Source organism: Salvia hispanica, chromosome 3 (genome assembly GCF_029641045.1).
Source record: "Salvia hispanica isolate PSC_SH4W2 chromosome 3, Shi_PSC_v1, whole genome shotgun sequence".
NCBI lineage: Eukaryota > Viridiplantae > Streptophyta > Magnoliopsida > Lamiales > Lamiaceae > Salvia > Salvia hispanica.
The window spans coordinates 5387631-5448578 of record NC_142694.1 but is presented as its reverse complement, the minus strand read 5'-3'; the positions used below and the strand labels follow the sequence as shown (position 1 = coordinate 5448578).

The 60948-nt window shown below is 36.6% G+C and overlaps 11 protein-coding genes and 1 long non-coding RNA gene across 22 annotated transcripts; 7 read left to right on the top strand and 5 right to left on the bottom strand.

Annotated features, from left to right (window-relative positions):
• Nucleotides 1–1082: 1082 nt before the first annotated feature.
• On the bottom strand, nucleotides 1083–6647 carry LOC125215899 (Tic22-like family protein). Of its 2 annotated transcripts, none has more exons than XM_089069274.1 (9): nucleotides 6184–6647; nucleotides 4737–4831; nucleotides 4409–4488; nucleotides 3905–3946; nucleotides 3661–3788; nucleotides 3061–3241; nucleotides 2569–2741; nucleotides 1653–1874; nucleotides 1083–1551 (listed from the first exon to the last, which is right to left on the bottom strand). In XM_089069274.1, the coding sequence occupies exons 1-9, from the start codon at nucleotides 6588–6590 to the stop codon at nucleotides 1254–1256; spliced, it is 1626 nt and encodes a 541-aa protein (XP_088925400.1). In that variant the 5' UTR covers nucleotides 6591–6647; the 3' UTR covers nucleotides 1083–1253. The 2 variants fall into 2 exon arrangements, with proteins under 2 accessions (XP_088925400.1, XP_047973439.2); XM_048117482.2 differs by having other exon boundaries at nucleotides 2569–2747; nucleotides 6184–6646.
• A 1890-nt stretch (nucleotides 6648–8537) lies between these two features.
• LOC125213661 (dnaJ protein ERDJ2A-like) lies at nucleotides 8538–13167 on the top strand. Its single transcript, XM_048114322.2, has 11 exons — nucleotides 8538–8720; nucleotides 9627–9849; nucleotides 9932–10027; nucleotides 10157–10277; nucleotides 10371–10477; nucleotides 10614–10831; nucleotides 11163–11340; nucleotides 11433–11552; nucleotides 11724–11810; nucleotides 11922–12032; nucleotides 12202–13167. The coding sequence occupies exons 2-11, from the start codon at nucleotides 9664–9666 to the stop codon at nucleotides 13027–13029; spliced, it is 2052 nt and encodes a 683-aa protein (XP_047970279.2). The 5' UTR covers nucleotides 8538–8720; nucleotides 9627–9663; the 3' UTR covers nucleotides 13030–13167.
• A 353-nt stretch (nucleotides 13168–13520) lies between these two features.
• Nucleotides 13521–16624, top strand: LOC125213662 (Pentatricopeptide repeat (PPR) superfamily protein). Of its 3 annotated transcripts, none has more exons than XM_089068029.1 (10): nucleotides 13521–13684; nucleotides 13802–14000; nucleotides 14165–14267; nucleotides 14368–14435; nucleotides 14718–14885; nucleotides 14968–15093; nucleotides 15258–15587; nucleotides 15900–16052; nucleotides 16220–16315; nucleotides 16396–16624. In XM_089068029.1, the coding sequence occupies exons 1-10, from the start codon at nucleotides 13572–13574 to the stop codon at nucleotides 16495–16497; spliced, it is 1458 nt and encodes a 485-aa protein (XP_088924155.1). In that variant the 5' UTR covers nucleotides 13521–13571; the 3' UTR covers nucleotides 16498–16624. The 3 variants fall into 3 exon arrangements, with proteins under 3 accessions (XP_088924155.1, XP_047970281.2, XP_047970280.2); XM_048114324.2 differs by having other exon boundaries at nucleotides 13522–13684; nucleotides 13796–14000; XM_048114323.2 differs by having other exon boundaries at nucleotides 13522–13684; nucleotides 13793–14000.
• A 744-nt stretch (nucleotides 16625–17368) lies between these two features.
• EMB2768 (Tyrosyl-tRNA synthetase, class Ib, bacterial/mitochondrial) lies at nucleotides 17369–19198 on the top strand. Its single transcript, XM_048114327.2, has one exon. It carries the CDS (start codon nucleotides 17505–17507, stop codon nucleotides 18930–18932), a length of 1428 nt encoding a protein of 475 aa, XP_047970284.2. The 5' UTR covers nucleotides 17369–17504; the 3' UTR covers nucleotides 18933–19198.
• Nucleotides 19199–20791: 1593 nt separating this feature from the next.
• Nucleotides 20792–25840, bottom strand: LOC125213665 (uncharacterized). Of its 4 annotated transcripts, XR_016137096.1 has the most exons (8): nucleotides 25710–25840; nucleotides 25393–25468; nucleotides 24294–24482; nucleotides 23194–23388; nucleotides 23011–23098; nucleotides 22833–22901; nucleotides 21958–22122; nucleotides 20792–21418 (listed from the first exon to the last, which is right to left on the bottom strand). It is a non-coding gene; the product is annotated as an uncharacterized LOC125213665 (long non-coding RNA). The 4 variants fall into 4 exon arrangements; XR_016137095.1 differs by having other exon boundaries at nucleotides 23510–25468; XR_016137094.1 differs by having other exon boundaries at nucleotides 24294–25468.
• On the top strand, nucleotides 21972–25437 carry LOC125213663 (DUF21 domain-containing protein At5g52790-like). Its single transcript, XM_048114325.2, has 13 exons — nucleotides 21972–22152; nucleotides 22237–22313; nucleotides 22422–22505; nucleotides 22583–22696; nucleotides 22839–22925; nucleotides 23035–23174; nucleotides 23257–23344; nucleotides 23618–23691; nucleotides 23770–24019; nucleotides 24106–24152; nucleotides 24231–24492; nucleotides 24646–24724; nucleotides 25194–25437. Exons 1-12 carry the CDS (start codon nucleotides 21972–21974, stop codon nucleotides 24691–24693), a joined length of 1452 nt encoding a protein of 483 aa, XP_047970282.1. The 3' UTR covers nucleotides 24694–24724; nucleotides 25194–25437.
• Nucleotides 25841–26852: 1012 nt separating the features above from the next.
• Nucleotides 26853–27734, top strand: LOC125215768 (transmembrane protein, putative (DUF3464)). Its single transcript, XM_048117304.2, has one exon. The coding sequence runs from the start codon at nucleotides 26893–26895 to the stop codon at nucleotides 27436–27438; it is 546 nt and encodes a 181-aa protein (XP_047973261.2). The 5' UTR covers nucleotides 26853–26892; the 3' UTR covers nucleotides 27439–27734.
• A 5170-nt stretch (nucleotides 27735–32904) lies between these two features.
• Nucleotides 32905–33970, bottom strand: LOC125211710 (uncharacterized). Its single transcript, XM_048111614.2, has 3 exons — nucleotides 33799–33970; nucleotides 33593–33668; nucleotides 32905–33464 (listed from the first exon to the last, which is right to left on the bottom strand). Exons 1-3 carry the CDS (start codon nucleotides 33802–33804, stop codon nucleotides 33100–33102), a joined length of 447 nt encoding a protein of 148 aa, XP_047967571.2. The 5' UTR covers nucleotides 33805–33970; the 3' UTR covers nucleotides 32905–33099.
• A 7494-nt stretch (nucleotides 33971–41464) lies between these two features.
• LOC125211397 (protein REVEILLE 6-like) lies at nucleotides 41465–45093 on the top strand. Of its 4 annotated transcripts, none has more exons than XM_048111167.2 (9): nucleotides 41465–41779; nucleotides 41974–42031; nucleotides 42621–42744; nucleotides 42820–42987; nucleotides 43071–43145; nucleotides 43733–43842; nucleotides 44349–44408; nucleotides 44612–44744; nucleotides 44863–45093. In XM_048111167.2, exons 1-8 carry the CDS (start codon nucleotides 41562–41564, stop codon nucleotides 44711–44713), a joined length of 915 nt encoding a protein of 304 aa, XP_047967124.2. In that variant the 5' UTR covers nucleotides 41465–41561; the 3' UTR covers nucleotides 44714–44744; nucleotides 44863–45093. The 4 variants fall into 4 exon arrangements, with proteins under 4 accessions (XP_047967124.2, XP_047967122.2, XP_088924729.1 ...); XM_048111165.2 differs by having other exon boundaries at nucleotides 41468–41779; nucleotides 42814–42987; XM_089068603.1 differs by having other exon boundaries at nucleotides 41469–41779; nucleotides 44615–44744.
• An 816-nt stretch (nucleotides 45094–45909) lies between these two features.
• Nucleotides 45910–49885, bottom strand: LOC125212914 (uncharacterized). 2 transcript variants are annotated; one of them, XM_048113210.2, is made up of 6 exons: nucleotides 49715–49885; nucleotides 49541–49628; nucleotides 49318–49422; nucleotides 48846–49021; nucleotides 47988–48124; nucleotides 45910–47249 (listed from the first exon to the last, which is right to left on the bottom strand). In XM_048113210.2, the coding sequence occupies exons 2-6, from the start codon at nucleotides 49612–49614 to the stop codon at nucleotides 46203–46205; spliced, it is 1539 nt and encodes a 512-aa protein (XP_047969167.2). In that variant the 5' UTR covers nucleotides 49615–49628; nucleotides 49715–49885; the 3' UTR covers nucleotides 45910–46202. The 2 variants fall into 2 exon arrangements, with proteins under 2 accessions (XP_047969167.2, XP_047969166.2); XM_048113209.2 differs by having other exon boundaries at nucleotides 45910–47252; nucleotides 49715–49883.
• A 1081-nt stretch (nucleotides 49886–50966) lies between these two features.
• On the top strand, nucleotides 50967–52844 carry LOC125214637 (small ribosomal subunit protein eS10z-like). Its single transcript, XM_048115744.2, has 5 exons — nucleotides 50967–51094; nucleotides 51196–51244; nucleotides 51345–51624; nucleotides 51881–52013; nucleotides 52577–52844. The coding sequence occupies exons 1-5, from the start codon at nucleotides 51092–51094 to the stop codon at nucleotides 52640–52642; spliced, it is 531 nt and encodes a 176-aa protein (XP_047971701.1). The 5' UTR covers nucleotides 50967–51091; the 3' UTR covers nucleotides 52643–52844.
• A 348-nt stretch (nucleotides 52845–53192) lies between these two features.
• Nucleotides 53193–56063, bottom strand: HSP90.1 (heat shock-like protein). Its single transcript, XM_048115743.2, has 3 exons — nucleotides 55598–56063; nucleotides 55227–55507; nucleotides 53193–54955 (listed from the first exon to the last, which is right to left on the bottom strand). The coding sequence occupies exons 1-3, from the start codon at nucleotides 55878–55880 to the stop codon at nucleotides 53396–53398; spliced, it is 2124 nt and encodes a 707-aa protein (XP_047971700.1). The 5' UTR covers nucleotides 55881–56063; the 3' UTR covers nucleotides 53193–53395.
• Between the last annotated feature and the right edge of the window lie 4885 nt (nucleotides 56064–60948).

Below are 60948 nucleotides of genomic sequence, written 5' to 3'. Positions count from 1 at the left end.
ATTAAATCTCACAACCCATCGGGCCGACCCGCAACCCGTTCGGGCCAACCTGTTTAGCCCGTTTTGTATTCGGGTAATAAAATTACAGCCCTAACCCGCTCATATTACCGGGTTGTTCGGGCCGGCCCACAGGTTTCGGGTTGAATTGACATCCCTATGTAGAACTAGTAAGTTGAAAAGATTAATTGTGATATAATTGATATAATTACTAAAATTAGAGATAAAATTGATAAATTTCAAAGATTAAGATAGAATTAATTGATAAAATCACTTAAAATTAGGAAATAATCGATCATTAATAAAAAAAATTCAATCAGCACCAATGCATTGTGTATATACTGCTTTAATCATATTTTAATGTATGCCTCCTGCTATTTAGGTTAAAATTAAGTCAGTTATGGTAATGATATAATTAAAAGAATATCAAAATATTAGTGTTGTAGTAGTAACATAAATTAGGCAATAAATAAATGATTGTGGTAGTACTAATTATAATAATAAGAATTATGTTATCCAGTCTAATTATATTAACAATAAAGTATAGATCAGATACTCCATGTTTATAAAAAATAATTCATCACTCTCTATAATTTCATGGACTAATAAAACAAATTGTTGCTCAACTTGATCGCATGCACTTTTCTGAGATTTTTGCGATCACTTTATTGAAGTGGCTGTGGATGTTGCCTTTACAGAGAGATGCTTGTATTAAAAATTTATTTATCTCCTTTTATTAAAAAAAATCAAGACTCGAGTCAAAGTCGCTGTACTTTGTGAGTGGAAAATATGAAAAGTCAACCAAGAAAAAGTAGCCAATCAGTAGCAATTTAAGAGCCAAAATGTTCATCACATATGCATTTCAATGGAAAGTGTCAAAATATTACTAGAATCTATCAGTGGCAAATCCTGTTTCATGCACAACTTTTTCTTCATTATATATTACTATGTCCTATTGTCCTCAAAGTTGAAATATATGGCGCCCAAAAAGGGTTTAACTTTTTGGTGCCAGATCCGAAACATAATTTTGGGAAAATACAGCCTCAAGAGATCAAGAAATGGCAAGTTTAAGAAACAACTTATACTAAAGGGAAAAAGAACTTATTTCACATGATTTAAAGCTGAAAAGAAACCAAAATTTCGGCCAACTTTTGGACCGTGTTCATCAAATCACAAGTATTTCCATACTACTCTACATATAAAATCATTTAATCCTACACAACTGAAGAAAAAAAAACAGGAAAAGGAATCAGGTTCTAGAAAGATCCCCCTCGAACCCACCTGGCTGACCTAGTTTTTGATACACCAGAGTAGTAGTCCCCGACGTTCGCCACAAATAGAGGATCCCTCTCATCAGCTGTTGCCTCGTTGCCACCTTGATTTACCTGTTCCGCCTTTTCCAGTTCTTTCGTCAGATCATCCATCATCTTCTTTAAGTTGGCCTTCTGTATCTTGCCCGACTCTCCCGTTGAGACTCCAACCATTGTAATCTTGGGGAGGAATGGAGATAACTGCAACTCTTGATCTCTGTGTTGCCTGGTGCTCTTAGGATCTCTGCACAGAAATTAGATAAAGTTTATTACAAAGGGAATGCTCGAAATCACAAGAAAATAATTAAGATAGATCCTCTTGACATGGAGGCTGATGGTGAAAACCTTGCGCCTAACGGATTCTGCTGATCTTGCTGTTGCTTTGACCAAGGATTACTAGACCAATCTCCAAAAGGGAACTGGAAACTCAGCCTCTGTTGCTTATGGCGAGTACTGTCTTTTGTTTCCACTAGAGAGTTGGGTTTTGTAAGTTGAGCATCTTCCTCAGACTCAGAGTTAGAGACTAAGTGGGATGGATTTCTAGCTCTCTGAAAAGCAGCAGCACTCCTGCAGCAGGATACATGATGGAGTATGTAATATGAATATAAAGAGAGAGAGCATGAGCATAATATACTTGACATAATTATGTAATGGATCGAGAGAAACACCCTCCTCAACAAGAAGAAAGTATAATGTTATTTGCTTGTAGAGTGTCAAAATGTGACGACTTCCATCATGCAATCGTACCATCAAATAAATGTCAAACGAGGATTCCTAATAGAGCGAGGACTTTACACCTAAATCAACAGTATATTAAATATTTGCACTCCATAATACAGTTGACAAAATCACACATCTCGTAATCTTACTACTTTCATATAAAAGAAGATAGTGCATTATATTCATGTGAGTAAAAGACAATTTCTCATTTTCATAAAGCCCCTCTTTAAGCATAGTGAAAGTTGCACTTGGGTTGGAAGTTTTTGTGTGGGAAGTAACAAAATGAGAAGAGAGGAAAGAAAGAGAACAGACACACACACAAACCGACAACCAAAAAAAATATGAAAAACTGTTAAGGGGACTAGTAATGAACACACATTCATTAAAAAGGGCATATATGCTCCATTGCTTTTGGCATCTCTATTAATAAAAGATATATGGAAGGAACTAGGTGAATAAATAAAATGTGTAAATTAGCTGTTTAAATATTTCCAGAAAAAACATTGAATCAGGACAGAAGAATATAGAGCTTCGGACGTACTTTCTCTGAAAGGAGTCGATCACATAGGGAAATTTGGGCTGAATTCCAGTTGCCTTACGCAACCATCTGTTACCGAGAATAACCTTGTCAACAGCATATAGAAGCTGAATCTCAGCAGCCTTTGAGATGACACTTAAGGGTATACCAGGATGACCCATTTCGTCTAGGACTTCCTGAACCTTTCAAGCAGCAGCAACAGACAGAAGATCCATTTATTCACAGGTACTCAATAACATATGCATGATAATATTTGACTTGGGTAATTGATTTAATATATACTGGGAGTGCAATCTGACCAAAATTAACAGCAGAAGGTTGTCTTAGTGGTATAGTTTTCTCAGGTTTGGCCAATTGCGCAGCACAAGTTATGATTTTACAGAAATGGTGTATCTTTTCTAATTCCTATTTCAATATAATCTTTATTATATAGTGGCTTCTTAAAATTTTGTAGCCAACTAGCAAATGGTCAGCACTAGACAAATAGATCTGTACCTCTGGGGGATCCCACATGCTTTCATTCATCTCTTCAACAGCTTCTGCTGACAGGCTATCATCAATAACATCTCGTCGCCGTTGCGAATTTCTTGTTTCAATCAATGCATGGAAATGTTGATCTACTGACTCTTGAAGAATGTTATCTAGCATCTTTTTATCAAAAAAGTAAGGAGTATACCTGGCATAGGGTGATAATGCCAATGGGTGTCAGAATGAACTCCAAACAAAAAACAAATTACACGAATGGGTTAAAAGTTAAAACATGCAAAACAAAACCTGAATTTCCCAAAAGTCGTACTTACAGCGAGTCAACAAAACTTAGTGATACATTGAATCCTTTTAGCTGATCATAACGTATTAATTATTGAGGGATATCTCAATTTTGAAATGCAGTAACAAAATGAAACCTAATGATGTAATCATGGAAGATATTAGGAATTTTTCGGAATATGGACGAAAGAGAGATTACTGAGGCATCAAAGACAAATTATATTGTGATAGCTTCACCAATGCACAAAAGATTTATTAGTGCGCATACTAACAAAGAACTCCTTGCAAATTATTCTCATTCAAACATACATAGAAAACATTACTCACCACTTGATGCCATCCATTGTTGCAATAGCAATATCCATGTTCTGAGCACTAAAGACAGGAACACCCTCCACTTTCTTTTTACCATTGATTTGGGGAAATACTTTCAGAAGTTTGTTAGCTTCCTTAACCTGAAAGCAGCATATTGGAGTCATTGGTAACTGCATTTTTAGAACATCATAACTGAATGTTTGTGCCACTTCAATATCAAACAAGTTTTAAACAAGAGCTTGTAGGTGGGTCTAACCTGTCTTTCATTTGGAATAAATTGAAACATATCAGGTTTCTCCTGCATTGCAGATGAAAAGTTCACAAATATATCAGTTTAGAAAGCTCCATATAATTATTGTCTCCCTCTCCCCCAAAAAAAAACATCATGTACGAAGAAGAAAAATGGAAAGGTCATGATAACGCATGAATGAGTCCTTATTTATAAGTTTAAGTTGAAGGAGTTCCAAATTACACCTTGCAGGAAAACATCAGAAGCATTTAAAACTAAGAAATTGGAATAGTTTTAATAGCTTTGTTCTCTTTGATTTTGTATAAAAATCACCATTGGTAGTGATATAATACGTTTGTAGGAATTTGTAACAGAACCTAAGAACGTAAAGCATCAACTGGTTACTGGAGTTTTATACCATTAAAGAAACTAAAGTTTGGTCTTAACCAACAAAAAAGAAGGCTGGGTGAGTTCTGCAATTAGATGAATCATTTAATTAAGACTAGATCCATAAACTGATCAAGCTAGTACCTTAAAATGCTCATATGCAATATCAAGACGGCATGCACCAACCACCCCGCTGGGTATATTGAGCTTTTTTACATAAGAAACTGGACCACAGTGAAATAGAGATTTCATCAACTCAAGCTACATCTAAGGTGGAAATCACCAAGAGCGAAAACAATGATAATTAAATAATTTGAGCACCATGCTATAAGAACCAAATTACTAAACATGAAAAAAACTTGGAACAGCTAGTGTTGTTTCACTAGAAACCTTTCCATAGAGCTAATGGGTGGATAGGAGCAAATGTTTCCTGGGACAATAGAACGAGGTAAAGAGAGAGCAGTTTTCATACCCGCATCTCCGAGATCCATGAAGAAACGGAATACAGGACCATTCCTTTCGCTTTTAGTCACTGCTGCAAACATCTTCTTTAGCCACTCTGGTGTTCTGCCATAAAAGATGATAAGGATAAGATGCATATCTGCAAATGAATTTGTGAAAGGAAAAAAAGCCGTGTCTCACAATAATAATGTGATAATGGGGGTTCAGAGACTCAAGCAGGTTGACTAAAACTTTAATTTTCTCAGCAACAGCAAGTCAGCATAATCTCAGGAATCACCACGGAAAATATTCTGGAGAAGAATTGTGTATGTTTTTGTGTTCAAACGCAAGGAAAGAGGTAAGGCATAGTTACTCCCGTGGAAGTGCTTGAAATTGAAGCTGCAAGTGGAAATATGCATGCAGCTGTATAGAATAGATGAAACACTGCGTAGTAACTAAAGCCACTCCACTCCCAGTTCCAATTCCAAATGCTCTAGCAGGAAAGCACCAGGAAAAGAAGGCACTGACGCCAATCAAACCAAGTTCAAAATTACTTTGACAAACAGGAAACATTTTCACTTTTTCAGTTGTTTATGAAGCGTTTGAAAATCACAACACCTTAGTTACTTGTAAAGTGGAAAGTACATGAAGACTTCAAAAAGAAGCAATTCTAGTGCCATTAACAATAGCAGTGCTAGTGCTAGACAATTAGTGATGAGGCCAGTAATTTTCCTGCAACTGATTGTGCATGATTGGGAACACTTGCATTCTCTCAGGGACCAAAAGAAGTCATTCTTAACCTTTGTGGCTTTGCTTCCTCTTCTTTGTTCAAAAACCAATTGAAAAATAACCATACCGACATTTGTTTTCTTTTTTCAATTCTTAATTAAGAGAAACCCTTTTTAAACTCTAATCCCACATAAATTAACATCGTTGCATCATTCTAACTAGTTTATACTTATTTTGTCCACAACCGAAAGGCAACAGTATAGTAAAATATGATTGCTTACACTTTCAGTTCCATAGCTTTCATATATGAAGGAAAAATTACAGGGCAACCAAGCAGCAGTTCAAATGGAACCATTTACTCTAGTTACCAACAAGGATTCCAACTTTGGTTCCAAAAAAAACAGGAAACCAGTCAGATTCTCATTGCTCAAGTCACTCCCACTATCCCACATCAGGATTCAATCATATCACATTAGAATTTCAATACCAGCTTCTTCAATTAAATCCAAAATTACCAACGGTGACCTAGCCCTGGTAATTTCTATATCATCAGTTCCGCAGTTATCCTTATCCCAGTGTAGAAATAGTAACTAAATTTATTCGAAAACATTCCAGCAACAACTCCAGGATATCTTTACCATGCACCAGTAAAACCACAACTCTGTCTATCGAGAAAACCTAAAAATATACTAACAAATCATTCAACGGAAGATTACTGAATGTCAACGAACTGAGACTGAGACCAATACCTTTTAGATATGAAAGGAATATCAAAATGAGTCGAAACAGCCATCAAGCCGGTGCCGGAAAGGTCGCACATGCTGAAAACCTGGCCCACAAACGCCGGGCCGCCGCCTTTCCCGGTCGAAATCCGAACTGTGGAGGGGAATCCCGCGCCCGTCTCGTAAGACGGCGAGGTCTTGGCGGATGAGGAAGGCGGATTATTCGAAGGCGAGGCTGAATCGGAGGGTGAAGTGAGTGAGAGGGGCGAGTTGGGGAAGAGAAGAGGGAGGTGGATTTTGGAAGAGGGCGGCGCAGAATATTGCCCCTTGGGAGGGAGGAAAGAGGATAGGTTGGCGGCGGCGGTGTGGAGGAATCCGGTGAAGTGAGCGGCGGGGTGGCGCCGGCGGTTGCGATTGTCGTCGGCCGAAGCCATGGGATGGGAAGGTTCGATCGTTGAGAGTTGAAATCCACACAAACTTAGTCGAGAATACTTATTTCATTATTTTGTGTATTAAAGTATTTCCGTCTCTTTAATTGATTCAGAACTAATTAAATTATAAAATTATTTTAATTGGACGAAGATATCTATAATTAATTAATATTAATTATTATATAATTATTTATTATCTGAAAATTTATTTAAGATTAGAATTACATTCTCCATTACAATTAAATTGACTCATATTTTTATTTTTATTAAAGAAGGATGACTATGACTAATTATCATGTATTACTTGTTATTAATCTAGTGTTAAGTTGGTCAACGTGAATCAAATAGTATAATAATACATTTTATTATGTGATATTTATAATTTTGAACACCGAATAACATGTTAATATATATTGGTATAAATAATAGTCTTTCTATATCAATCTTTTCTAAATAATTTCAATTTAAAATAATATTTTAATAATTTTTCATATGATATCAATTTTGTTTTCATTTATTCTATTCCTATATCATCAATTATTTTATCGTTTACTTCATCCGTCACACTTGAAGAGATAGGAGTAGACGAGTAGTACATTTTTGTTTTTGGCTATATGACATTTCTAAATATATAATCGTCACTCTTTCTATTTTTTTCATTTTTATTTTATTTACTTCACTTTACTCATATAGTAATAGTACTACATGAAATTCAATACAGTAGTAAATTATAAATGTTCTATTTAGAGTGGGATTGAGAAGTACTATCTTCTAACGATGATTCATTTGCATATGTTTAAAAGTAACCGTTGTAACATCATTTTTGTATGTTAAATACTTAGATACGTGTGTTGAATTGATACTTGTTGCCAACCATGATCATGTATTAATGAATGTATGAAGTATTTTATATTATTCGTGCATAATTATGATAATCCTACCGAAATTATTATGAATAAATCTGCATGGTTTTTGCAAAGATGGTTTTCGTTATGAGTATAATATAGTACTATGCATTTTCTTAATAATTTGTGGAATATTTTAACCATTTATGGGGATTGAACAAAAAATCGGTTGAAGTTAGAAGATGAAGAAGTTGATCATATATAGAGAGTGTGTGCGCGCACACGAAAGAGAAAGAAATAATCACTTTATATATAAAAGAATAACCAAATTAATATATTAATTTTATAATTAAATATATGCGCACAAAATAAATTATTTAATGCAAGATAAGTACTTAATGTTACATGTAAAGAATAGAATGAAAATGTATTCTAATTTTATATTAAAACTATGGTCAAGTATGAATAGATGCATCAAACAGTGAATGCTGAAAACCCAGTCTAATTGATAATGTTAAAATATACTATAATTCAAAAATCCACACATTTTATTGGCATTATATACACTGCACTTATGACATTACATAAATTGCATTTAGAGCGTGTAACATATTGCATTAAAACAAAAGTGCTTGCAAAAATTTGAAAAATACACTTAAACATTAAAATTTGTTTGGTATTGTACATATTGAACCTAGGACAAAGTATATAACATTAAGGTAATGCAATGAAGCATATTATTATATAAGTCATTATAGAAATATACAGATTACATTTTAATGCAATTTTTTTATAATTGAGATTTTATTAAAATTGTCATTATTTTCCTTCTAATTTAATCTTAATTTTACAATAAAAATAAGTTTTGACACTCCCTTCCCTAATCCATATAGGTGAATTTGTATATTAATTTTAAAATAAAAGCAAGTTTTGACACTCCCTTCCCAGTTCCCTAATCCATATAAGTAAATTTGTATATTAATTTTAAAATAAAAATAAGTTTTGACACTCCCTTCCCTAATCCATATAGGTAAATTTATAATTATATATATACGACGTATTGACTAAGAGAATACGCAATAAATTCCATAAGATCTGAATAGCTTAATAACACAGGCTAAATTCAACAGAATTCAGAAGAGGGTCCAAATTTCAATAAGAAAACAAACCAAAAACCGAACTATTGTGCTTTGCCCTCTTCTGATCTTGGCGTCATATCGTTCATATCAATTACTCGTCTGCAGCTGCATCCAGTAATCAGATATTTCTACTTCATCTCCGGCTATTGGTAATTTTACGTTTCTGTGATTGTTTTCTTTTGGCGAATCGTGCTGTAAATATTGTTTGTTGATTCTCTTTTAATGGGCTTCTTCAATTTTGTTCGTGATGGTGATTTTAATTTTGAATTGTTTTTCTATGTGGGTTTTACAGAGGTTTTGAATTTTTTTGGGGTCGTCAAGTTCGTGTCTGTGTTTGTGAGAAAGAGCGTTGTCATTTTGTCATCGCATCATTCCCATCTTCTAATTTTTAAGTAGTTAAAGATCTAGTATAGGGGTTTCATCGGCTTGTTTTCTTGGGGTTTAGATATTTATCTTTGTGATGCAATTGTATAATGAATTTTGGATTCACTGGAATGTTGTTTCTATATCTGTTTAATGCCTGGATCAATTGCAAAATTTGTTGAATCGGCTGATTTAGAATTGAGTGGAAATATGGTGTATCAAGATGGAATTGCACTGAGAAACATGAAAAGATTCTGGTTGGAAAATATTATGGGGAATTGATAAACTAGCAAATTATATCCACTGCTAATTTATGTGTGTTTTTTTGGCTTCTTAGCTCAGATTTTATTTACTTTTATATCGCCCTGTGGTTGCATTGTATTCCCTCCGTCTGAGAAAAGTACGCAACATTTGATGGACACTAGTGTAAGAAATTTGTCGATGTTTGTGTTGTGTTTTAATGGATAAAGGTATAGTTATGCCCCCCCCCCCCCCCCATTTGGAAAATCATGGTATCTTTGGTAAATAAGAGGCACTTGTAAGGTTGAAATATAAAGTGGAGGGCGGGGTGATATTCTGTATACGTTTCGTGGATGGAGGGAGTATATTATTAAAGTTTTAAGATCTGTTGAAGTTACATGTGATATGATATTAAAGTCGTCTTGTTCTTGAGTTCTTACATATATTGGCAGGTGTTCATTTTTACAAACAACACAAGGATTAAGCATCATGGCTAATTCAGAAGAAGAAAATTCGTTATTTCCAATTTTCATTTTGTCTATGATCGCCTTGCCATTGGTTCCGTATACCATACTGAAGCTAGTCCGTGCTGCATCAAAGAAAGCAAAGAGCATACACTGTGGCTGTTCTGATTGCGCTCAATCAGGGAAATATCGGAAATCTGTTTTTAAACGGGTCTGTGGCACTTTTTAGCTGCTAGACTTATATTGCTGCTGTTATGCAATTAATAGTTTTACCATTTATTTCATTATTTCAGATGGGAAATGTCTTAACATGTGGTAACTTCACTCTGGTGCTGCTATGGGTCATCACGGGATTTCTTGTTTTCTACATTAAGAACATGAGCCGTGAGGTAAACCAATTATTATGCATTTTCTCTAAGTACTCGTTCTTTTATTTTACACTGTATCATATATGCACATGCCGTTCAATGATTGAACTTCACTGTTCACTCAGAATAACACTTTCTATGTAAACTCAGATCCAAGTCTTTGAGCCGTTCAATATTCTTGGATTGGAGCCCGGAGCATCAGACTCTGCAATTAAGAAGGCATATAGGAGACTCTCCATCCAGTACCATCCTGATAAAAATCCCGACCCAGGTATTCTACGTTTTTGGTTCTGCTGTGCTAGTTTTGTGCCAAAGCTATGTTTATAAGATGTTACGTATACTCATTCTGGCTCAAACTTTTCAGCTGCCCATAAGTACTTTGTCGACTCCATATCCAAAGCTTACCAGGCTCTTACAGATCCAATCTCACGAGAGAACTTTGAAAAATATGGTCATCCTGATGGTAGGCAGGTAATATACTTTCAAATAAAAGCTTCTTGTTTTTTTCATAATGCAGAAACTTCGATGCACAGTTAGAGCTATGAACTATTGAAGTTTGAATGAGTGACTCTAGGTAACATTTAACGCTACAATATTTATGGTGCAGGGGTTTCAAATGGGAATCGCTCTTCCTGAGTTTCTTCTCAATAATGGTGGCGCATCTAGTGGAATTTTACTGCTTTGGATAGTTGGTATCTGTATATTGTTGCCACTTGTTCTGGCGGTTATATATCTGTCTAAATCTTCAAAGTATACTGGAAATTATGTAAAAAATGACACACTGGCGGCCTATTACCACTTGATGAAACCTTCTTTGGCTCCTAGGTATATATTTCTTTCTACATTCGTGCATCACTTGAATCAGTCCTACATGGATATAAATAGTCTTGAATTGTGTGTTACATGACTTAAGACATGTGTTTAGCTAGTGACTTGTGGCCTACATGGATTTTGGATATTAACTATATATTGTACTTTGTCATGGAATAGATACAAATTCATGTCTGTTGAAACTTACTGGTCATGCAATGATTATATTACTGATGAAGTCCTTCCATAAAACACATCACTCTCAAGTTCAAGTTTATATTATTGGGTACTCTATTATATTTAATGATTGAATCTTTGACCAGTGATGTGAATATTGTATGTGCAGCAAAGTCATGGAGGTCTTCGTCAGGGCTGCTGAATTCTTGGAAATTCCAGTACGCAGATCTGATGACGAACCCCTTCATAAACTCTTTATGACAGTAAGAGGTGAATTAAATCTAGACCTTAAAAATATTAAAAAGGAACAAGCAAAGTTTTGGAAGCAACACCCTGCACCTGTTAAGGTAAGAGAATCTTAGAAGTGGAGAATCTCTTTGGTGTTAGGTTGAATATAAATTATCTGAACTCAACTATTATTTGGGTCCGCTAATTTCAGGCAGAACTGTTGATTCAAGCGCACTTAACTCGTGAAACGGCATCATTGACCCCAGATCTGCAACGTGATTGCAAACAGGTGCTTGAATTTACACCACGTCTCCTTGAGGAACTAATAAAGGTTAGTACCCTAACACTCTAGTAGCTATCCATTTATAGTCTTGTAAGTAGCATCCTCAAAGTTTGCTACAAAGCTTGATGCAGTTCCCATACATTACTGTCTTCTCTAAAAGGCTTCTCTGTCCCCAAAATGTAATGGATCTGCTCTAACTGTAATTAATTGTCCGAGCAGATGGCAATCATTCCACGCAATTCTAAGGGGCATGGCTGGCTTAGGCCTGCAGTTGGAGTAATTGAACTCTCACAGTGCATTGTTCAGGTATCAAAGTGGCGACTATCTATTAAGTATTTATATCATAACTACCTGGAACTAAGCTGTTAATTCCGATTATTTACTGACTGACTTCTGAACCGTTGGCCCATTTTGCAGGCTGTTCCTCTTAGTGCTAGGAAAGCAGCTGGAGGATCTGCTGATGGAACTGCTCCATTTCTACAGCTTCCACATTTTAATGATGATATAATAAAAAAAATAACGCGAAAGGTATAACATGTTTCACATTTTTTCTTTTATCAAAAGCTTTTTCAGCTTAAATGAAAAAACTCTTACCTGTTTTTCCTTCTCCCTTCCCAATCTTTACTATGTAATCGCAGCCTGTTAAAACATATCAGATGCCATGTTTTGATACTAATATTCCTTGCATATTTTGCAGAAGGTGCGAACTTTTCAGGACTTTGAAGACATGTCTGCTCAAGAGCGTGCTGAGCTTCTCTCTGAAGTAGGCGGTTTATCTCAATCTCAAGTAGTGGATGTGGAGAAGGTGATGGAACTGATTCCTTCCCTGACGGTTGAAGTTACTTGTGAGACTGAAGGAGAAGAAGGTATACAAGAGGGTGATGTAGTTACAGTCAAGGCTTGGGTCACCTTAAAGCGCACAAATGGCTTGATCGGGGCCCTTCCCCATGCTCCCTATTACCCATTTCTCAGGGAAGAGAACTTCTGGTTGTTGCTAGCAGATCCCAACTCAAATAGCGTGTGGTTCTCTCACAAGATCAGTTTCATGGATGAGGCGGCCGCAGTCAGCGCTGCTTCAACAGCAATTGACGAGAGAATGGAAGTTCTTGGCGCCAGTCCAAAGGAGAAAACTGCTGCCATAAGGGAAGCTGTAGAGAAAGTAAAGAGCGGCTCTCGGCTTGTAATGGGCAAGTTCATGGCTGTGGCAGAGGGCAATTACAACCTGACTTGCCACGTGCTGTGTGATTCGTGGATTGGCTGTGAACAGAAATCGACACTAAAGCTGAAGATTCTGAAACGGACACGCGCTGGTACTCGAGGCGGGCAGTTAGGCGATGCAGGCACTCCTGAGGATGGTGTCGAAGAGGAAGAGGAGGAAATCGAGGAAGAGGAAGATGAAGATATCGAAAGTGAGTACAGTGACGAGGAGGACGATGAACCTGTAAACAAGAAAGGCGTCGCCAATGGCAAAGCTGGTAAGAAGAAGGGCAAGCAGTCTAGTTCAGAAAGTTCAGATGAGGAGTGAGCTTTTTACTAAAACATACATAGAAAAATTTCACTGGTTTTTGTTACCTCGGATTATAGACTAACATGGTCCATTTTTCTCTAAGCATGTGGATTGAGTTTACGGTTGAAACTAAAAAAGATACAAACTTTTCCATAATTTTTCGCACAATTGAATTGTTATTGCTCTTATTTATCTGTAGTTTTTTTTTTAATGAAATTTGTCAAAATCGACCTCCGAAATAAAAAGGGAGATGATTTGTTGACCAATAATTTCTTGACATACAAATGCAATAAAAGATATTTTCTGTCAAAATATTTTCATTGAAGAATTTTTTAATGTTTTAAAATGTAGATATCCATAGAAATCAGTTAATTGATGCAAGTGCTAAGTTTATTAACTCATTTACGAGAAACGCTAAAATAATTTATTCAATTAAAGTTGAGACATTTATTAGTGAAATGCTAATAGTAAAACGAATATACTAAAGTATAAACAGTTTATTGAAATAAAACGGAAACAAGGGATGAAATAGAACCACACGTTCCAATCCCAGAGGTGAGATGCCTTCAAAAATGCTGATGATTGAATCCGTCCCCGCCGCCGCTTTCTGCGCCGGCACCTTCCGATCTCCCGGTCGCATCCTCTCTCACCCCGCCGCCTTCTTTGTTCGCAGGTGCTACTTCTACTTCAGTACCCTTTCTGTGTGCTTGAATTGCAGAAAATGCTCCCTTTTTCGCAGATAAAGTGACAGTTATTTTGCGCTATTTAATTTGGTTGTTAGTAGAAATAGCTGGAGGAGCAAGGCGAGGAGCGTGGCCGGAGTTAGGGCGACTGCGAAGGATCAGTCCGGCTCGGATTTCGGTCCGGTGAAGCCGAATGCGAAGCCGCAAAGGTATCATCCGTCTGAGGAGATTGGTGATTCAGCGTTCCTGGAGAGTGGGGGAGATGCTATACTCACGCCTGCTGAGACTACTCGGACGATAATTGAGGTAATAATTCGGTTTCCATTATAGATTGTGGATGTGTAGTTGAGGTCAAAGTTCGGTTTCTCTGGATAATTTTTTGCATTTTTCTTAGTTGCATTGCTCATCTGTCATTGAGGCATGAGTCATGATTGATTTTGCTTTCTCTGTGAATTTTTTGTTGGTATTAGGTGAATAGCAAGGCGACATTAATGTTCTCTGGTGTCATTAGTGAGGAAGTTCATGAGAATATTTTCTGGCCGGACTTACCTTATGTCACTGATGAATATGGAAGTGAGAATCATTTTTCTTGTTTTAAGTTTTATGTAGCCATTTTAAATTATTGATTGAAAGGAATATTGCCTTTATCTTGTTCCCATTTTTTATTGGTCAGATATATACTTTCAAGTGAAGAATGATGAAGACATCTTGCAAACACTTACTTCTGAAGAAACTGTTGTGGTAAGATTAACTCTTTGATTCTCATGTTTGGAAGGATCTTATGATTCACATAGAGATTTTCATCAAATCCTTTTTATGATCTGTGTGAACTCGACCAGTATTGACTGTTCAAGACCATTGTATGATTTGACATAAGTTTGGATGGGCAGAGTGAACTGTATAGGGTTCACAGCTTGTTGATTTACACGGACGGGCATTGCATCTCTTGAATATATTTCTTATCATTGCATCATCTGACTTAAATGATTGTTTTGAGGCTTACTTGATTTTAGCACAATGCAGCAAGTCATAATTGGACTAGACACTGCAGAAATGTTAAGTGAGATGGAAGCACTAGGTCATTCAGAAATTGATTTTGGAATAGATGAGTTGGATGATGAAGATAGTGAATTTGACGATGAAGATGATGAAGATGGAGATGAGGATGATGATGAAGAGAATTATGAAAAGGTAAGGATATGCTCCTCGGTTTATGCACCTTTAAGTGTTTGCATTTACCTTCCTCTAAACCTTTGTGATGTTCATTATTCAGGATTGGGTTTCCATTCTTGATGAAGAGGATCAGGGTGAGGAAAGTGATGGCTCACTGGGAGACTGGGCCAAATTGGAAACTATGCGATCTTCTCATCCCGTGTATTTTGCCAAAAAGCTAGCAGATGTAAGTGTCACACTCAAGCTTTTTGACAACCATGCAAATATTTATTCAATATGATACTGCTACTCAGACTTTGCCTACGAATGTTAAGGACTCTTTCAAGTGCTTAACATCTTCTGATTTTTTCCCTCTATGACATTCTCTCTTCTTTTCATTATTGGGTATAGGTTGTGTCAGATGATCCTGTAGATTTTATGGAACAGCCCGCTGCTGGCCTTGCAATTCAAGGTCTTCTCAGACCTGCCTTTATTGAAGAACACTCGGTCATCCAAAAGCAGATATCTGGTCCTGAATCCTATGATGTGGATGCTGAAAATAATGACCAACAATTTCAAGGACATGTGCAGATTAATGGCCAAACACATGACGAAGATGTGGCACAAGAAAACCCAAACCGGGCAGAAAACTTGGAGAAAGATGAAAATGTGGGAAATGGATTTGCATTTTATAAGCTTGAGATGATTAAGATTCAGTTAGTTTCTGCTCTTGGGCATCAGGTGAACATTTGTTTAATTTTTTGTATCAGCAATATGTGGCATTTCATATTGAATTCTACTTTCTTTTCTTACTTCTTCAATCTTGAGTTCTGCAAGCGGAACTCTTTTCATACTCTTTCATTCTCAACATGACTTAATTTGCTCGTTATCCTACTCTTATGACCTGGTTTCTAGAAGCTTGTGTAGGGAACACAAATGTTATGTAAAGTGCTCAATGCTTCAATTTGGTTTGTTGAGACTTGGACTATACTAGACGCACAGCTCATTGCGTCTAGGTTGGATGCAATAAGTTGATTTGTGTTATTCCTGCAGAGTTATGTTGAAATAGAAGATTTTGGAAGAGCTCAACCTGATGCAATAGCACATTCTGCTGCAAAGATCATATCCCGCCTCAAAGCTGGTGGAGAGAAGACCACACAAGCTCTTAACTCTCTCTGTTGGAGATGCAAGGGTATTCAAGTGGAGGTAGCACTTTGCACTCTGTTTGTACAAAAAAATTACTTACTAGTAGTATTATTTTGGGCATGAGAAGTCCTCCATGTCCAATTTGTGCTACAAACGGGTTCATTACTTTCTAAATGGTTGTAGAATGTTAAAACATGCTAGTTTTTTTTAATGTAAAATGGTGGCAGGAATGTGCTCTGATTGGAGTGGACAGCCTTGGGTTCGATGTAAGAGTCTGCTCGGGGATACAAGTTCAGACATTGCGTTTTGCATTTAAGAAAAAGGTACTATAATAAAATTTCCATTGTTTACATTTAGGAATCTGATAACGTTTTTCATCATCAACCGTGTATGGGATTTGCAGGCTTCATCGGAGTATAGTGCTGAGAGGCAATTGAATGATCTGCTGTTTCCTAGAACCCAGAAATTTCAGCAAAAGAAAGAAGCTCAACAAACTGAGACTTAACTTGTACATTCTGTTTTTCTTTCTTCCCAAAGTTGTACAGAGCATCTAGTATTGAATCTCTTTCATTTATTATTCCTTAACTGCAACAAGTTCATAATGATGGAAATTTGGTCTCGTTTTTGTTCAAGATGATACACATTAGTTCCGGGTGGTTGTGTTTTGGATGACTAAAGTCTAATTTTGGTCCCCTATATTTGCTATAAAAAAAATTTGGTTTCATACATTAGGATTGTAACCTTTTGGTCCAATACATATTATTTTGATACCTTTTGGTTCTAAACATATTATTTTAGTTCAAAATAACCATTTTCTGTTAAATTAACGTTAAAGTATTTGACAAATATTTAAGTTTGAAGTAGAGCTATGAAAAATCTTGTTTTAGGAAACAAGAGTTTTAGGATCAATTAACTATGAATGAACAGTTTAAAAAATCAAACAATTTTTTATGTATATAAAAATTTATAATTTATATAAATGAAATTTAAATTTAAAAATATCAAATTTACTCTAATTTATTATCTATTCATTTAACACTCTAAACATTCTTTTCTTAAATTCTATACCGAAAAATTTTGTCTCAATAATGGAGAATGAAAGAAGTATTAAATTAGTTAAGTTAATTAAATTAATTAAAATAATTAAATTATTAAATTGATCAAACAAATAATTAATTTTAATAGAAAATAATTATTTTGGACTAAAACAATATATTTGAATAAAAAAATACCAAAACAATATATTAGCAATCCCAAGTTCAAATTATTTGGACCAAAAGGTGCCTTTTTAAACCAACGTAATATTAATTTATTTCGATAAAGTACTTTTGTTATTTGAATATATTAAGCAGTTATTAAAATTTTCATCCCAAAATCAATCAAAATAAAACAAAAAAGGGATATAGGGTTGATGGAAGTCATCGTCTTCCTCTTCCACACACCATTCCAGCTTAAACCACTAAAACAATGGGTTTCTCATATCTCAATTTTCTCTGATTAATTCATTTATTCATGAGAATTGAGATGGCTTTTGCTGCTGCTAACTGCTGTCGAACACTCCTCTTCGCCACCACAAGGCTCGCTTCGCCCCTCCTCCTCCGCCGCCCTCCCCTCAGCTGCAACACCCGCCTCTACTCCTCCCGCAGCAATGTCGTCCAAATCCTCGAAGAGCGAGGCCTCCTCGACTCCCTCACCGCCGACTCCCTCCGCCGCCCCGACTCCCCTCCCCTCCGCGTCTACTGCGGCTTCGACCCCACCGCCGACAGCCTCCACCTAGGCAATCTCCTCGGCCTAATCGTCCTCTCCTGGTTCCTCCGCTGCGGCCACCGCGCTGTCGCCCTAGTTGGCGGCGCCACCGGCCGCGTGGGTGACCCCTCCGGCAAGAGCCTCGAGCGCCCCCAATTGGATCTCGCATCCCTCGATAGAAACGTCGCCGCAATCTCAGCCTCGATCCTCACCATTCTCGAACGCGTCTCTCCCCCGACGGCGTCTCCATCCTCCTCCTCCGCCGCCGTCGCGATTTTGAACAATTACGATTGGTGGAAGGACGTGAAGCTCCTGGATTTCCTGCGCGACGTCGGGAGGCACGCTAGAGTGGGCGCGATGATGTCGAAGGAGAGCGTCCGCCGCCGCCTCGAATCGGAGCAGGGGATGAGCTACACGGAATTCACCTATCAATTGCTCCAGGGCTACGATTTCCTCCACCTCTTCCGCGACGAAGGCGTCAATGTCCAAATTGGGGGAAGCGATCAATGGGGGAACATCACCGCCGGCACCGACCTTATCCGCAGAATTCTCCAAACCGAAGGCGCCTACGGCCTCACATTCCCTCTCCTCCTCAAGAGCGACGGCACCAAATTCGGTAAATCCGAAGACGGCGCCGTTTGGCTCTCGCCGTCGCTGCTATCGCCCTACCAATTCTACCAGTATTTCTTCTCCATCTCCGATGCCGACGTCGTGAGATTCCTCAAGATTCTAACCTTTCTCCCCATGGATGAGATTTCAAAATTTGAAATTGAAATGCAGAGCCCTGGCTATTCCCCCAATTCCGCACAGCGCAGGCTGGCGGAGGAGGTTACGCGATTTGTCCACGGCGATGAGGGTCTCGCGGAGGCTCTCAAGGCCACAGAGGCGTTGAGGCCCGGGGCTGAGACGAAGCTGGATTCGAAGACGATAGAGAGTATTGCAGAGGATGTGCCATCGTTTTCTCTGCCGCAGGATAAGGTGTTGGACATATCTCTTGTGGATCTCTCAGTCTGCACTGGCCTTCTTGAGAGCAAATCGGCTGCTCGGCGCCTGCTCAAGCAGGGGGGACTGTATTTGAATAATAACAGAGTTGATAGTGAGGCAAAGAAGATCGAAGCGGATGACATTGTTGATGGAAAGGTTATCCTTTTGTCAGCCGGGAAGAAGAACAAGATGATTGTGAGAATATCTTGATTCATATAAATAGTGGTTTACATTTCATTTTTGGATGATACAGATACCTGCTCTTGCGGTGGAGAACACGCAATTGCATTTGTCCTGGTATTATCACTTGATCTGCCATGAATTTTTCCTTAAACTTCATTCATGATTTATGCGTTTGTTTATAAGCAGAGTTGTTCTTGATGCTGAGTTATGAAAACATTTCCACCTTTTCAGAATAATGGAATAGGAAAAACCTGTAGAATGGATTTGATATTGATAGTTACACCTTCATAGTAGTTTATGTTTCATGATTAGCCTATATAGATAAAAATAGTATAGTTCAATATGTTGTTTATAAAGATGGATTGGAACTTTGGGATATCCAAGGTGATGCGAGTTGGGTTTGTTGTCCACACAACCGCCGCCTTACACCAATCGTTTAGTCAGTTAACCAATTGGAACTGGGATGGGCGACAGAATGAGAATCGAATTTAGTGGATGCTTTGCTCTTTTTATACAATGGTGATTTCTTCTTTATTTCTCCTTTGATGTGGAACACTTTGAGATAATTGTCTAAATTCTTGAAGTAGAGGTACCAAATTGACCATATGATATCTGATCTTTCCCACAACATTTTGTATCTGTGATCGAATTGTAGACCATTGTGGTGGTATTGGTTCTCCCGAGACCGAGAGTTCATAACTGCAACACGAAACTCTTTTACTCAAAGAGGATTCAGTAGTCTTTAATGAGAAGTTTCAAGGTAACACTAAGTCATTGTCCCTAGTCTGTGGAAGAAGAAGCAAGTAGTATAGTAGTATATCACTAGTGTTCAAGAATCAGCTAGCTATAAGTCATTCTTTTCCTGTGGCCTGAGTGTTGTTATGATAGAAATTTCTTCTATTGATGTTCTTTTTGGCAAGATAAAAATGGCCATCTTTGTGGATGATATAATAGAATGCATCTGTTGTTCACTTGTAACGTTGCTGTATTACAGTACTACTATGTGGAAGTGTAACAGAGACAATCTTTTCATGTAAATTTATGTTAATTGATTAAATTACCACTTTGGCAGCTGCCTAAGCCCCCCATCAAGGGGTTAGGCCGCCTCCTGCGTTCACTCAAAGGCCAAAGCGGCCTCGCTTAGTTTGTGGAGGTATGCATGATAATGACGCTATTATCATCAACCCAAATAACCATCTCTCTTTCCCTCTCTCTCATTTCATTATGGTTAGTATAGGTGATCCACGACTGTATTAAATTGGGAATTTTTCGTTTCTTTTCCATGATGTTCAAAATGAATTGAAAACTTGCAAATTAAGAAATAAGAAAATATGATATATATGATTTTGGAAAACTTGGGATATCTCTATCCTATTCCATTTTTGTGTTCCTCTTACAAACATTTTTGTTCAATTTCAGCCTTTTATACCTTAGTTTAATTGGAACGGTTACTTCCTAGGTCCTACAAGAGTATGCATTATTGGTTGGACACGAATTTTAATAGTATACAATTGATAAAGTAAGAAATAAAAAAAAAATTAAAAAAGTTAAGTATTGTTAGTGAAAAATCAATCCTACCTCAATTAAAAAAAATACAAAATTTTAAATTAGAAATTGTTTGTAATGAGACTGACTAAAAAAAGAATGCACTCTTATGAGATGGAGATGTGCACTCTTATGAGATGGAGAGACTAACAGTAGTTTTTGTTTTCCTGTTCCATAATTAAGCGTAGATAAATTCTTAGATCTGCGTACCAACTGTGAAACAGAGTTTATGAGTACTTCATAATTCATATCATACTGGTACTAATAATTTGTTGTATACAGAGAGAGTAAAAAATAATTTAATAGCGAGATATGTATAAACAATTGCTTATTTCATGAATAATTATTTCAGGAAATATATAATACTCAAACTAATAGGTTGATGACCAATAATCGTTTCTCATTATTGTCGTGGTCGCAGTAAATCAACCCCAGCCTATTAATTAAAAAACAATAACCTTCCCTCGTTCATAAACACAAAAATGTACTATACTATATTACTCCAAGATTAATTAGCCAAGTGACCTGTACTCCGCGTTTTCTGCGCGTAAAGTGCATAATAATATCTTAATACCTAAATCAAGAGAAAAACATAGAATACCTACTACATCCCTTTTGTTTCGTCATTACCTAATATCCCAGTTTGTGTTATGCTAGTACTTTTTTAAACTGAACTGTGCATGGCTCTATTATATATTGCATCCAAGAATAACTATGGCATTTAACATTTAGTTACTAGTACTACTATTATACCTCTGGTGCTTTTCTTGGTACCTGCCTTTGAACTCATGAAGGGAGAAAGGGTTGCCTCCTTAAATCCAGCATCCGCAAGAGCCTTGAAACTCAGGATAGCAAAAGTACTTCAGGGTGGCCTAGTTGGTCAAGTGGCGTACTCATTATCAAGATGTCATCTATTCTTGCAAATGCCTTACCGGCCGAGATAACACATGGAGCGGTTGCAAGAAACTCTACGAGAAAATATAACCATGTAGTATACATTAGCAAAAACAAACAATCTAGTCAGAATCTAGAACTAAAACTTTCGCTTGGTCGGTCAGCAACCATACTTGAAAACTGATTAGTATAATGATATAACCCAACCGGCCCATTATTCACATTTAATATCCAACAGTCCCATATTAATCATATACAGCTTTTCCCGTTTTGTTTTCCTAAATAGATATAAATTCAAAACATGGAACAGTGGTGGAAATCCATCTTGAATTCTAAGACAAACAGATGACAACAAAAAAGAAGAACGTAGAAATATAAAGTAAAGAAAGGAAGTTTAGTTCACTAATCACGCATTATGCACAAATCTTTATTGATTATTGCTTATGCTATCATCATTCCCCAATAACCATCATAATCTTACTCAAAAGCTAAGAGTTCTTGTCTGTTGTGTTCGCGATTGGTCCACTATCCTTGTCCTCCACTTATATAAGTATATCATTACTTTTCAACAGAATTTATCCATAACAGAACCAAAACCAAATCTAGTGCATACCTGTTTAGATTGCAATGGCAGCAAACGATGTCCCATGTTGTGAAACGATGTTTTGGGTGTATCTAGTGATATGCATCGCGCTTGTTTGTTTCGCAGGACTCATGTCTGGCCTTACTCTAGGACTGATGTCTCTCAGCCTAGTTGATCTCGAAGTCCTCATCAAAGCTGGCAAGCCAGAAGACAGAAAGAACGCTGGTCAGTATCTTCAATTAGCGTTAGATACAAATGTTTTCGTTCAAGAATCAAGTTGATAAACGGCTTATTAATTTATATTCTCAGAAAAGATTCTTCCTATTGTCAAGAATCAGCACTTGTTGCTCTGCACACTCCTCATATGTAACGCCCTAGCCATGGAGGTATCCATCGTTACATAAAACATCAGTACCGTTTTTCTGCATTAGAATAGTGTCTAAACATGGAAAATTATTCCTCATCAACTCAAGTTTGTCTCTGATTCATGCAAGGCACTTCCTATTTTCGTCGACTCTCTTCTCCCCGCCTGGGGTGCTGTGTTAATCTCAGTTACACTCATACTCGCATTTGGAGAGGTCTGTAGTTTCTATCAGGACACACAAAGTTGTTAACATCTTTTTTACATGAAACCAACAACATTAATTTTTATCAGATTATCCCTCAAGCTGTGTGCTCCCGATACGGATTGAACATTGGTGCCAGGCTATCAGTAGTGGTTAGACTGCTAGTCATAATTGTTTTTCCTATATCATACCCCATCAGTAAGGTAATTCATGTTTTTTTCGGTCGAACTCACAAGCTAAGAAACTAATGACTATGTATATAATCAACATATATCACATCTTCCCTTTTACAAAAATACATATATCCCATCTAATAAGCTAAGTTTGTATTGCACATACCACAAGCTTTTGGACTTGCTGCTTGGGAAGGGGCACTCTGCTCTGCTGAGGCGTGCGGAGCTGAAAACACTTGTCGATATGCATGGAAATGAGGTTAGTTAAAAGCTCACAACCTGCACAATTATCATTACCAAATACCAATGTAGATAACAGGCATCAATTTCACTGTTTTCCCTACATGTGAACAATTTTGAGCAATCAGGCAGGAAAAGGGGGTGAATTGTCCCACAATGAAACAACCATTATCTCTGGAGCACTAGACTTGACTGCAAAGACAGCGAAAGATGCAATGACACCATTATCTTCAGTATTTTCTCTAGATCTTAATGCTAAACTCGACAAGTATGATATGTCCCTGCACCTTAACTTTTTCTCCATTGCAAGCTTTTCTTGTTCCTCTGTGATTATTTGATCTCTTCCTCAGTGACACAATGGGTCTAATATTGAGCAAAGGGCATAGTCGGGTGCCTGTCTACTTGGGAAGCCCGGCTAACATTGTTGGGCTTGTACTGGTGAGTTCAACCAAATAAAACTCTCCTATGTGGTTCACAGTTACCTGTCAAGAATGCATGCAATAACAAAGTGTAAGAAGTAATCCTAAAAGAAATATGCACTCCTATGCATAACCTTAATAGATAGTTCTTTCTCAGGTTAATGCATGTATCAAAGATCTATACCTTGGTCTTAATGACGTAGCAGCAATCTAATTAATTTTATTGCATCTTTTGCCTTGCAATTTTTCACTCACCGCATACTGTTACTTCCAAACTGTCGACTTGACATAGGTAAAGAATCTAATAAAGAGCCGTCCAGAAGATGGAACTCCAATCAGAAATCTAACCATAAGAAGAATACCAAGGTATGATGATTCATACAGTGATCTTATGACTAAGAACCTCTTGGATAGTTCATCTTGAGAAAGTGATTTTTTTTGCAGAGTTCATGAGTGCCTACCACTGTACGACATACTAAACCAATTCCAGAAAGGGCAAAGCCATATGGCCGTAGTGGTTAAGAGCACTACTCCCCTGAATGATGTTATAGAGAGTGCAAGTTCAAAATCAAATTCAGCACAGAGACAAACAGACAGAACCATTAATGTCGATTGTTTAGTTTCTACCCCTCATAGAGATGAAGAAGTTCTTGGCATAATAACAATGGAGGACGTTTTAGAAGAACTACTTCAGGTCGTGTTTCAAGTGAAATATTGTTGTTTCGACTAGCACCAGATTAACTGCACTAACTCTGATATGCCTCTTTCTGCCTTCTGCAGGAACCAATATATGATGAAACTGATGATTATGTTGACTTGCATAACCAGTAAGTTATGACTATCTCAGTAAATTCCTAGTTTTCAGTACAGAGGAAGTTGGCTAAAGATTCATCTTTGTTTTACAGAATTAAAATCAATCTGATTACTAATGGGAAAATGTCATCACAATCTCCTGGAAAGCTACGTACCCCAACAGCTTCTCCCTATTCTTCAAGCCATCAAACTCCATTTTCATACCACCAGACAGCTATGACGCGCTCCCCCCTCTCTCCCTACATTCAATCGCCTATTAGCAGGCCACATATTTCATCTTCCACTGGAAACTCTGCACCGGCTTCTCCAGCTGGAATCAAGCATCCTCAGGGCTCTCCCTCTATCTACAATCAGGTTAGGCTTTCAGGAAATACTGATGTAAAATGGAGAGTTCACTATTGCAAATCTGTCCCTATATTGATCAACTCCAAAACTTTTCATTAAAAAACAACAAGTATAATGGTTTTAAGCAGCATAGCTTCTTAGAGCATTAATTTGTTCATGCAGGCTCAACGAAAATCATACGAGAAGTTTAGAAGGCTTGACCATCCATAACTTATCGTCTTCTTAAGATTGAAATAAGCAGGTTGGCATCCTGACTGTAAAATTGTGAGTGAATTGTTCCATATGTAAATGTTTAGTCAATATATATGAAATAATCTGCTTAGATCTGCTGCCAAAGCCAAACAATCAACTCTGTACAAACTAGAGAAGCATAAAGTTCAATTTCGAATTAATCATCAAACTGATCTTGTTCTAATAGAGCGGTAGAGCACAATGATTGTTGTATGTGTGTTGTGTATACAATTTTAACTATATTAGCTTATTTAATAGTAACTCGTACGACAGTATCAGTATTGTCTTAATGGATAGCTCATAACATGTTTCCAGAATCCAGAAAAGGTAATTTGAAGTAATCTGAGCCTATGACCATAAGAGTCATCCAAATCAAATTAGAAGACTCAGAGGGTGCTTGATTTTCTAGGAAATTAGCATTTAAAACACATATTGCACATAATTTCATATTAGAGGGAATTGATATGTTTCTTATGCAGCGAATTGATCATTAATTCTCCTATGACCGTCTGATTCGTCTGCAAGCCTCACTGGATGCACATGTTTTGCCCCACTTACAAATTGATCACACTCCTTGATCATCTAAACCAAATCTTCTACTTGTAAGTGGCAATGTGCTACCAGAGTAATCACTATGTGTTCCCCATCTCCATTGTATTTGTTGTATACAAGAACTACCTGTCTATGAATGGCGGAATATAGCAGAGTTTTTGCCCAAATCAATTACTTCCATCTCTATTGACATAAGACGCATCTACATAATAAATTGATCACAAATCAGATGAAATATCTACACATGATACATTTAGATATGAACATATCAAATTATAACATCCACATGTGTATGCTTCTATAATCTATACTAACTCATTTGAATCACTTCATATATATAATCAAATTCCTTCTTTCATGAAGGCAAATGAGGTGTACAACCAAGTGAGAAAAGGAACAAGTGAGGACAGATGTTAAGTCGATGCCCAATTAACATAACTCACCACGTAAAAGCTTGCTATATATCACCAGCTACATGATTACACTAGATCAAACATCTTTGACTCCTCTGCATAAAGTGTACAGGGCATGGTTATTTACAACATTTGTATGTACGGTCATGACTTTGTGAAGAAAAAATCATCAACTTAGATTGAATCACCCATGCCACTGGACATGTGTTAAAGTAGCACTGTAGAACTTACATACTATTATGACAAAAACTAAAGAAAAAGAGGGTAACTAAAGCAATAAGCATGCTGACTAGCACAACCATAGTTGTGGCCATCTATGTTACTGCCAGGTTTTTAGTATGGGGAAGGTTGGTTGGCTAAAGGTGTTTCTCTTTCCTTGAACAGAACTAAAAGTAATCTAATGCCGTCTGTGAATAAACTGCATCATAGTGTACTTAAAATCTTTCTAACATGAACTGGCATACCTTAACAGCTTTCTCCTTACACTTAGTCACCACTATTTCCAGGCCAAGTATTTCAATTCAGCTAGATTTTGTGCCCTCATCATGTCTCTCCCTTAGTCCCTTGGCCTACACTCAGGTTGACTGTGATGCATATGGGTACTATTTAACTACTCAAAGTATGCCGAAAAAAATTAGTGATACTCAACGTTGATTCAACCGTACTCATACATTGATCATCAACTCATTAAATGCACTTTCAGAGGATAAATATATGCTTCGGCTGTCTAACATTCAATTATGCACACTCCTGTACAAACTAGAGCAGCATATGATTCAATTTTTTATAATATAATTCTCCAGTTGAACTTTTATAATGTTAGAACACAATGTTTTATTTTGTGATTTTACTGACTTGAGCAGATAGCTTTACTTTCTTGGCTTCTTTTCATAACTCATACCACAATTTCAGTATATGGCTCAGTGTCAGTTCATCCAACTTAGAGGCAAAAAAATCAATTAAACACTTAACCTTTCCAAATAAACAATATACTACTCCATATAACACAAAAATATCCTTTGCCACCCCTAAATTAATAGGAGTATCTCATTTTCCTGCTAATAGACAAAAAATGGCGTCTAGTAATTTTAAGTTGATCGTTTACGAGACTACACAGCCATTCGTTTTTGTGGATAAGATATTTCTAATCACTAAAATCAACACACACGCACCAAAAATCCTTAAAGCAAAACACACATTTCACAGTAAAGATATGAGAACTCTTACCATTCTCCAACAGATAGCACCATCCCACATTACGAGACCAAGCCCATGGCCACAGATCCACCGACTCCTCCTCACTAATCGCCCCGAGACGGCGTTCCCGTCGCCGCGGAAGTGGCAGCTCCAGAGCGGCGCAAAAGGCTTCACCAGCAGACCAAATGGAGGCCAATCCGTCGCGAGAAAGGGCGAGAATAGCGGCAGCGGAGGAGGAGACGACGACGACGATAAGATATCGGATGCGGTGTGGGAGAGGATGATCAAGAGAATTTTGTCCTCCGTCGGGGTGCCTTTAGCGATTGGATTCGCCCTGCTGAAAGGATTCGATGTGGCGATAGAGAATGGGTCGTGGAACGTGCCGAAATGGCTGCCATTTGTGACTACTTTTTTGACATTCGGAGCTTCAGCGCTTGGAATTGCTTACGGCAGTCTGTCGACGAGCTTGAACGAGGCGGAGGAGGGATCGTTGTTAGGGTTTGAACAGCTGCAGAAGAATTGGGTTGAGATGTGGAAGGAAGAAGACGCTGCTTCATCTTAATCGTAAACTCTGTTCTTCATTCTTTCTTCTTTTCCTTTTTTCTCTTTTCTTTTTCATTTTTTGTAGATTAAGTTAAATTTCCTACTACAAAACTAATTAATACTAGTTAGTATATCTAAATACAAAAAAGTCGAAAATTATATAAAATTGTTAGTATAATAATTTGTAAGCAAATTCCGATTCGCTCATTTCTCATATGTTCTCCATCACATGAGCAAAATTACTATGTCATGCATCTATATTTTCTCATATACTTATTTCGAAGTTTGTATTCCAATTATTTTTCTTTTTGGTCATCGAGTATGTATGTTATTTAATGGCAAATTTTCTTTAAAAAAATAAGATAAGTAAGTTGTTGGGAATAAGCTAAGATGAATCAGTAAAATAGATTGAGTTGCTTTGATGGACTATATGATACTAGTTACGGGGTTGTTCGGTATCCGAGATGAAATTTGAAATGTGTTTGGTTCATGAGATTCAACCCCACAATTCAATCTTAAATAGATAATCATGGAATAATTAGTCATAGCTAACTCTTGTATGACTAAATTAATCTCACAACTCAATTTTAGATTGTATCTTGGTATTATTTTGTATTGTAAACTGAACAACATCAAAAATATTACTACGAAATTGTGTACGCGGATAATGCAAAACATAATGTTCTACATTTTAGTTTGAATGCCACATGCATCTAGCGTCAAACTACATGTGGTGTTTAAACAACCATGCGCATATCCTTTGTACTACTATGTTTATTATTTACACTTATTAGAATTGGGCATTGGTTGGGCCTAGAGATGCTCAAGGTTTTCGGTTCGGGCGGTTAACCGCAAAACAGCAACCGGTGGTTTCGCTTCGGAACCAGAACCGTGAGATATAAATCGAACCGAAACCGTCACTTTCGAAACCTTGGTTCGGTTCACGTTCCAAAATTTCAGAACCACGAAAAACTGCCAGAAAATTGTGAAACTGTGCCAAAACCGCCAAAAATCGTCGAAAATCGGCAGTTCAGAACCGTAAAAAATCGTAAAAAACCGCTGAAAAACTGGCGGTTCCGAATCGTAACCGCCGGTTCCGGAACCGTGGGCATCTCTAGTTGGGCCATTGGGGAATGTCTGATTGAAAAAGAGGGACAAAATGTCTAATTTATTAAAGACCTTGTGGATATAGATTGGCTCTTATTTAGGGGCTGTTATTGGACTGAAATACTCTACCTTATATCATCTACTTCCGCTATTAGGAGTCTTATTTCTTAGCGACACAAATTTTTAGAAAAGTGGATGGACAAAAGTTAGTGGAATATTAGTCTCACTTGTATATATGGAGTATTAGTTTTAAATGAAATGTGAGTTAAATGCGTTAGTGAAATCGGGACTTTTATTCGCAGACGAATTAAAATAGAAAAACGGGAATCATATTTGCCGGTAGAGGAGTGTTGGTTTACAATGTCTCAAAATGTGTCAAGCGTTTGTATTTTGATAAATTAACGTATAATAAGTTAAAGACATAAAATTGTGATCAGACATAATGTAGAACATAGCAAATCATAATATGATTACTGTGGTAGGGAGGTGATCAATTGCTAACTAATTAGTAATCCAAAATTGAGACCAATTTTTAACCATTAGATTAGAAGATCTTGTGGTTGATATAATGCCAAATGTAATATATTTTAAATTTAAATAATTATTAATTAAATTAAAAGGGTATTAATGTCAAAACCTATATGTAGTAATTATAACTAACTACTTTCTCTCTCCTCAAAATCATCTCAAATCTTTAAATTTATGTAACTCTCTCAATTTAAATTATTTTTTAGCAAAAAATATATCAAATTAAAGATAATTTAATAAGGATTCCAACGAGATCTCAATTGCATATGTTCCGACGATGTTCGGGTGATGAAATTTGACAAATTATATTTCAATTTTCGTACATGTTGATAAGCCGCTTTTATCAACAAATGCAACAAAAAATCTCAATATATTGTAGGCAAAATCTCAATATTATGCATGTCCAATCTCAATAAAAATGTGTTTATTTTCTTGTCCTTGTGTTGATATTCTAATGTCATATTGTTGATATTTGTAATACACAATGTTGATATAAAAAAACATCCACGAAAATTATCATATGATAACATAATGACGATATTACCCTTTTGTTGATATTTTGTCTACTATTTATTGAGATTTGTGAGCTTTAATCTCATCCACTCATTTTAAAATCTAAGGGTGGAAATTTAGTCTTGATTTTGAATTAAGGTGATATAAGCATTAGAATAGGACCACTCTAGTAATCTGATTTTTGCTTGTGAAGTTTATGAAAAAAATAACATGAGGTCGAATAATTTATTTTTGGACTTTACAAGGCCTTTTGTTAATAGCTTATTTTGCGAAATACTTCTCGTGAAATTTATGATTTTCTAAACTATTTATAAATTTTTTTAAAACCTTGTAAGCCAGTCAAATATAATCTCAAAACCTATTTTTATATCCTATTAATCTCAAAACCTATTGTCATATTGAGCGACTCTTTGCATTCCATTTTTTCTTTGCCGTATTTAAATCGAGTAAGATTGAGAGTGAGTTGAGATGTGGAGTACATAAAGACAACAAATTGCACTTCCACAGTGGTCCTATAAATTGGAATGTAGTTATAAATAATTGATGCTAAAATCAAAAAAGCAAATCGATACCCTTCATGCATTATCATGCAACTACACAATTAAGTGATGAAAATGATTTTTCTCAATATAATAACACATTGATATCATTGTGGAATATGGACTATGAAGCTCTAGGATTAAATAATGAAAAGGATTTAGACAACTAGAACTCGTATTATTCAACAATTAGATATTCATCTTTAATTTAGAAAAAAATCCTAAATAGTTTTATAGTTGCATATGAGATATTTCTTCATGGGTCCTATTCAGTTTCATCTTTTCTTTGTGATTCATTACAATTTCATATAAACAAAACATAGAGGACCAAAATGCCAATCACAATTTGTGATAACTTTTCATGAATTTTGTACAAAAATAACATGGCTTGATTTGCATGTGAACAAAGTATATACAATTAAATTTTAATTTTGTTATTTCCTTTAATAAATTTCGTATACAATTGTATATCTTGATTTCAATATTACTAATCCTAGTACCCACCTCAAAAATTCACAAGATTCACTCTTTATTAACTACAATTTCATAATAATACTCCTTGTTAAGGGTCTTTAGCAAACATAGAATTATTTAATTTGTTTGCACAAAGCTATATGACATATATTTTGATAAGATGGAGTGACAAATATGTATCTGGAGATTCTGGACTTATAATAAGATCCATATTTAATTTATTAAGTGGAATATATAATAATTCTACAATTTGAAAATTTATTTATTATTTAAAATTACATGCTTTGGAATTAAATGTACTGCCGAATATATTGACGCATGATATTCTGGCCACTCTCACCGTTAGATGTATATAATAACAGGAATACTATATAAGAATTGACAGTTATTTGATTTATTGAATATTTAGAGTTTTATAAGATAAACCAATAATGAGTGCATGCTTATTATAATGGTAATTCAGAATTTTGGACCTATCAATACAAGTTGCGGTTCATAGTTTTTTCCTGAGTTATGACACTGAAATATAGTTATGGGCTTATATATGATGTTGAAAATTCCTAGATTTGGTGTTTTGCCTTTCTTCCACTATAGTAAAGTGTAAATACATTAGACAAGTACAAAAGGTCCTTTTAATGGTGCGTTTGTTTAACGACAAAATCAAATTGCAGTATCTAAATTCCACTTGCCAAAAGGTTATTATTTTATGTGTAATCTTTATCCAGTGCTTACATCTCACATTACGTAAATCAATTCTATGAAATGTGACATTTATCATAAACATTGATGACCAATTATTTGTGTCTATTACGTAAGGAATTTGATTTTCTCAGATAAAACTTGAGCTTCTCAAAAGTCATGGCCCATTTCAATATTTTTGAAAAAAATACGGTCTTTGAAATTTTCAGCAAAAGCCGACTATTTGGAATTATTTGAAAGCTGCACCTTCAATAAGAAATGAAGCAAACACGTCAAAAATATTATTCCCTTCGTTCCACTTTAGGAGTCCCGGTTAACCACTTTTGGATGTCCCACTTTAAGAGTCTCAGTTGGAATATTCCATAAATGATAATAGGTCTCACATTCGATTAACTTTTTTCCACTCATATTTTATTATATATAAAACTAATATATAAAAGTATGACTCAAATTCCACTATTTCTTTTCACCAAGTTTCCTTTATATTTCTTAAAACTCGTGCTGAACTCAACGGGACTCCTAAAATGCGACGAAGGGAGTAAGTAGTAATAGTAAAGAAAGTTCTAACTTCAATTCACTTAAATTTAATAGGACCAGATAAGATGTCACACTACTTCACAAAGTTCAACTACAATTCACTGAAATTTGAAAGGACAAGATAAGATCTCACTACTTCACAAACTTTTATGTGACATATTCATCTTTTGTTACTCCCTTCGTCCCGCTTTAGCAGTCCCATTAACTTTTCTGCCATCTTTTTATAAAAATGATAAAAAATAGTTAAAGTGGAGAAATGTTAAAGTAAGAGAGACAATAATGTAGATAAGACTCTTCTCTATATTATTTTCTCTCTTAATTTACAATTTCTCATCTTTAACTATTTTTTATCATTTTTACAAAAATAGGCAGAAAAGTCAATGGGACTGCTAAAGTGGGACGGAGGGAGTATTAATTTTTATGAAGATTATATAGTATTTCATTTATTTAAGCATATCTGATATCGAAGGAAGACCGAGGACTAATCAAAGTAGGGTCGGCTGACCCTACACGATAAGAAACCGGGGATGTATTGAGACGGGGTCGGCCAGTGTCGACCAATCCCACTGCTAGCCATGAGCATTGTTGGGATAACTTCGTAAATCGGTCTTTGACCTGACGACACACAGCCTCCATTCCAACTTTCCCTTCCTTTTCTTTAGCAGCCCGAGTTTGAATCCTGACGCTTCGTGTAAAATTTAAAAATGTCCACCACTAATTCAAACATTTTTTTATCACCTTACTTTTGTTGGTTCTCTCCCTACTTTTGCACGAGACAGAGACATAGAAACATAGATAGAGAAGGATGAAGAACAACATTGAAAAGAAAAAACACCTGCTTAATCCAAATGGTGGCATATAATGTCAAAGAGTTACCGGCAAATATTGATCACACAATGTTTTGCGGATTCGTCACTGAAGAAGACTGATTGAACCCCAAATTTTTTTTTGTCGCCAAGCCAACTAACTAGTTATATTATTATCTCACTAGTTAATTTGATATGTTTACATCATGTTTTTGATACTATAAAACAACTGTGTATGAATACGCCAACAAGTATTACCCAAAAACTGTGAAATAGAAGTAGTAAAATTAAAAACCGCTCTATTATTATGGTATCTACACACTGGATAATGGATATTCTAGTCTTACAACTACACCATCGCCGAACAAAAACAAAACAAGATAAACCAATAAATCATCCAACTAAAAAAAAAATTAACAGCACCATCATCAACAGTGGAGAAAATCAAAGCACAGATCTTAATTAATTAATAATTAATTAAGAAATAACGCAAGCATTGGGATCCTCCTCGGAGCTCCTCTGATGATAGTAAGCCGGGTACGACGGCGCCGGCGCCACGGCGGCGGGCGGATGATTCTGGTAGTAGTAGAGGTTCTGATAGTAGGCCTGCTGGGCTTTGAGCAATTGGGCCGCGGCTTCCTCGGCCTTCTTCTTGTCTGCTGCGGCTTTCTTAGGATCCTCCTTCTTCGGCTCCTCCTTCTTCTTCTCCTCCTTCGCGGGCCCCACTGATATGATCTCTGTGTAGCAAATCTTCCTCAGTTTCGCCACCACATCTATGGGATCTATGTCTCCAGTTACGGTCAGCTTTTTGTCTTTTGAATCCAGTGAGATTGACTCCAGACCTGAGGGTAGAAATGGTATTAGCACAACTTTTTAGAAAAAAGTTTTCTGAAATGGAAATTGCAAAATATTAAAGGACCAACTAAAATGAAAATAGTAGTATATGAGAAGATCTGGAGATGGTACTTACCGAAGAGGCCGGAGACTTTTTTCAGGGCTTTTTGCTTGGTTTTGTCGTCGGTGAAATCCAATTTCAGTATAACTTTCTGTTGAAAAAGTAAGGACAGAAAGAAATTAAGCATCTAACAAAAAGAAGATTCATAATTTATATCTAAAATAAGCAATGAAAAAAAACAAGACTTTTTATTAGTACAAAGTTAGAAATGATGCACTTACCATCATCTTTGTTGACTTGTTTTGTTAGTGTATGTGTTTGAGTGAGTTTTAGATCAAGGAAATGAAGAGTGTTGAAATGGAGAGGAAAGAGGAAGAAACAAAAAATGAATAAAGGAATTGATTGTGAATGTGAGAGAGTGAGATGAAGAGACGATTTTGATGAGGAGTGTAAAAGAGAGAAGGGGTGTTTATATAATGCAAAAATGGAAGTGGGTGAGTCAACTAGAGTCAAGGTGTTTAGTCTGGTTAGTATTTTCCATTTTGCCACATTCATGAATGCCTCCTGGAAGATTCCTCATGAGTTGCTGGCTGCGACGAATATGCATATTCATAGTGCTTTTTTTTATCCAATCAAAATATTGTAGTACTCAGGTAAAATATAGTACTCCTATTGTTTTATTTTTCCCTAACTAAAAAGTAATACTCCAGTAGTAAATTATTACTTCACCAACGGATGTATGGATGTTTTATATGCTGACTCATGCTCTTTCCGTCCATAAAAATTAGAGCAATTTGTGTATGACATGAGTTTTAATGTAGAATTGGTAAACTAAAATAGAAGGGCAGGAGAAAAAATAAGTGAGAAGTAGTGTTAGTGGAATGATGGGTAGGGTTATTATTTGTTTAAAACTTTCCGTGAATGATTGTGCTCTATTCTTTGTGGACGACCAAAAATGGTAATTGTGCTCTATTTTTTGTGGACGACCAAAAATGGTAATTGTGCTCTATTTTTTGTTGACGGAAGGAGTATTAATTAAAAAAAGTTAGTTAGGATTAATTTTAAAAAATATCTTAAAATTTAAAATAATTATAACTATCTCAATTTAAATTATTTTTTTACACAACATAATCAAATTAAAAATAATTTTATAAGAATTCTAACGAGATCTCAGTTGCATAGCTTCCGATGTCAAAATTCTTGATTTTTCGTATTTTTCTAGAAACAACTTAATGTCAATATAGCTATATACTCTAATATGTAACATAATACATGTACAATCTAAATGCTACTCCCTCCGTCCTCGATTAAGAGTCATACTTTTCCATTTCGGTTCGTCCTCAATTAAGAGTCACACTTCATTTATACCATAAATAGTAAATAGGTCTCACATTCAACTAACTCAATTCACTCACATTTTATTATAAAACCAATATAAAAAAATGGGTCTCACATTCTACTAACTTTTTCAACCAACTTTTCTTTACATTTCTTAAAACTCGTGTTCGGTTAAAGTGTGACTCTTAATCGGGGACGGAGGGAGTAAATTATATTGACATATTTAATGAATCGTATTGACATGTTTAATATATTCTATTGACATTTTGATAAAAAAATCCTGATTTTAATAGTTTTATTAATTTTTTAAATTTAAATAATAATAAAATAAAATTATACAATTTATAGACTACTAGATCTCTATAAATCTTATAATTTTAAATTAGCTTGTAGTTAGCAATTAAAGGTTGAGTTAGTCATTGATCACATCCCAATCACCTATCTATGATATAAAATTCCTTTACAATTTTAAATATATTAAGAAATACTAAATAAAAAAAAATCGAAAATGATTCATTGATCAATAAATACTAGTAGTAAACTAGTTTTCACTGGTCAATCTAAGTAGTACCCATAGTTTCATAATTTGTGTTTAATTCTCCAGTTTGATAGTTAGCTGTGATATACTCCTATTATTTCGATAATCATCAAATGTCACATATTTTTCACCATTGAACTTCACTTTACTATTTTTATAATTGAATCATACTATGTTCTATTAACTCATTTTATTTATATTTTATCATAAAATTAATATATAACTCATTTTATTTATATTTTTTTATAAAATTAATATATAATTTTTTTTTACAATTTTACATTTCTTAAAATTCATACTTAGTGTATTTGTTCATATGGGAGTAATATATCATCTATGCTGGTTTAAAAATCAAATTTGAAACCTAAATAAGTATTACTAATATTATAAAGTTTGGATGAATAACTTTGTAAAAATCTAAAATAAGTACTCTCTCCGTTCTTTAAATTTTGTCATATTTTTCCATTTATGTCCATTCTCACAAAATTTGTTACTTTTCACTTTATATCATTTTTTGTAATAGAACTCATATTCCATTAACTTATTCTCACTCCATTTTATTATAAAACTAATATGATTACGATATAAAAGTAGGATCTACACTCCCCCAATTTTTTTTAACTCACTTTCATTATATTTCTTAAAATTCATTTAAATTAAAATGTAATAAAATTTAAAGGATAAAGAGACTACTATAAATTATGGCTCGTTCAAAACATATACTCCATCAAATAAATGAACGAAATAGAGTGTTTAAAGATAAGTGTACGGGTTCCTACCTAGAGTTGAGTTGTTTCAAATTATGAGCCACATGATTTAGACTCCATAGTCAACAGGAACAAGTCATCATTTTTTAGCGTGTTGCAGATCTACTTTATTAGACTGAAGTCTATAAAAGTGAGATCTTTAAAGTCAAACTATCTGAATAAGTCCTATTTTATTTTCGTCCATATTACTATAATACTCCCTCCGTCCCCCATTAGGAGTCACACTTACGTTTCCGCACTCGTTTTATAAAAATAATAATAAATAGTTAAAGTGGAGAAATGGTAAAGTAAGAGAGAGAATAATGTAGAGAAAAATTACCTTTACATTATTCTCTCTCTTACTTTACAATTTCTCTACTTTAACTATTTGTTATCATTTTTATAAAACGAGTGCAGAAACGTAAGTGTGACTCCTAATAGGGGATGGAGGGAGTATAACTTTATTATAAGTAATAAGGAGATTATACATTCACTAATTTATTTTATTTACATTTTATTATAAAATTAATAGTAAAGTAGAGTATTACACAGTAATATTCATATTTTACTGACTTATTCAATGCATCTTTTACATTTTTAAAAATTCATACTTAAGGGTATCCGCAATGGTGCGGACGATCGTCCGTCGCATCGTCCGCCACTGCAGTTAACCATCATCCGCGCCCGATAGATCGTCCGCGGACGATGCGCGGAGGATACCCATCCTCCGTCGCATATTCCGCCACTGTGGACGACGCGGACGATGGGCACGCGTTTCTAATTTTTTTTTGAATTTTTTCAAAATTTTTTTCTTATTTAAACTCTACTATTCACTACCATTTCACACACTCCAATTTCACATCTCTTCAATTTATCTTCAATTATTCTCTCTCATCGACTCAAAAATGAATCCCGACGACTACGATTTGAGTACATCGGATGGCTGCAGACGGGCCTTGACTCGAGCCTTGTTCGATGCCGTTAATGAAGCTAAGGCGGAATGCTTGGTATAAATGCAGCGGGAGCAGGCGGAGGCGCGGGTCCCTCGCCCGATACGACGTCGGACGTTTGTCCCCCACGAGCACGACGTAGCGCACGAACGTCTGTTCGCAGATTATTTTGCCGAGAATCCAAGGTGGGGCCCGAATGTTTTTCACCGCCGTTTTAGAATGAGCCGAGATCTTTTTCTCCGCATTGTGCACACGTTGGAGGACCGTGATGAGTACTTCCAGTATCGGGAAGACGGGATCCGCAGACCCGGCCTTACGCCGTTGCAGAAGTGCACGGTTGCGATCCGCAGTTGGCCTACGGCACAACAACGGATATGTTCGACGAGTACCTTCACATCAGGGATACAACTGGCCGCGAATGTCTCAAGACTTTTTGTAAGTTAGTTGTGGAGGCTTTTGGCGACACATATTTGCGACGCCCGACTGCTGACGATTGCCAGAGCCTGATGCGGATGCACGAGACGGTGCACGGCTTCCCTGGGATGCTAGGGAGCATCGACTGTATGCACTGGCAGTGGAAGAACTGCCCGACGGCCTGAAGAGGCCAATTTACTAGCGGCTACAAGGGCAGCCACCCGACGATGATCCTAGAAGCCGTCGCTGACCACCGCCTCTGGATCTGGCATGCCTACTTTGGTGTAGCCGGGTCGAACAACGTCCTCAACTCGTCCACCCTATTCGCCGATTAGTGCAGGGGTTGCGGTCCGGCCATTCAGTTCACTGCCAACGGCCGCACACATCATATGGGGTACTACTTGGCCGATGACATATACCCTAGGTGGCCTGTTTTTTTTAAGACGATCAGCTGCCCAATTGGTGAGAGGAGAGTCTTGTTTGTAGCAAAGCAGGAGTCCGCGCGGAAGGATGTGGAGTGGGCTTTTGGGGTGCTCCAATCGCGGTGGGCAATTGTGAAAGGTCCGGCGCGTTTCTGGTACAAGGACGTCATCGCCGACGTCATGTATGCGTGCATCATCATGCATAACATGATAGTCAAACAAGAACGTGGCCATGTCACCAATTGGGTGGATGATGAAGCCGGATCTAGCTCCAGCATGGCGACCTCGCCGGTCACTCGAGGATTACCGACTGGCTTCGGTGCGTTCTACAGCGACAGGCCTCAATGCGCAATCAACAAGACCATACTCATCATGACCGACATGATTGAAGAAGTTTGGACCCGCAACCGCCGCCGTTGAGAAATTGTAGTTTTTTATTTCGTATTGTAATGTTTGAATTTTAATGAAATGAAGTTAGTTTTCCAAATTTTGAAGTATTTAAATATTCAAATAATAGAAAAATGTTTATGGCGTTGCTTAGGGCGGGCTATAATCCGTCCCACTGCAGGTGAAATAGGAGGATAATAAAATGCTGACGTAGCGGTGCATAGCGCATCGCTTAGGGCGTCCCATTGTGGATGCCCTAAATCAAATAGAAATTCTATTATAAAACGAATGGAGTAATAACTACGTTGAAGTCACCCCGCTAGTTTCATTTCTTAAAAATCACCTTATTAATTCAAGGTTCAAATCGATTATTAATCCAACTAGGATTAATAAACATTTATACAATAAATATATAATTATATCACAAATGATAAATTTAATTAATTATACTATTTCCGTCTAAATTTTGACCGTAGACTGCGACTGACTGGCAATACAGAGATCCGCGGTGGCGGTGGTGCCGCAGAAAAGCTGGCGGTGGCAGCTGTTCGTGCAGAGAGAGAGATGTGTTCAGTTAGGGTTTCGATTTGGGGAAGAAGAAGAAAGGTAAGAGAGAGAGAGAGAGAGGAGAGGGGAGAAGAAATTGGAGAGTCGCTTCTGACGGAAAGAGGGGTCGAAGGAGAAGGCCGTTTCTCCTTTATTTTTGTTTTGGGCTGCTACTTTTTGTATTAGGCCAGTGAATTTATTTAAAGAATCATTGGGCTGCTACTAATTTATGAACTTTAAAGTTTTGGGCTGAAACATGGAGTAGTATATTAATAATACTCTGATTGGACTGAGATTTATTTCCTAATTTGTGAATTAGACCACAATTTTACTATAATTTGAATTTTGTCCCATAATAGGACTACTAATTTATGCTGATTATGCGGCGCTAGTTTTAGGAGATAACATTCATTATGTGACCTGATGAAGATTATTAAAGCATAACTTCAACACAATTTTCACGTTTGCGGTGAATTGCGAACCATTGTTGCGAGCCATTCATTAAGAGATTCAAATCAAGACATAAGTGCACCCACGATGGGGCGCTCTATGCGACGCCCTAAGCCCCGCCTTATGCATCACCAGTATTTTATCCTCCGCCCCTTCCACTTGCAGTGGGGCGGACTATAGCCCGCCCTAAGCGACGCCCTAAGCATTTTACTTATATTTTGTATTTATGTTTGCAAATGTAAATAAAAATAAATAAATAAAAACAACACAATTAAAGAGAAATTCTAAATTTACTGAATTAAAAAAAAGTTACAAAATAAGGAATAAAAAAAAAGCACTAAATACAAAAAAAAAGGAGGCTAGTCTATAGTAGTCCCAACTTGCGGCTGAGGTCATTGATCATCCGCTGGATGGACTCGATTTGAGCCGGTTTGGTCGCCTGCATGAGAGCGGTGTGCGCGTCCAACAACACCCTGTAGTCGGAGGAGGCCGCCAAATCCGAGTAGGCATGGGCCGCGGTCGAAGTCGCGGACGGCGTCGAACTCGGGGTCGGCGACGGGGCCTGGTCAGGTGGTGCGGCGGAGGAGGATGTGGCCTTGCCCTTGCCCTTGGCAGCCTTGACACCAGGGGGACGCCGGGAGGACATTGGTGTGCCGGAACTCTCATCCTCGAACACCGGATTGTTGAGGTCCATTGGAGACGCGCCGCTCTCGCTACTTGTATAATCAGCGAAGGTGCGCTTCAACGCCCTCTTCCTCGCCGCCGTCAATGGGGGAATCACACCACCAACGAACTTCTGCTTGTCCCTCAAGAGCGCCCAGGACTGGTAGTGCTTGAAATCGCCGTACAATGACATGTACGACTGCATCGCTTTGTCCCGCACATCCGCGAGACTCTCGCCACTGCCCTGCTCCCTCTCGCACTTCTCGTACTCCCCCGCGAACAAATTTACCTGCTTCTTTATTTTATCATAGTGCTTGCGGAGCTGCTCCCTGTGGCACTTGTAGGCGTACGCCGGCTTGGCCGCGTTGTATTTCTCGGCGATGCGCTCCCAATACGCAGTCACCTTCTGGTTGTTGGCGAACACCGGATCCTCCGAAACATCAATCCAACATCTCGTCAAGACGATGGATTCGGGATCGGAGTAGTTCGTCCTTCTCGGGGCGAACTCTTCACACACCTCCGTTGAAGGCAACTTCTGGGCTCGTGCCTTGGTCTGCTTCTCCTTGGTGGCGGACCCAGACGCGGCGGCGGCTGCGGCGGCGGCGGAGGGGCGGTGGGGAGAAGGCTCCATGTCGGACAACCCGTACGAGTCGGTGCTGAAGTCGGGGTCGTACTCGATGTTGGTGTCGAATGAGCGGTATTCGTTGGGTTCTGTACCCGACCATCATGCACCACCGAACATCGGACTATTCGGATTTAGGTAATCTCCGGAATCCATTTTGCTTGAAATGTAGAAAATGTAGTGTGAATTTGAGAGTGAAGAGGGTGAAAAATGAAGTGAAAATGAGAGGAATATATAAGTTTTGAAAATTTAATAAAATAACAAAAAAAAAACGTAAACGCGTCGCATCATCCATCGCATCGTCCACAGTGGCGGATGATGCGATGGACGATGAGGTATCATCCGCGCATCGTCCGCGGACGATGGGTTAACCATCGTCCGCAATGCTGCAGTCCGTCGCATCGTCTGCCCCACTGCGAATGCCCTAACTGACTAAATGACCAGAATGATAACATTTCAAGTTTGTATAGATCAATTTCAATTTATTGAAAATTAGTCTTCCAAGATTAATTGTAAATTATGCTGAGTACAACAACATTTCAAAGTTTATACAGACGCCAATGTTCAGAAAATCAGCATAAATTAGTCTTGCAAGTTGCAACTATCAATTTCACCAAAAATTATTACGAACTATATCATCTCCAACTATTTAGTTCAAACTTAAATTAAACTTTCAAACTTAAATTAAACTTTGAGTGTATGACATATAAAAAAATAAAATATCATTCCAACTATCTATACAAAATTAAATTTGACATTATTTTTTGAGTATTATGTTTCACAAAATTTTTGTAGTATATTCATATTTGCTGTTTTTTAGTAGAAAAAATGGGTTTGGATTTCTAAAAATAATGAGATTTGGTTTATGACGGAGATATGTATCTAAATTGTCTATCTACACCCAAACCAAACCAAACCAAACCAGTAAGAGAAAGCTGCAACATACACACAGTGAGGACACACAGCGCATGTTCTCATTGAACACGAATCAACACGAGGGCTTCTTCTTGGATCGGAACGGCATGGCGTTGCCGAACATCGGCCTATTTTCGCCTCCGGCAGCTGGACACGCCACGTCGCCGGCTGAGGACCCCAATAAAAAAATCCGAAAACCCTACACCATTACCAAGTCACGTGAGAGCTGGACCGAACCGGAGCACGACAAGTTCCTCGAAGCGCTCCAGCTGTAAGTTCGATAGAGTTAGGGTTTTTGGAGCAGTGTTGGAATGTGGATTCGAATTTCTACTTTTTTGGTCTGTTTGAATTGCGTTGTTTAGGGTTTGATGAATTATTGTTACAATTTCTATTCAATTGAGTCACAACTTTTTTTTCATTTCCTGGTCTAGTGTAGTTTACATATTTTCTGTTATCTTTGTATAGCTTCGATCGTGATTGGAAGAAGATTGAAGCATTTATTGGATCCAAAACAGTAATTCAGGTAACTTCTATCTAGTCCTATTAGTGACAAGTAGATGAGCTTGCAGATGAACACATATAGACATGTCACATTGTAAATTATGATGGAGTTGCCACAATTCAGGAATCCTTTGTACTTTTTGCTTCATTTTTAGCATTGTGTTCTAGTTAGGATGAAAAATGAATAAGGTATACAGAACCAGGTAAGACTTTCTTACTATTTAGAATGTTAAGTGTTCTATAAGATTGTGTCACCGTAGCTGATAACGGATACCTTAGTTTAATGCGATATTTTCTCTCCCATTTATTTTTAGTGTTTTCATTCTCCTACTTCACATGTTCACAAATCTGCTGAATTTTCTTGTTGTCCTTCTTTTGCATGTAGACTTCAAATACTTGTTGCTGATTGTGCGAATCAAGTAGTAGTATGCATTTTTGGGTTTTGTTGTTTCTTGTTAGTCCCTTTGACTTGCATGTGGTGACTGAAGGATACACTATTCCATTATTTTCTAGTGATGTCAACTAGTATTAGGTCTACATATCTATTATAGGTGATGTTATTGTGTTGCCCAATGCCCACAGTAGCTTGAGACAGATTGTAACATTTGTAGATACGTAGCCATGCACAGAAGTATTTTCTTAAAGTTCAAAAGAGTGGAACCAATGAGCATCTTCCGCCACCTCGGCCAAAGAGAAAAGCTGCTCATCCATATCCCCAAAAAGCTTCTAAAATTGGTATGCACTATTTCTATTGGATCATTGTCAAATTGGCGAACTTTAAAGTAACCTAAATTTTTTTTGAAGCTCCAGTTCTTTCACAAGAGAGACCATCCTATCAAGGCTCAGCTGCTGTTCCTGATAATGGATTTGGAAGGAAGCCTGATCCTTCTGCAATACTAAGAAATGAATCTGCTGCATCTATACCTGGCTGGACAGAGAAACCTTTGCAGAACACCAAAGTTTTGCATGCAACTGGAGGTTTAACCTCTTCTCCTCTCTGTCGACAGAACATTTTATGTTCCTTGAAGGTTTTTTTTGCTAAAGTTGATTTCCTGTTGAAGGTGATGCCGGACAAACGATGCCCTATATTTGCTCTTCTGGTAGCAACAACAGCACAACAAGGACAAGGCCCACAGGTAAGATAACTGCACATGAATTTTATATGCTCGTGCTTTCCAACTTAATACTAGTGATGGTATAACTCAAAAGGGACAAAAAGGCATTATGTACTCCCCCCCCCTAATCTATTGTTTAAAGTGGTATAAGGCTTTTTAATATCTATTCAGGTAATTATAATACTATATTCTAGGGGCAATATGATGGTCAATCATAGTTTATGAAATTTATGCTTCTTGCCTAAAAGTGTTTGTGAAGTTCAAATAAGTGGCGCTTTATGTGCTATAAGTTTTACTTGTGATAGTGGTCATCTTGAGATGTGTATATATTGCACTATAATTGCTTCTGCCTTCATTCATTGATTTAATCCTTTAGCTAAATTTGATGTTTGAGTTGTCTTGCTTATCTACTTCTATTTTAGCACTGTTGTTGCTTAACTCTTCCACCTAAAGTCCTGCTGGACTACTTTAGACTTTCTCTTTGTCCAAGCTATACTGTAATTTGTAGTTCTGTTTGTCCAAGCTATACATTAATCTTTAGTCTGCCCTGGTATCCTGAGCTAGTTCTCTCATATTGCCTACTAACCTCTATTTTCGTTTGAATGCAGTTCTCCCTGATTTTGTTCAAGTGTACAGTTTCATAGGCAGTGTCTTCGACCCAAATGTGACTGGCCATTTGCAGAAATTGAAGAAGATGGACCCTATCGATATTGAAACAGTATGCTTTCTAAACTTGATTTTTCTGGTCCTCTTGTTGCTGCAACATTCCTTGACATGTTAAGGATTAGCAATCTTTCAGAATTTGATTGGATTCGATCACCTAATCAAAACAAAGACTTGGTTTTTAGTCAATAAAACAAGAAACGAAAATGATATGGATCTGAAGGCTTGTAATAGTGTGTTACAAGTATGTGATATGCTTTTCCTAATAAATTGAGGGTAGGTAGTTTACCTCGTGAAGATGAAAGTTACTTTTGCATGTTCCTTTAGTGCTGTAGCCTCTTCGCTAGTATCAGACCCTGTCTTTCTTGCATGCTCTATGTTCTGTTGAAACAATGCAATGTTGCTCTGCTCTATGCTCTCAACCTGACACCGGGTTTAGTGGATATTCTAATATAGAATTATTGTTGGGGTTTCATCTAGTTCTTTTCTCTGAATTTACATTTTAAGCATCTTAAGTAAGCTCTTAGCATCTAATTGTCTCTATCTTTGTCTCTTAAACAGGTACTATTGTTGATGAGAAATCTCTCAATCAATTTGGCTAGTCGTGATTTCGAGAATCATGTAAGTGCAAAATCACCACGAGCATTAAAGTATTCATTCAGTGGCTAGTTTCCAGTTTGCCTATGCTTGTCTGTGCATCCTCTGCCTGTTATTTGCCAAATTTATATGCTACATTTGTTGATGAGAAATTATTGTACTTAATGTCATATCTGCCTGAGTTGCGTATCATATAACATATCTAATAGATTAATATGCCACTGTTGCAGAGAAGGGTGCTGTCCTCATATGAGATTGACCCCAAGAAGGACAATGCTTTCTATGTCACTGGTTCTATCCTTTGTAGCCAATCTGAGGGTGCAGGCTAACTTTGTGTGTCATTGGTGCTTTCATGCTTTGGTACTCTCTCCATCTCCCTCTCTTCATCAATCATCCTAGGATCATGTATCTATCAGGTCATTATTGCATGGATGATTATAGGCGAACTTGATTTGGATGCCTAATTTGTTTATGGCAGGCTCTGGGCAAACTTTTAATGTGTCCTAAGGAAAAGTTGCCAATTCCTATGGTTGTAAGTATCGTTCTTGTTAAATCGTCTTCTGGCTATGCAGTTAGTGTGCCTTGTACATTACATACAGGCAAATGCAATAAAAATGAGAGGGGGTATTTGCCAGAATGTAAATTCTGATTCACTATTGTCTGTAAATGCAAATTTTGATCATATAGTGCAGCTATATATTTTAGATGATGTAACGTTTTTGCTTTTTGAGTGAATTCACAAAAATAGATGATACTTCACGCAAGATAGGCAATATCGTCTAATAAAGCTCTGTCGTTAGTACTACTTTTATTGCATTTTCCTTTGATGTAAGAATGTTAGTGTGGTTAGTGCCATGTTAAGCTTGTCAAGAAGTGGTGCTGGAACAAATTTTTGTATACTTAACAAGTCTATTCACCAATGGCCAAACTGTAAAGTTAATCTCCTGTTTATGTAACCTAATCGGCTTATCGTTTCTACCTCCTTTGATGGTTTTTATGATATTAAAAGCACGTAAACTTTTTGGCAAAATAGCTTCTAATTAATACTCCCTCCGTCCCACAAAAGATGTCACACTTGTGGGACGGCACGGGATTTTAGGAGGTTTTATTTTGTGTGTTAAATGGTGAGAGAAAATATAATTTTTATATTTATGTGAGAGAATTTTTTCCAAAAAGGGAAGTGTGACATCTTTTGCAACAAAATCTGATTTATGTGGGTAACTGGATTTTTCAGCACAAAATTATACTATGTCTATGAGTTATTAAAAAATAGAGGCTATATTAATGTAAATTCGTCAAAATAGTTAGTATGTAGGACGATGTTAACAATCGATCTACAATTAAGTAACGATTCAATCCATCCTGACCTTTTTGTGAAATTATAAATTTAATCACATCATTGAAATTTGTCAATTTTATTTTTAGCCATTATGTCGACTGTACATACCATGTCCCGCACAAGATTGAAGAGTATATTCAATGATAGCAAATGGATTATAGTTGTAAGGTATGTGATGAACCAAACTGGAATGAGATCTTTTTCAAAGACAGATCTCAAATATTTGGACTTTCTTATATTGTAAGCAGAAAGTGGAACATTAAGCACAAAATGATACTAGTATTATGGGGACTAAAAGCTAGCTATTCTCATGCAACATGAATATTCAGTTAGGAGAGAATGAGAATGGCAATATAGTAGACTAGTTCTGTCTATTTGGTTAGAAGATATATTGTCACCAGAAATACTGGAAAGCAGATGGGACACTAAGACTAAGATTGTCAAATGCTATTTACCTGCTTCCAATTTTCGAAAGACCCTCAAAGATTGGAAGTCGAGCGCAAGAACTGCATTGCATCAAATTCAAATTCACTCAGTAGGTTTGTAGGATCACCGAATGGTAGATGGTGTGGTTGCTGTGGGAGAATGTTTGGTTGGTGTGACAGTGAATACTGGGAAACAGAATTGCTAGTTTTTGTGTCCGGGTGTGGCAGATGAACATCAGACCGAGCAAGGATATTTAGACTTGGTATGTAAGAGAGAATGTCTGGGGTTGAGAACAGTGGAAAGAAACCTGCTTGATCACATAACAGATGGTGGGAGTGTAAATCTGGAACAAATATACCCATAGATGTTTGTGAGCGTGGCAGCAACACTGAGAGGTCAGGATGCCGTTTAGCTTTAAGATGACGTTTCTTAGGTCTATCATCTCTCTTGGCAACGATTTCTGACTTAGAGTTATTTCTGATGTCAACTGCAATGTTTGATGCCACCATATGATCAGCTTCCCATGAGGCTCGATTGCTATAAGGGGCTAGCATATCCTGGATCGTAATCAAGCTGTCTTCATCTGGTAAACTGATTTCAGCTTCTGCACCTTTGCTTGAATTGTTTAGGTTGTCCGGGCCTACTGAGGTCAAACTCTCTTCATCATGAAAATAGATTTTGACGTCTGAATCAGCAGGGCTGTTCTTCGGGGAGATTCTTCTTGGCTCTAGCTGCAGATGGATAGTCTCTAGTATCTCTGCCCAGAATTCATCAACTGTAGGTTGATTATCTCCAATTAACCCAACACGAAGGTTGTTGCCACCAATCACCACATTTCCGGAATTTTTCCTCCAGAAATCTTCGTAGTCATCAAGTGGTTTTGATGGCTCGATCTCATCATTTCCTTCGATGTTCCTCCTAGAACCTTCAGATTCACCAACTGGCTCTTTTGTTGAGTACTCATCAGCACCTCCAAGGGCTAAACCATAGCCAGATTGTTCATGTCCTGCAATATCATCAGCTGAACCTTTTCTATCAGAACCCCTGAAGGCTGGGGATTCTACTCCAGGTTCAGGAAAAGTGACCAGAGGTTGCCGCATCTTCTGCATAAAAGATGAAAGTCTTTTACTTATAGATACACCTCAATCACTAAAAATTCACATCCACTTTCTTTTCTTCTACAATATTGTTTTATTTTGATAGTATGTATTAACAATTCGTAAAGAGCAAAAAACAAAGAAAATTGTAGGGTTTGTAAGAGCATCTCCAAGGGAAGAAGGTATATAGAAAAGGTATATTATGTATTTACCTTCTTAAAAAGTGAAATATACCCTTCTAAGTGCAAACAACAATGATACCACAATAACAACAGAAAACATACTGTTTAATTTTGTCACATATATATGTTTGGATTATGAGGATCAATATATTTTGCTTATAGGGATTGAACAGGCACTAAAATTAAAGAATCTAACAAAGAACATCAATTTGAGAAGCACTGCCATATTGGTCATTTACTTTAGTTCTGGATTATAGAGCATTTTGATCTCAGCTTAATGATAACCTTTAGCATGTCATATCAGGGTATAGAAAATATCACAAGGTCTTTAGTTGTTAGCATTTATTCAAATGAGACACAGTGTCAGACCAAAATAATTCCATATGTCTGAAACATAAAAATCAGATCTTCTAATGTGTTTGTCTGCCTTTGAGAGGATGTACCAAAGAACGTTGATAGAATTGGTGAAACAATAATTTTAACTGATGGTGGATTCGAAGGGACATATACTCACTGCTACGAATGAAATCTGTATTTATGATGCAGCATATATACTTACCTTACTGAGATGTGGAGGGCGATAAGGGTTCTCAGTTTTGCTAAGTTGAAAGACATCACATTTTTGTATCTCATGATGCAAAACCCCAGCATCCTGTTCAGGTTTTTGAGGTAATGGCTGACACACTTCTTTTCCATCTGCATGTCAATTTAAACATCTCAAATATTGCATCAGAAGAACTTGAAGAGGTGTCTTTTGTTTGAGCTACTAAAACTACATCAAGGTTCAGATGATAGGTCATTGACTCCTTGCACACAAAACACACATTTCTTCAGGCAAATCAACCTGATGAGAATAGTCTGGGCAGTTATTTATATATTAATTTATGAACACATAGTTAAAAGAAAACAAGCGGCAAGAGTGGTAAATCAAATGTAACAACATTAACAGCTTATCTAAAGTCCAAATAGTAGTACAAAATAAGTTGCCTACTCTAAATACCCCCCTCATGAATTCAAATAAATGATCCATCAAATTTCTGAATACCCTGCACAGATTTTAAATCTAACAGTGATGGAGCAATATATTTGGTTATATACACAAGTTAGAAGTTAAATAAAGATTTGGCTGGACTGAATAATAGTATAAGGATGTTTTGAAACTTAAAATAGTAAAATCAATTGGTGCCATGGCTGCCAAGCTTTATAAATGTTTACACAAGGTGTGGGAAAAGAATGTCCGGTTCAACAATCACCAAAGCTATTGCAACATGTTCTCCAACACGTTTGAATAGGACTATAAGCAACACCAACGCCGCAAGAGCAAAAATAACAATTCACAGTTCACACAGTTCATCTACATTCAACAAGAAAATTAGAATGAAATGCAAAAAGCTAGTCAATATAAAACTACACATACCAGATCTACAATTTTTTTGCAAGTGACTCTCTTTACTCTGTGTATACAAATAATCATCCTGTCTTTCATCACGCAAAGGCAAATTCCTTGTAGTTCTAAGAAATGGACCATGATCAAATGGTTTCCCAAATATGCTTTTGAGTTCTACCGTAGCTTCAGATCCTACATCAAACTCTCTGCTTGAAACAAATATCATTTTTAGTTTTCCAGAAAATCAGAGTTAACTTTAGTACTCTCTCACAACTGGACAGAGAGCGACATACCAATTTTTTAATAGAAAATCATTCCACTGATTTATCAACAAAACTTCTCCTCAATGGAATAAAAGAGGCATACAAATGTAGAGCCTAATCAATGGAGCACTATCCAATATACTTCCGTGAATATCCGGCAACTTTTTTCAGCTAATTCAAAAAAAAAAAGAAAGAAAAAAGAAAAAGAAGAAGAGGATATTGAAGGAGATATTTCTCACCGCAGCACTAACAGGTTGAAATCACTCGGTAATTTGCGGCACACCTCTACTTCAGTTAATTCCAAAAGCAAAGCTCTTGTATACTTAATTCTAGACTTTCTGCACCTGCAAATTAAAAACAGATGCGAAAATCGCAGCTTCGCAGGATCAAAAAGATGAAAAAACTACAAATTGTTACGACGTTAAAAGCTAATTAACTGCAGCAAACAAGTAAACAAAGTACATGGAAAACTCATCTTCGGTTCCTTCCAGCTCCAGCGTTTCCTCCAAGCCAGTATCGTCAACTTGTTCGATCATTTCTCGGATTTCATCTGCAAATGTGGAATTTGAACCCTAGAATTATCAATTTGTTCACAAAAACGGAAGTAGGAATTAGAAAGAGAAGCGGAGCCCGAACTGGAAGCTTGAAATGTGATCGAAACTCGATTGAGAAAGGCGGTGAGGTTGAAAGCTCAGTTTGCATATAATGTGTAGAAGGGGGAGAAAAGAGGAAAAGAAATGAAGAATTTGATTGGAATATGAGGTTTGCAGAGGAAGAAATACGGATTTAGCAAAAAAAATAAAAGCGGAGGCACATGCAGCAGCAGCTCTGTAGTAGTAGAGTGATATTTTGTGTATGCAACAACCTACTGTACGAAAAAAGTTAGTGAAACTTCACATCATTATTTAAAATTCATGCCATTATTTAGTTGGTGAAATGATTATCTTATACTCCATGTTGGAGTTTGAAATACAACGACCACAAAAATAAATGGCCAAGAATCATAATCATAAATCATGCTAATTTTTTTTAAAAAAAGTTACTACAAAGTACTAACAAGTTATAAGGTTCATCAACCAAACCTACTAAATTTCCATTAATAATAATAAAATTATATTTTTAAACATTTTAACGAAACAAAGCGAAACACATAATACTCTCGTTATACATCACTAGTTTTAATATAAAATTGATAAAGTAGATAGAGATAGAACGAAAAGTGTAGTGGAAATTGGGCTCCACCTCATTAGTGAGAAAGAAATCTCCTAAAATCAAAAGGTTTTATTTTTAGGTGACGGACCAATATTGAAGTGGTTTCTATTTGTAGAGGACGGAGGAAGTATATACTCCATCTGTCCCAAAAAAAAGAGAGGCCAAATTTCCTTTTTTCTCCGTTCCATACAAATAGTCCATATTCATTTAAGACAAATTTTTTTTCTCATTTTCTTTTATTTTATCATTTATACGTCTCACCATCTACTAGTATATTATTTCAATTACATTTTTCTCTCTTTCTTACTTTAGTAATTATACTGTAAAATTCATAACATCCCTAATTAACCTATTTCTGTGAGGAAGAGAAAATATGATAATTTAGAGAGTTGTTAAAAAAGCGAGTACAAAAAATAAGATCAATATTCGATAACAACCAAGCCTACGTACATGAAAACATTTAATAAATGTATAAATCTTTGATTATTTTATATATGAATTAAGTCACATATACCTAGCCTTTTGTAATCTAATTTAAAGTTTTATTAATGGTAACCAAATTATTAATTAATTTAAAAACATAGTACTACTACTTTGGGCTACTGGGCCCATTTTCAACTAATGGTCCTAGCTTAATTCGGCCTAAGAATTTTTCGTTGGGCCTAGTAGTTAGAACCCGAGATCTCCCTACAAAACCCTAATTCCCTTTGGTTTTAGGGATTCCTTTTTCCATTAGCTGCTGCATCTTCTGCCTTCCATTGTCGGATCTCCTTCGTCTCTCTTCCACAACCGTCTTCAACCATGGTACGAATTCCTCATCATATTAACCGTCAATTGTTTTAACGTTGAGACGTTTGGTCCATCTTTTTCTTCTAATCTAACATTGCTTGTATTGATTTTTTTAGATTATCACAGAGAAGAACCGTAGAGAGATCTCCAAATACCTTTTCCAAGGTATCATTAGCTTTTTGTTCGTCTTTTTTAAACAAATTATTCGCTGTATATTTATCTGCGGCGTCAATTTGTTGTTTTCTTATGCGCGTGGAAAATCCAGAGGGCGTATGCTATGCGAAGAAGGATTACAATTTGGCGAAGCACCCGGAAATCGATGTCCCGAACCTTCAGGTGATTAAGCTTATGCAGAGCTTCAAATCGAAGGAATACGTTCGTGAGACCTTCGCATGGATGCATTACTATTGGTACCTCACGAACGATGGAATTGAGTTCCTTCGCACATACCTCAATCTGCCTTCGGAGATTGTGCCCGCCACGCTGAAGAAGTCTGCCAAGCCCCTTGGCCGCCCCTTGGGTGGGCCTGGTGGCGATCGCCCTCGGTCAGTATATGCTGTTCATGTGCAAATTCGCTTCCTGGTTTTTGATTATTCTTAGTTTTGTTCGCGTGATAATGCAATGTATGTTAAATAGTGGAGATATATTAGGATGTGGTTTCTGTTCTTTTATGTTGTGAAGATTTGTGTGCAGGGTATTTATCTGTCTAAAATATGTGTTTTCACTTTCTGTGGAATGGAAACATGTTTACAAAGTTTTGCTGTGCATCTTTCATCTCAAATGTGTCTTCTACTTTTGCAGTGGACCTCCCAGAGATGGTGACAGGCCACGATTTGGTGACCGAGATGGCTACCGTGGTGGACCAAGAGGACCAGCTGGTGAATTTGGTGGTGAGAAGGGTGGAGCTCCTGCTGATTACCAGCCAAACTTCAGGGTAATGTCAATAAACTTGTTCTGTTTGGTTGCCACTAATCTGTTCATCAATGTGATTTGCACTAGTTTTTATTGTGTTGATATTTGTAGTTTAGTGTCTACTTTGTAGGAGTTGCATATCTTATCAGTTTCTTAATTTTACTATGTTCAACTCTATGTATTATTCTATCCATTCATTTTCAATCAAAACAAGTTCTTAGTTGTCAAACCATTGTAAATCATGGAAATTAAGCGTAGCACAGGAGTAAATTTTAGAGGTCCACTATGCCATCGGTATCAACCTAGGTAAATAAGGTATTAAACACTTTTTATTTATGTTTGTGTGATTAAAAAATATGCTCTAGTGATTTGACTATCTTAGTTGCTGGATTAAGGTTGGACTTTCTCAAGTCCTTCACAACAAGTTTGATTTTACATTTTGTGTTTCCATTGCCTGTTGAACTTCCTGCATTTTGGATCCTGTGATACGTGTCATATCCATTTGCCTTCTTCAATTGACGGAATCAGAAGCAATTGAGCTAATTTGGTATAGTAAAAATAAAACAAACATTCTTATAAATGCAGGGTACTGGAGCGCGGCCTGGTTTTGGCAGAGGAGCTGGTGGCTTTGGTGGAGCACCTTCTAGTTAAATTTGTTGTTTTGCAGTTTCTTAGTTTCTGGGAATTCATGATGAGATTGTATGGAACCTAAGTTGCATTTTGCATTCTAATGGCGTAATGAACTTGTGTCGCTCTACAATTTTGTTTTCTTTGAACCAGAATTTGTGTTGGGCTTCTTGTTACTTCTGTGAGGCTTTTTTGCCAACTATAAAATATTTTTCCTTAACGGTTATTGTTGGTTATTGAACACACTCTTCATATTTCTGCTATTTAAGTTAAACTCAGATTTTATAGTTTAAGATTTCGCATATATACAACAAACTCTTGATGCTTTATTTATCTTTTATTATTACTATTTGTCGTTTAAAATTACATTCACACAACCCATTCAAGTTGCAATAAATTTTCTCATGTTTTACGGTCACTAATTTTTCTTTCAGTCAACTTCTGTGATAATTGATTGCAACTTTGAACTGTTTTTGGTCAATTTATGTCGTCTCTAAGATTTTTCAACTCATGAGAAGTTCGATCACTTAACTAAGACTCAGCTTGTTGGTTTGAAAAAAAATAGGCACTGGTATGAAAAAAGTAGAAAAATACCACTATTAGTTGTTAAACTATCATCTTTCAGATGCAACTCACAGAAAGTACACCACCATTGAAACGACCAAACAACGAAAGAGCAAATAAAACACACACTAGGACGCACTTACACCAACAACCACCAAAAACAATGTTTTAGACTCATCATATCCACAGCTAAAACCTCAATTGTTCATTGACTTAATCAACCTCCTCCATCTTGCTCTCCTCAACACCCTCATCCTCCAGCGCAGGCATATCAGCATCCTCAGCAACTTCATCCTCCTCAATGCTCAAACCAAGCTTCAGCATCCTGTGGATTCTCGACGCAAATGTGTTGGGCTCATCTAAGCTGAAACCAGAAGTCAGTAGAGCCGTCTCAAACAACAGCATCACCAGATCCTTCACCGACTTATCATTCTTGTCTGCCTCAGCTCGCTTCCTCAGCTCCTCCATGATCCCATTATCCGGGTTGATCTCCATCGTTTTCTTGCTCGACATGTAGGAGCCCATGCTGCTGTCCCTAAGCGCCTGAGCCTTCATGATCCTCTCCATATTCGCAGTCCACCCATATTCACCTGTCACCAGGCAGCACGGGGAGTCCACAATCCTGTCAGAGACCACAACCTTCTCCACTTTGTCGCCCAAGATTTCCTTCATCACCTTGCAGAGGCTCTCGAATGACTTCTTCTTCTCCTCTTTCTTCTTCTTCTCTTCCTCTGTTTCATCATCCAGTTTCAACCCCTCCTTTGTGGCGGAGACAAGCTTCTTTCCATCGTACTCCTTGAGCTGCCCAACGGCATACTCATCAATGGCATCAACCATGTACAGCACTTCATAGCCTTTCTTCTTGAGGCGCTCAAGGAAGGGCGAGTTCTCCACGGCCTTCTTGCTCTCACCAGTAATATAGAAGATATCCTTCTGTCCCTCCTTCATTCTTGTGACATAGTCCTTCAAGCTAGTTAATTCATCGCCGCTCTTGGTAGAGTAGTATCTGAGCAAGTCAGCCAGTTTAGCTCTGTTCTGGCTGTCTTCATGGATACCCAGCTTCAAATTCTTCGAGAAGGCCTCGTAAAACTTGTTGTAATCCTCCTTGTTCTCCGCAATCTCATTGAACATCTCAATGCATTTCTTCACAAGATTCTTCCTGATAACCTTGAGAATCTTGTTCTGCTGCAACATCTCACGGGAAATGTTGAGTGGTAGATCATCAGAATCCACTACGCCTTTCACAAATCCGAGGTACTCAGGGATAAGCTCCTCACAATTGTCCATGATGAACACCCTTCTAACATAGAGCTTGATGTTGTTCATCTTCTTTCTAGTGTCAAAGAGATCAAAAGGAGCCCTCTTCGGAACAAAGAGGATGGCCTTGAACTCGAGCTGGCCCTCGACAGAGAAGTGCTTGACAGCAAGGTGATCCTCCCAGTCATTGGTCAGGCTCTTGTAGAAGGAGGCATACTCATCCTTGGTGATCTCCTCCGGCTTGCGCAGCCATATCGGTTTCTGTTTGTTAATGAGCTCCCACTCGTGAGAAACCTCCTTAATTTTCTTCTTCTTCTTTGCCTTGTCGCTATCCTTCTCCTCGTCTACCTCCTCCACGTCTCCATCCTCTTCCTTCTTCTCCTTTGGCTCATCATCTTCATCGTCACTGATCTCTTTCTCAGTCGTCTTCTCCGCCCACAGGTAAATAGGGTAGCTAATGAACTCAGAGTGCTTCTTCACAAGATCCTTGATTCTCCTCTCCTCAAGGTACTCCAACTACACATGACAATACACATTAAGACGAAGAATTCAGCCACCAATTTATCCCATAAATACCAAATACAGCTAGATACTAGAGTTCTAAAAATGTATAAACATGATCTAACAGCTCGGAATCCCTTTCATTTCTCTAATTTAAATGCTCAAATGCATCTATCAAAATTAGATTCTACTAAGATTATATCAGATTGCTGAACAATGATAGGTTAATGTGCACAAATTTCTGCCGGCAATGAATCCAAATTAGAGGTTAGCAAAGAGTGAATACCTGATCTTCCTTCAAGAAGAGAGTTATTTTAGTTCCCCTGCCAAGCTGCTCTCCGTCGACATCCCTTGTTACAGTGAAGGAACCACCAGCTTGCGATTCCCAAATGTATTGCTCATCGTCATTGTGCTTGGTAGTGACAATGACCTTCTCCGCCACAAGGTACGCCGAATAGAATCCCACACCAAACTGCCCAATCATACTCACGTCCGCACCGGCCTGCAACGCCTCCATGAATTCCTTGGTACCAGACCTCGCAATAGTCCCCAAATTGTTCACCAAATCTGCCGAATTCAACAAAAAACAAAATCAGCACAATCAAACAAACAAATCTCCCCAAAATCATCCGCATCAACCACCGATATCTACATTACCTGCTTTGGTCATTCCAATTCCGCTATCGATGATCGAAAGCGTCTTGTTCGCCTTGTCAGGGACGAGACGGATGAACAGCTCCGGCTGAGCGTCGAGCTTGCTCTTATCCGTCAAGCCTTCAAATCGGATCTTGTCCAGGGCATCGGAGGCGTTGCTGATCAGTTCTCGGAGGAAAATCTCCTTGTTACTGTAGAACGTGTTGATGATCAAGCTCAGGAGCTGGTTGATCTCCGCCTGGAAGGCGAAGGTCTCGGCATTGTCCGCCATCTGAACTTCTGCCATTGCAATCACCAGAGGGGAATTCGATTGAGATTTGGAATTAACTTCTTAGATTGCGTATGATAGCAAGAGAGAGAGATGACTGTAATTCGCTGCTTTTCTCGATTGAGGAATGCCGAATGGATGCGGAAGTTTATATAGGTGGTGAAGTATTCTAGGAGGTTCGATAGGTGATCGTGGAGAGAGAGTTCTGGTGAGGTCGAGCCAACACCGGGAAGGTTCTGGAGCCTTCTACTGGAGCCTGGATTTCTTTGTTTCCCGCGATATTTCTCGAGGCTACTGGCTACTTTAAAATATTTTATATTTTATATTTATCAGTTCATTTACAGAAAATATTTATTTGTAATAAAAATCAAAACATGATTTTTAAATTTTTATACTACTATCCGGTGGAGTGTAATTTTGATTTATCCGCCAAAATTAACCTTTTAAATTTTGATGATATGATGGAGCACGTTTTTCTCTTTCTCATATCTATTTTTCTTAGTTATTAGCTTGTGCTCGCTAATTTCATAAATAAATCAATTAACCAATTTCATAAATTCTAACTTTTGAAGGTTCATGTAGTCACAATAATAGAATCATTGCTTCTTTATAAATTATAAATAAATATAATTTATGAATAAATAAACATGATCACGTAGTTGTTAAGTTTGTATAATAATTAAAGACCGTCACATAATTCATGAATATATCAAATATATGAAGACGCTGATCAAGTTATTGGAGTATAAAACTAAATCGTGATTGAGAATTAATCTCGAAGCAATTGAACATCACTAATAAATTGTGAAGCTTGTATAATTACGAAAGACAATCTCATAAACAAATCAAGACGAAATTTCCTATATACGAAATGTCGAAATTTATACCATTTGAGTTGAATTATGTGAGAGGGTGTTTTTCCAATTGAATACAACAATGAATAGTTTATATAAATCAAATTAAATTAACTCTCATATTAGAACTGACTTCGACAAATTAATGCTTCAACTTATTTAATTAGAATAATAGTCATAAACATTAAGCCATTATTCAATTAATTACTTAATAAGGCATATTTGAGAAAAAAAAAAGTTGACGGACCATACAAAGTAAAATTAACCAATAATTTAGTTCAATTATTTAATAATTAAGTCCATAAAAATAATTAATAGTAGCAGTCATCGGCCATTTCAATAAATGATTAGCTTTGGTGTCTCAACAAAATTAAAATTTAATCTAAGCCCAAAAATTTGTTTTGTAGCCCAGAAAATAAATTGATATTGGGCCCAACATCCGATGCATTTTCAACCACCATTTCAATTATGAAATCAATTTTTCACGCCGTATCATAAATTCATAATATTAGGTGAAGTAATAGCATAAACGTGTCAGGTTTTAATTAGTGTATTAGCAAATGTTGTATCATATGCATTAGGATCAAGTGTATAGAAGTCTTATTCCTTCACTTATTCTACTATTGCATCTTCTAATATTACAATTGCATCCAGTGTCATTATAAATGAAATAACATTATGCTGATATTTTCAAATATCATAAAATAATACACTATCTATGTCCTTAAAAATATATACTCTATAAACTTTTGAAAGGACAAACTTTTTAATGCACAATTGTTAGTTGGTAAATAAGCGATAGTAAAAAATAAGTTATTGAAATAACATATATACTACGATATTTTCAAGCATCATAAATAATATTTTCAAGTAGTGCCCACTTAGAAACTTCGTCATCGATCGAGCAATCTACCCACCTTAATAATACCTTATCATTATCAAACGCAAAATCACACAACTTTTGAATTACAGTATAGTAGTAATTAATTTAGAAATGTCAAAATCTGAATATAGTCGTTGCCGTATCCAGGTTATAATATACTATGCGTTTGTACTTTTTAATAGTAGTAAAATTTTGTGTGTGTTTGAGTTAGTTACGTTGACTACGTCTGAAGAAGATATTGGGAGATTTCATAGTTTCTTTTTTATTTTCACTTATTTTTTTGGAATCTCGAGGAAATCTACCATGTGATGTTTATAAAGTTTAGATTATATATAGACATACATATGATAAATAAATCAATTTAAAGGTTGGAAACTTGATTAATTAAAATGAGCATAGCTCGTTGTGTATTAGTGTAATCCAATTGGCAATAGATATATGAAGTCGTGTTGATTAATATTCCCTCCGTCCCATAAAAGATGTCTCATTTTTCTTTTAAGTTTATCCCATTAAAGATGTCACATTTCCATTTATGGAAAAAGTTCTCTATAACATTAATATAAATAAACAACACCTCCTAAAATCTTGTGTCGTCCCACAAGTGTGACATCTTTTGTGGGCGGAAAGAGTATAAGCATAACTTGTTCGCGGGAAACTTGTCTTCTAAATATTGGAATACGTCAAACTTTGACTACTACTTTACTTTCTGCAGTAGTTCTACCCACTTGCAAAAATATTCACATTCCCTCACATACAAGCACATGACAAGAAATAGAAAATATTAAGGTCACATGATCATGTAATTTCTTTTTTCTCTTGGCGTTTATTGTTAGGCCTCTTGATTCTTGAATATTAATCAACATGGATAATGATATGCATTGCTCACTACCACTTAATTATATCCATCAAATCATCCCTAAATCTAAAGAGACTTCATCTCTCAAACTGGTTCAAAAACCTTTAAAAAAAGCTAAAGCATTCTACTAGACAAAACAACAAACTAGCCTCCCCTTTGCTTAAGAATATTCACTACTAAAAAATTGGCCTTTAATCACACGTAAAATTGCGACTAGAAAACTATTGTTATGGCACTTTGCCTATAATGGCACTTGATGCAAGTGTGGTGTCGGTGAATGTGATTACAGGTAACGTGTAAGGATATGTCTTGTGTTATGGCACTCAAAAAAGTGCCATGAAACATGGCGTGTGATGTCACTAGAAAGTGCCACAATATATTTTCTTAAACTACATTAACTTTTAGAAAAATTTACAATATACCCCAACGAATATATATTATTACAACTTTCCCTGCATTTTATTTAATTTACTTTTTTCACCTACAAATTTCTTTAATTTATATTTTTATCCTTCAAATATTTATAAATTAATTTTAATCCTTCAAATACTTATAATTTACGTACATTTTTTTTTCCAATGTACAAAATTCATTAAATTATTACTAATCACACAAAAAATTTAATAAACTACTCACTCAAATAAAATGACAATTATTTGAATAATATTCAAACTATCAAATGATCTCACACAAAAATGTAACGTGTTTGAACACACAAACTAAACAATATTTAAGTATTGGTCATCTTTGACTTAAACTACACAAACAATACTAGAACTAAAAATTATATAGTCCTAATCTATTTTAAAAGTGCGTGACATATTTGGAGTTGTTTCTTTAGAAGGTGAGCCTCTCATGCCTGCTGAAAGAGCGAAGTACCTCTCCCATGCCACATGACCTACAACATTTTAGTTTAAAATTTCAAGTTAATAAAATAAATAACAACAATATATATGTATTAGGATAAAATAACAAAGGTTTGAGATAATACATCACACAAAGCTCAAATTGTGAATGACTTTACCAATACCATTTTCTTTACTTTGTTTTCAATGAATTTTAAATCACCAATGCAAGAAGAAAGGAACCTTGCAAGTATTTATCCATAGACACATATAGAACCTGCTTACTCACTTTAATACTCTTCTTACCTTTCTCCTCCATAAAGTATTGTGTAATATATATAATAGATCAGGTTAAACATTAGTACTGGGTGCATTTCTCAGAAAAATTAAGTCTTCACTACCTTCTATTCATTGAATATCCGACAAATACACACACATATATAGCAACATGCATGACATAATGCAATTTGATCCGTGCTTTCACAGAAAGATAATGCAAAAAAAAATTGTTATAAAATCCAAAATTTAAAGCAGAATAATATAGCCATTGATAATTAGAAAATATGCGTTATACAAGGCAATCATCAACAAAAAACATTATCAACTTAACAGCTTAGAGTGACAGAAGGGTGAAATGTTAACCCTCTCTATTAACGTGAGACCTATTTAAAGAGTTCATTTTCATAGTAAAAGGAATCACTAAATAAAAGAGTTTGAATCTGTTCATGAAGATGGGCTAGAGTACCTTCTCAATCCCAGGAAGCTTAGCCACAAGCGAATCAGATCTTTTAAGGCGAACACTCGAAGCATGTAAGTCTGAGGAGTGAAGCCTGCATCTGTTTGATAGATATTCTTTATACATCAAATAAAGGAGAAATCATCATATCCGTAGATAATATATATAGAAAGTCGGAAATCAATAGAAAAGCATAAACCAAGATTGATCATACGAATAATATATAAAGGTTAAGATATTAATTAACTTTTTGATTCTAACTAATATTTCCATATTTGAAATCAATTTAGCTATCTCAACACACTGTATAATTGCATTCTAACTATACACAATCAAATATAAGTTCATAACTTGACCAATGAGTCACAGTCAGTACTAAGCATATATATTCATAAGGAACATTTACAAAGAAGAAATCCAGGAACATATATATATATATAAAAGCAATATCCAATTAATTGAACAGAACATATATTATATCATTGTTTTGTAATTGCGCAGAAACTTGTGAAGATCCTTATTTTGTCACTAGAACTGAAAGATCCATTTGTATATGAAGTGAGGAGTCACCTTCTTAGAAGTAGTTTCAATTTGTGGAACCTAAAAACAACAGTTCCGGGGCGGTAGCGAAAGGGATTCTTCACTTTGCCGGTGGTTGAATCTAATTTCCTTGCAGCCTTCACAAATTAAACACAATCGAAATGTTTAAACCTTAAAAAAAAATTGAGACAATCAAGCGAATATCTTTTGGAAGAACAACGGGCTTTACGTCTTGCTATTGCCATCTCTTGGAAGCAGATTGCAGTGTATAGAGAAGAGAAGAGAAGAGAAGAGAAGAGAAGAGAAGAGAAGAGAAGAGGCAAATTTCTCCGCAGATGTTTGAAATTTTTGTGCAAAATGAATTGAAAAGCT

Excerpts from the sequence above, each read along its gene's own strand:
- LOC125214637 (XM_048115744.2), top strand. Across the intron at positions 51,625-51,880 it reads CCTGGTGGCGATCGCCCTCG|TGGACCTCCCAGAGATGGTG; the intron begins GTCAGTATATGC and ends CTACTTTTGCAG. Across the intron at positions 52,014-52,576 it reads ATTACCAGCCAAACTTCAGG|GGTACTGGAGCGCGGCCTGG; the intron begins GTAATGTCAATA and ends TTATAAATGCAG.
- LOC125213663 (XM_048114325.2), top strand. The coding sequence starts at position 21,972 with ATGGCAGCAAACGATGTCCCATGTTGTGAAACGATGTTTTGGGTGTAT. Across the intron at positions 24,153-24,230 it reads TATGTTGACTTGCATAACCA|AATTAAAATCAATCTGATTA; the intron begins GTAAGTTATGAC and ends TTTGTTTTACAG. Across the intron at positions 24,493-24,645 it reads CTCCCTCTATCTACAATCAG|GCTCAACGAAAATCATACGA; the intron begins GTTAGGCTTTCA and ends TTGTTCATGCAG.
- LOC125211710 (XM_048111614.2), bottom strand. Across the intron at positions 33,465-33,592 it reads AAAAGTCTCCGGCCTCTTCG|GTCTGGAGTCAATCTCACTG; the intron begins GTAAGTACCATC and ends TTCTACCCTCAG.
- LOC125211397 (XM_048111165.2), top strand. The coding sequence starts at position 41,562 with ATGTTCTCATTGAACACGAATCAACACGAGGGCTTCTTCTTGGATCGG. Across the intron at positions 42,988-43,070 it reads AGTTTTGCATGCAACTGGAG|GTGATGCCGGACAAACGATG; the intron begins GTTTAACCTCTT and ends TTCCTGTTGAAG. Across the intron at positions 43,843-44,348 it reads ACCCTATCGATATTGAAACA|GTACTATTGTTGATGAGAAA; the intron begins GTATGCTTTCTA and ends TCTCTTAAACAG.
- HSP90.1 (XM_048115743.2), bottom strand. The coding sequence starts at position 55,880 with ATGGCAGAAGTTCAGATGGCGGACAATGCCGAGACCTTCGCCTTCCAG. Across the intron at positions 55,508-55,597 it reads AATTGGAATGACCAAAGCAG|ATTTGGTGAACAATTTGGGG; the intron begins GTAATGTAGATA and ends TGAATTCGGCAG. Across the intron at positions 54,956-55,226 it reads TCTTCTTGAAGGAAGATCAG|TTGGAGTACCTTGAGGAGAG; the intron begins GTATTCACTCTT and ends TGTCATGTGTAG.
- LOC125215768 (XM_048117304.2), top strand. The coding sequence starts at position 26,893 with ATGAGAACTCTTACCATTCTCCAACAGATAGCACCATCCCACATTACG.
- LOC125215899 (XM_048117482.2), bottom strand. The coding sequence starts at position 6,590 with ATGGCTTCGGCCGACGACAATCGCAACCGCCGGCGCCACCCCGCCGCT. Across the intron at positions 4,489-4,736 it reads CATGGATCTCGGAGATGCGG|TTTCTTATGTAAAAAAGCTC; the intron begins GTATGAAAACTG and ends ACTGTGGTCCAG. Across the intron at positions 3,242-3,660 it reads ACAATGGATGGCATCAAGTG|GTATACTCCTTACTTTTTTG; the intron begins GTGAGTAATGTT and ends ACCCTATGCCAG.
- LOC125212914 (XM_048113209.2), bottom strand. The coding sequence starts at position 49,614 with ATGATCGAACAAGTTGACGATACTGGCTTGGAGGAAACGCTGGAGCTG. Across the intron at positions 49,022-49,317 it reads TTCAACCTGTTAGTGCTGCG|AGAGTTTGATGTAGGATCTG; the intron begins GTGAGAAATATC and ends TGTTTCAAGCAG. Across the intron at positions 48,125-48,845 it reads GCAAAAAAATTGTAGATCTG|ATGGAAAAGAAGTGTGTCAG; the intron begins GTATGTGTAGTT and ends ATTGACATGCAG.
- LOC125213662 (XM_048114323.2), top strand. The coding sequence starts at position 13,572 with ATGCCTTCAAAAATGCTGATGATTGAATCCGTCCCCGCCGCCGCTTTC. Across the intron at positions 14,001-14,164 it reads CTACTCGGACGATAATTGAG|GTGAATAGCAAGGCGACATT; the intron begins GTAATAATTCGG and ends TGTTGGTATTAG. Across the intron at positions 16,053-16,219 it reads GCAAGGGTATTCAAGTGGAG|GAATGTGCTCTGATTGGAGT; the intron begins GTAGCACTTTGC and ends AAATGGTGGCAG.
- LOC125213661 (XM_048114322.2), top strand. The coding sequence starts at position 9,664 with ATGGCTAATTCAGAAGAAGAAAATTCGTTATTTCCAATTTTCATTTTG. Across the intron at positions 11,341-11,432 it reads AACACCCTGCACCTGTTAAG|GCAGAACTGTTGATTCAAGC; the intron begins GTAAGAGAATCT and ends CGCTAATTTCAG. Across the intron at positions 11,553-11,723 it reads TCCTTGAGGAACTAATAAAG|ATGGCAATCATTCCACGCAA; the intron begins GTTAGTACCCTA and ends TTGTCCGAGCAG.
- EMB2768 (XM_048114327.2), top strand. The coding sequence starts at position 17,505 with ATGAGAATTGAGATGGCTTTTGCTGCTGCTAACTGCTGTCGAACACTC.